This window comes from Schistocerca cancellata, chromosome 9 (assembly GCF_023864275.1).
Source record: "Schistocerca cancellata isolate TAMUIC-IGC-003103 chromosome 9, iqSchCanc2.1, whole genome shotgun sequence".
Taxonomy (NCBI): Eukaryota; Metazoa; Arthropoda; class Insecta; order Orthoptera; family Acrididae; genus Schistocerca; species Schistocerca cancellata.
The window spans coordinates 40907423-40979511 of NC_064634.1; the positions used below are offsets into that span (position 1 = coordinate 40907423).

The 72089-nt window shown below is 44.8% G+C and overlaps 1 protein-coding gene across 1 annotated transcript; it reads left to right on the forward strand.

Annotated features, from left to right (window-relative positions):
• The first annotated feature begins 886 nt into the window (after nucleotides 1-886).
• Nucleotides 887-48645, forward strand: LOC126100775 (ice-structuring glycoprotein-like). The gene is made up of 4 exons (XM_049911395.1): nucleotides 887-925; nucleotides 29855-29988; nucleotides 47586-48102; nucleotides 48463-48645. Exons 1-4 carry the CDS (start codon nucleotides 887-889, stop codon nucleotides 48643-48645), a joined length of 873 nt encoding a protein of 290 aa, XP_049767352.1.
• Nucleotides 48646-72089: the final 23444 nt, after the last annotated feature.

A 72089-nucleotide genomic window follows, 5' to 3' on the forward strand; every position in this document is an offset into this window, starting at 1 on the left:
GATGCTATGGGGTGCCATTGGTTACACGTCTCGGTCACCTCTTGTTCGCATTGACGGCACTTTGAACAGTGGACGTTACATTTCAGATGTGTTACGACCTGTGGCTCTACTCTTCATTCGACCCCTGCGATACCCTACATTTCAGCATGATAATGCACGACCGCATGTTGCAGGTCCCGTACCAGCCATTTTGGATACAGAAAATGTTCGACTGCTACCTTGGCCATCACATTCTCCAGATCTCTCACCAACTGAAAACGTCTGGTCAATGGTGGCCAAGCAAGTGGCTGGTCACAATACGCCAGTCACTACTCTTGATGAACTGTGGTATCGTGTTGAAGCTGCATAGGCAGCTGTACCTGTACACGGCATCCAAGCTGTGTTTAACTCAATGCCCAGGCCTATCAAGGCCGTTATTACGGCCAGAGGTGGTTGTTCTGGGTACTGATTTCTCACGATCTATGCACCCAAATTGCGTGAAAATGTAATCACATGTCAGTTCTAGTATATTATATTTGTCCAATGAATAACCGTTTATCATATGCATTTCTTCTTGGTGTAGCAATTTTAATGGGCATCAGTGTATATGTGACCCAGCCTTATCGACAGCAGCTCCAGCACGTGCTGCTTGAATGTGACTGTGGATTTTACCGTATCGTGATGTCGCACGAGCCGGGACTTGCAGAAATGTGACGAAACTGGCGGGCCAGAGAGGCACACAGCACTTTCCCCGCGCCCCTGGTGGACCCTGTGGTAGGGCAGGCTGGCCGGCGGGCGGCTGGCAGCCGCCGCTATAAGACGGGCCTATGTGGGTCGCGGCGGCACACGCCTGTCCACAGCGACTGCGGCAGGACCCCCACAGCACAGCGGAGTCACCGCTCCCACCATGAGGGACGCCTACAGAGACGGGACGCCGATGCTCAAGGTAAAGTGTGCAGTGTGGCTACCAGCCAGCGCGTAGCATCCTCCTCAGTCACCCTGATGATTACACTGAGGTTGCAAAACTCGTGGGATATCCTCTTGGACTTCCTTTGTTTCCAGCGTAGCGCAGCTATTCGACATAGCATGGACTCAACAAGTAGTTGGTCATTGTTGTTGTTGTTGTGGTCTTCAGTCCTGAGACTGGTTTGATGCAGCTCTCCATGCTACTCTATCCTGTGCAAGCTTCTTCATCTCCCAGTACCTACTGCAACCTACATCCTTGCGAATCTGCTTAGTGTATTCATCTCTTGGTCTCCCACTACGATTTTTACCCTCCACGCAGCCCTCCAATACTAAATTGGTCATCCCTTGATGCCTCAGAACATGTCCTACCAACCGATCCCTTCTTCTGGTCAAGTTGTGCCACAAACTTCTCTTCTCCCCAATCCTATTCAATACTTCCTCATTAGTTATGTGATCTACCCATCTAATCTTCAGCATTCTTCTGTAGCACCACATTTCGAAAGCTTCTATTCTCTTCTTTTCCAAACTATTTACCGTCCATGTTTCACTTCCATACATGGCTACACCCCATAGAAATACTTTCAGAAATGACTTCCTGACACTTAAATCTATACTCGATGTTAACAAATTTATCTTCTTCAGAAACGCTTTCCTTGCCATTGCCAGTCTACATTTTATATCCTCTCTACTTCTACCATTATCAGTTATTTTGCTCCCCAAATAGCAAAACTCCTTTACTACTTTAAGTCTCTCATTTCCTAATCTAATACCCTCAACATCACCCGACTTAATTCGACTACATTCCGTTATCCTCGTTTTGCTTTTGTTGATGTTCATCTTATATCCTCCTTTCAAGACACCATCCATTCCGTTCAACTGCTCTTCCAAGTCCTTTGCTGTCTCTGACAGAATTACAATGTCATCGGCGAACCTCAAGGTTTTTATTTCTTCTCCATGGATTTTAATACCTACTCCGAATTTTTCTTTTGCTTCCTTTACTGCTTGCTCAATATACAGATTGAATAACATCGGGGAGAGGCTACGACCCTGTCTTACTCCCTTCCCAACCACTGCTTCCCTTTCATGTCCCTCGACTCTTATATCTAGTTTCTGTACAGATTGCAGATAGCCTTTCGCTCCCTGTATTTTACCCCTACCACCTTTAGAGTTTGAAAGAGAGTATTCTAGTCAACATTGTCAAAAGCTTTCTCTAAGTCTACAAATGCTAGAAACGTAGGTTTGCCTTTCCTTAATCTTTCTTCTAAGATAAGTCGTAAGGTCAGTATTTCCTCACGTGTTCCAGTATTTCTACGGAATCCAAACTGATCTTCCCCGAGGTCGGCTTCTACTAGTTTTTCCATTCGTCTGTAAACAATACGTGTTAGTATTTTGCAGCTGTGGCTTATTAAACTGATTGTTCGCTAATTTTCACATCTGTCAACACCTGCTTTCTTTGGAATTGGAATTACTATATTCTCCTTGAAGTCTGAGGGTATTTCGCCTGTTTCATACATTTTGCTCACCAGATGGTAGAGTTTTGTCAGGACTGGCTCTCCCAAGGCCGTCAGTAGTTCCAATGGAATGTTGTCTACTCCGGGGGTCTTGTTTCGGCTCAGGTCTTTCAGTGCTCTGTCAAACTCTTCACGCATTATCGTATCTCCCATTTCATCTTCATCTACATCCTCTTTCATTTCCATAATATTGTCCTCAAGTATATCGCCCTTGTATAGACCCTCTATATACTCCTTCCACCTTTCTGCCTTCCCTTCTTTGCTTAGAACTGGGTTTCCATCTGAGCTCTTGATGTTCATGCAAGTGGTTCTCTTATCTCCAAAGGTCTCTTTAATTTTCCTGTAGGCAGTATCTACCTTACCCCTAGTGAGATAAGCCTCTACATCCTTACATTTGTCCTCTAGCCATCCCTGCTTAGCCATTTTGCACTTCCTGTTGATCTCATTTTTGAGACGTTTGTATTCCTTTTTGCCTCCTTCATTTACTGCATTTTTATATTTTCTCCTTTCATCAATTAAAGTCAATATTTCTTCTGTTACCCAAGGATTTCTACTAGCCCTCGTCTTTTTACCTACTTGATCCTCTGCTGCCTTCACTACTTCATCCCTCAAAGCTACCCATTCTTCTTCTACTGTATTTCTTTCCCCCATTCCTGTCAATTGTTCCCTTACGCTCTCCCTGAAACTCTGTACAACCTCTGGTTCTTTCAGTTTATCCAGGTCCCATCTCCTTAAATTCCCACCTTTTTGCAGTTTCTTCAGTTTTAATCTACAGGTCATAACCAATAGATTGTGGTCAGAGTCCACATCTGCCCCTGGAAATGTCTTACAATTTAAAACCTGGTTCCTAAATCTCTGTCTTACCATTATGTAATGTATCTGATACCTTTTAGTGTCTCCAGGGTTCTTCCATGTATACAACCTTCTATCATGATTCTTAAACCAAGTGTTAGCTATGATTAAGTTGTGCTCTGTGCAAAATTCTACAAGGCGGCTTCCTCTTTCATTTCTTACCCCCAATCCATATTCACCTACTACGTTTCCTTCTCTCCCTTTTCCTACACTCGAATTCCAGTCACCCATGACTAATAAATTTTCGTCTCCCTTCACTATCTGAATAATTTCTTTAATTTCATCATACATTTCTTTAATTTCTTCGTCGTCTGCAGAGCTAGTTGGCATATAAACTTGTACTACTGTAGTGGGCGTGGGCTTCCTATCTATCTTGGCCACAATAATGCGTTCACTATGCTGTTTGTAGTAGCTTACCCGCATTCCTATTTTCCTATTCATTATTAAACCTACTCCTGCATTACCCCTATTTGACTTTGTGTTTATAACCCTGTAGTCACCTGACCAGAAGTTGGTCATCGCCTGTAGAAATACTGAACCATGCGTCCATAACTGCGAAAGTGTTGTTGATGCATGATTTTGTGCACGAACTGACCCCTCGATTATGTTCGATGGTTTTCATGTCGTACGGTCTGGGTAGTCAAGACATTAGCTCGAGATCTCCCGAATGTTCTTCATACCGATTGCGAGCAGCTGTGGCCCGATGATATGGCACATTGTCAAATGGTTCAAATGGCTCTGAGCACTATGGGACTTAACATCTATGGTCAGCAGTCCCCTAGAACTTAGAGCTACTTAAACCTTACTAACCTAAGGACATCACACAACACCCAGTCATCACGAGGCTGAGAAAATCCCTGACCCCGCCGGGAATCGAACCCGGGAACCCGGGCGCGGGAAGCGAGAACGCTACCGCACGACCACGAGCTGCGGGGCACATTGTCATCCATAAATGATTCCATCATTTATTGGGGACATGAAGTCCATGAATTGCTTCAAATGGTCTCCAAGTACCCGAACGTAAACATTTCCAGTCAATAAACACAGTCCGTACTATTATTTTACTTCTGTAAAATATCTGGGAGTATGCGTGCGGAACGATTTGAAGTGCAATGATCATATAAAATTAATTGTTGGCAAGGCGGGTACCAGGTTGAGATTCATTGGGAGAGTCCGTAGAAAATGTAGTCCATCAGCAAAGGAGGTGGCTTACAAAACACTCGTTCGACCTATACTTGAGTATTGCTCATCAGTGTGGGATCCGTACCAGGTCGGGTTGACGGAGGAGATAGAGAAGATCCAAAGAAGAGCGGCGCGTTTCGTCACAGGGTTATTTGGTAAGCGTGATAGCGTTACGGAGACGTTTAGCAAACTCAAGTGGCAGGCTCTGTAAGAGAGGCTCTCTGCATCCCAGTGTAGCTTGCTGTCCAGGTTTCGAGAGGATGCGTTTCTGGATGAAGTATCGAATACATTGCTTCCCCCTACTTATACCTCCCGAGGAGATCACGAATGTAAACTTAGAGAGATTCGAGCGGGCACGGAGGCTTTCCGGCAGTCGTTCTTCCCGCGAACCATACGCGACTGGAACCGGAAAGGGAGGTAATGACAGTGGCACGTAAAGTGCCCTCCGCCACACACTGTTGGGTGGCTTGCGGAGTATTAATGTAGATGAAGATGTAGATTATGGAGCCACCACCACCTCGCACAGTGCCTTGTTGACAACTAGGGTCCATGGCTCGTGTGGGGTTTGACCGACACTCGAACCCTACCGTCACCTCTTAGAAAACTGAAAGCGGGTCTCATGTGACCAGGCCGCGGTTTTGCAGTCGTCTAAGGTCCAAGCGATATCTTCACGAGCGTAGCAGAGTCGCTTCAAGCGATGTCGTGCTGTTAGCAAAGGCACTCTTCGGTCGTTTGCTGCCATAGCTCATTAACATCGCCGCACTCGGTTGTTAAGTGAAGGCCGTAGGCGAAAGCGTTGTCCGTGGTGAGAAGTAATACCTACGATTTGGTATTCTCGTCACACGGCTTGTGGATCTCTCCCTCACGGTTTGCAAAATGGAATATCCCATGCATCTAGCTCAGCTACCATTCCACGTTACGGTCTAAGGCGCTGCAGTCATGGACTGTGCGGTTGGTCCCAGCTGAGGTTCGAGTCCTCCCTCGGGCACGGGTGTGTGTGTTTGTTCTTAGGATAATTTAGGTTCTACATCTACATCTACATTTATACTCCGCAAGCCACCCAACGGTGTGTGGCGGAGGGCACTTTACGTGCCACTGTCGTTACCTCCCTTTCCTGTTCCAGTCGCGTATGGTTCGCGGGAAGAACGACTGTCTGAAAGCCTCCGTGCGCGCTCTAATCTCTCTAATTTTACATTCGTAATCTGCTCGGGAGGTATAAGTAGGGGGAAGCAATATATTCGATACCTCATCCAGAAACGCACCCTCTCAAAACCTGGCGAGCAAGCTACACCGCGATGGAGAGCGCCTCTCTTGCAGAGTCTGCCACTTGAGTTTGTTCAACATCTCCATAACGCTATCACGGTTACCAAATAACCCTGTGACGAAACGCGCCGCTCTTCTTTGGATCTTCTCTATCTCCTCCGTCAATCCGATCTGGTACGGATCCCACACTGATGAGCAATACTCAAGTGTAGGTCGAACGAGTGTTTTGTAGCCACCTCCTTTGTTGATGGACTACATTTTCTAAGGACTCTCCCAATGAATCTCAACCTGGTACCCGCCGATGGACTACATTTTCTAAGGACTCTCCCAATGAATCTCAACCTGGTACCCGCCTTACCAACAATTAATTTTATATGATCATTCCACTTCAAATCGTTCCGCACGCATACTCCCAGATATTTTACAGAAGTAACTGCTACCAGTCTTTGTTCCGCTTTAATATAATCATACAATAAAGGATCCTTCTTTCTATGTATTCGCAATACATTACATTTGTCTATGTTAAGGGTCAGTTGCCACTCCCTGTACCAAGTGCCTATCCGCTGCAGATCTTCCTGCATTTCGCTACAATTTTCTAATGCTGCAACTTCTCTGTTTACTACAGCATCATCCGCGAAAAGCCGCATGGAACTTCCGACACTATCTACTAGGTCATTTATATATATTGTGAAAAGCAATGGTCCCATAACACTCCCCTGTGGCACGCCAGAGGTTACTTTAATGTCTGTAGACGTCTCTTCGTTGATAACAACATGCTGTGTTCTGTTTGCTAAAAACTCTTCAATCCAGCCACACAGCTGGTCTGATATTCCGTAGGCTCTTACTTTGTTTATCAGGCGACAGTGCGGAACTGTATCGAACGCCTTCCGGGTGTAAACTTAGGGACTGATGACCTTTGCAGTTAAGTCACATAAGATTTAACACACATTTGAACATTTGAACATTCCAAGTTAAAAGTCTGTTAATTTACGTCGTGACGCCAAAATCACGTTGGAAAACTTTCCACATGAATTACCTGAATGCCAATGACAGTTCCTCCAATGCTCTCCCCCTTTCACACATTGTGTACGCCGTGCTACCGCCATCTGTACATGTGCGTATCGCTATCACACGACTTTGTCACTTCAGAGTATTTCAAGTACTGCCGACGTAACTCCACAGTCCATCATAAACCTGTCGGGCTTGTTGGTCTACAGGTAAAGTCACGTGCCTGGGAAACTTATCACCGCAAGATTGAATCCCGGGGCAGTCTGTCTTTCACCTTTTAACGATGTGAAGATGTGCCCGGAACGACGCGTCGTTCGAATTCTACGTTAAAATGTAGTTTCTGTTTCCCCCATAGGATTACTAGGCTAGGTTAACAGCGGCTAATTGAAATGAATTGGTGACATGCGGCTGAATATCCACTTTGAGGGACTCGTAGCCAATCGCGCCATACAAATTTATTTTTATCGCAAATCTTTTCTAATTAAATTGGGTGCATGTAGAATATCGTGTCAGCGGTGAAACTTGATACCTGATTTAAAGAGAAAAGTACGTGGAAACTGACTGTAATTCATTACCTATGTCTGCTGTTTCCCTATGAAGAATGAGACGTAATCTGGTTTATTTTATCTGCACAGGATGGAGAAAAGCGACCTGATAATGTCAGGGCAGGGTAAGGGTCGTCGAAATGAGCAAAACTTTCCGTAGGATATGACTGGAACGCTCATTCAAAACAAAAAACCTTTGGCGAACATGCACTCTGAAATGCATACCTCAGGAACTACGAGCACTTCTTCATCTTCGAGACTGTGAAACAAATCTCTTCTAATGAAACTCTTTCCTTTCCATATTTTGAAAGATGGAAGTAAAGAGCAAAACTAGAAATAAATGACAAGTAAACATGGGCTCTATAGCACAAACGTAAGAGCTCTGAGCACTTGTTCATGTTCTCTACTCTGAAACGCCTCTCTTTCACTGAACAAGTGTTGGTAGCTGTTTAGGTGTGCATTTTAGAGCCCATGTTTACTAGAGTTTTTTGCTTCGAATGATCGTTCCTCTCATATCCCTGATTACTGAATATTGTTCGTGAGACATCCTGTGTAAGTCGGAAATTCAGTGTGGTGCAGGTACGGCCATAAAACGACAAAAAACAGCGACGAATACGCGGAGGTTTGTCCGGTAAGCTAACATGTTTGTGTGTGCCAGACAATGAAGTTGTGTTCGACTAAGTTGCTACTGCGTTATGCTGTACTAGTTGTGGATGCTGAAGGCAGGAATTTCGAGCATTTATTGTAGGACATGTGATGCGAAAAAGAAACTGGGTTTAAAATTTGGGCGGCCCGAGTGGCTGAGCGGTTCTAGACGCTACAGTCTGGAACCGCGTGACCGCTACGGTCGCAGGTTCGAATCCTGCCTCGGGCATGCATGTGTGTGGTGTCCTTAGGTTAGTTAGGCTTAAGTAGTTCTAAGTTCTAGGGGACTGATGACCTCAGAAGTTAAGTCCCCAAGTGCTCAGAGCCATTTGAACCTTTTTTTTTAATTTGACTTCTGTTTTCCTTCTCGCTATAGTCTTGATTCACACATACTGATCTGCTGTACTTGTTAGAATAAATGTTGATTCAAGCCGCATGTACATTAGCAATATTTAAAACATGTAACACTTCGATTTCATTATTAATAACGTTGCAACCTACGTATCACGTGTTGTCTCTCTTCATGCAGTCATATTTCTGTAGCAGAACTTATAAAACGTTCGACCAGGATTCTGTTACGACCCTCCCGTCTATTAATCCATAAACAATTAAACGTTCGAACTTGGCAAATGTCTGTAAATGCTATTTAAAGCCGGCCGCGGTCGCCGTGCGGTTCTGGCGCTGCAGTCCGGAACCGCGGGACTGCTACGGTCGCAGGTTCGAATCCTGCCTCGGGCATGGGTGTGTGTGCTGTCCTTAGGATAGTTAGGTTTAAGTAGTTCTAAGTTCTAGGAGACTTATGACCTAAGATGTTGAGTCCCATAGTGCTCAGAGCCATTTGAATTTGCTATTTAAATCGGGTGCACTTTGATCACAATGTAGTGCATCCAAAATGAGTGAGAAGGAAGCTCTAACAATAATCATTTTATTACTCATCACTTGATTCTTGTTGCTCCTTGATCACAACAAGGCTCGATGAAAGAATAATTTTGTGTCCAGGTAGTATGTCCAGGTTTCGATTTTCATAAAATAAAACCGTGTGGGTAAAATGCATTAATCTGTTAATTTATTATCTTCATTTCACAAATGACCATTTCCATGTTCCCACAACGTCTTCAAAATTAGAACTTTTCGTAACAGACAGTTACAATGTTAAGATGAATTAAAAATTATCTCTCTAAATAGGATAAAGTAAGAAATACAGGGCATCAGTGCGTAATTCCACTGGCAAATTTCGTCACACAGAATCATTGAAATTAACTTTCAAATATAAAATTAGAATTCCAACTGTACAACAAGGCAGTATATGTCAACAACTAGTCTATTTAGTAAGAAGTCGTTGTTGAAATATACTGCCATAAATAGATTTATATACAGGGCGAAGAAAACTTCACGCACTCGGACTTCGCAACGCGATTCCTCACATACTAAGAATACAAAACTGTCTGTCATAAAATTTCGTCCTGCACATATTTCCGGCAGTAAATAGACGTCAAAGATTGGCAATCTGGCAACACTGTAATCGCATGTACGGTAACTACCTCTGTCAGTATATAAATGTAATGCTGTGTAGCTGATGCAGTCGGTAGCACTGTGGGTTACCCTGCGGGAGGTTTACGGTTCGATTCTGCATCGAGGAGAATTTGTTTTTATTTGCTAAATGTAGTCAGCGTGTTACGGTATCTAGTGTGTTAATCACCATACAGCGATTACAGTGGTTCTTTTACAAATATTTGCGCTTACATACTACGATCACAGGAATGGAAATACAATATTTTCATTGGTCAGCTTTTAAAAAAGCCTTTTGCACGTCGTGGATGGGAATTGTTTCACACCATTATGTCTACTAGATTCCAAACCTGTTCTCTGCGTACCCTCCCTCAATAGTGCCATCGATTAGCAGCTATTCTTGCCACGTTCAGGTCCACTACACTTCATGAGGAATATACTATGTAAATGTCGGATACATGTGGCTTAAGTTATGTTTTATACTGTAGTATTACTTGGCAAAATGGATCTGGCAAATAAATACAAATATACCTTGCTCCAGTATCGAACCCTCGTCCTCCTGCATGTTAACCCAAAACGCTATACACTGCACCAATTACACAGCACTACTGACGTATGCTAACAGAGGTAGTTACCGTACATTTGATTACAGTGTTGCCAGATTTCCAATCTTTAACATTCATTGCCTGCCGGAAATAAGCGCTGAACGAAATTTTGTGAGAGACATTTTTGTGTGTCTAGTATGTGAGAATGTGAGAAATCGCAGTGCGAAATCCGATTGCGCAATTTTTTCTTCGTCCTATATGTATAATTTGTTTTTTTTTATCAATCTTCTGACTGGGTTGATGCGACCCGCCAAAAATTCCTACCCTAATAGTTAAATTTCGAAATAAATACAGTTTATAATAAGAAATCAAGTCCGGAAAATAATAAAATTCATTACCATTTACGACACATTCTTATTTGATTACATACTTCAGATGTAAGGGAACAACTATCTCACTAAAATAGTTAAAACTATATGAAATTTGCACAATTTTGGTAAACATTTTTGGAAAGCAGTGATCAATTAATTATTATATTTTGACTAAAGTTCAGTCTTGATCACTCATGTATGTTTTAATGATATATCATTGAAACATACATGAGTGATCAAGACTGAATTTTAGTCAAAATATATGAAATTTCTGATCACAATTTTAACATTATAGGACCGTGTCATGAATTTATCGCAAATCTCAAATACTCATGAATCGTGGACACTTAAAAACCGGAAAAGATGTGAATCGATGAGTTTGAAAAATGGTGCTGCAGAATAATGTTGAAAATTGGAAGGACTATGAGACAATCAATGACGATGATAATGTTTGGTTTATGGGGCGTTCAATTGCGTGGTCATCAGCGCCTGTACAAAGTCCCAGTTTATACATAGTCCAATTATTTTGCACAGTCAGATCTAGTCACTTTCACGAATGATGATGGTGATGAAAGGATGAGGACAACACAAACACCCAGTCCCCAACACGATCAATGAGGAGCTTCTGCGCACAATCGACGAAGATAGAAACATAGAGAAGACCACTGAAAAGAAGAAAGGTTGAGAGGACGTGTGTTAAGCCATCAGGGAGTAACATCCAGGGTACTAGAGGGAACTGTAGAGGGTAAAACTTGTAGGGGTAGAAAGACACTGGAATGCACCCAGCAAATAACTGAGTATGTAAGGTGCAAGTGCTGCTCTGATAGGACGAGGTTGGAACAGCAGGGGAATTCGTGGAGGTCCGCATTAAAACAGTCAGAAGAAAAAAGTCTGATATTCCAGTACACGACAAAAGAAGGATGACTGACCATTTCCCTTAAAATGTCCAGCGGTAAAATGCTTGCTTGGATCGAATCCTGGTCGACTACAGGAGTTTTCACTCCGCTTTTGGTCTAATCTTCACCTCTTTACGTGGTGTGGCTCAGATTCCACGTTAAACTGTAGCTCACCTTTCCCAGCTTGGATAACAGAGGTAGGCTAGGGACACGCTAGTCGCGGAAAAGGCATCCAATTGAACGACGTGTACTCAGCCATTGAGCCACACACAGTTGTTATCGATGTAGACTACTAACTCAGTAAATTAATCGCGTTAGGATACTTTCAGCATGGATGATTTGAAAGTCAAGCTTTACTCGGTATACAATGCAGAAAATCGCTTCTAACGTAACCAGCCGTGGATAGGAATTTATAGTTTGCCTAGCTTTGTTCAGTTGAATCCTTTACCTTCCACTAATTTAATCAGTTGCGGCACTCTTTACGATGAGGTGTGTTAGCTGGGACAAGTTGACTGGCTATCGTTCTGTGGTCGTAGTTTCACAGCGCTGCACTTCCTACCTATCGTTAGGTGGAATATTTTCCAGATTCTTTTCTATACAGTGATCTACCATAATCACGTCACGTTTCTCCACTTTGTGTAAATAAGATATAACACGAACAGTCGTCTTAAGTTTTTTGCAGATGACGCCACTGTTTTCTGCTAAGTAAAGCCGCCAGAAGGTCAAAGCGAATTACAAAATTATTTACGCACGATATCTGCATGGCAGTTGACCTTGAGCCATATGAATCGTTAGATCCTGCACAGGAGCAGTAAAAGACCTCCATTAATTTTCTATAACGTGATAACTGACACATATTTAGATGTTGTCTATTCAAATTTTTATATCGGGCTTACAGGTGGGACGAGTTTAAATAAGGACGATATTTTAGGGAGGACGAATACTGCATTTCATTGATAGAACGCATAGATTATGCAGCAAATTCACAAAATAATCTCTTAAGGTTAACAATTAATGAAAACCACATTAGCTGTATTATTGCACATTCATTGTGTTATGACCGGCTTCGTTCGCTGAACATCTTCAGGTTGTCTGCAGTTAAATAAAACAGGAAATTAGGCTAAAGCTACAGCATTTTAAGGAATAACACTGATAACAGACTTATACTAAATGCTCGCCGAGTTGTGCTAAAGTCATGACACAAATGATCTGGTAGCGTATGTAATGTTACCGATTAAACCCGAAAACACTGATCATAAACATTCTTCCCACCGCCTGGAGGAAGTATAGCGAGCAGACATGGCCTGATGCGTACAGTGAACAGCCAGGACAGGGCTTCTCAAAAATGTTCAAATGTCTGTCAGTTTCTAAGGGGCCAAACTGCTGAGGTCACCGGTCCCTAGACTTACACACTTCTTAAACTAACTTATGCTAAGAAGAACACACACGCACACACATGCCCGAGGGAGGACTCGAACCTCCGGCGGGATGAGCCCCGCTATCCGTGACATGGCGCCTTAAACCTCGCGGCCACTCCGCGTGGTGGTTTCTCCATCACAGAGGTAATAAGCATAGTATTTGGCCTCTGTCGAGTGCTATAGTCGCCTGTGCTACCACAATCGATACAAAAAAAGACAAAACCCCAAGTACAGAACTGATACTGAAGAGCGCACAATTAATCCAAACAACTGAAAAGTAGAACCGAGCAGAAGTTAACAACACAGTTATCCACAATACAAAGGGAACAGGCGACGGAGCACACGCCAAACTACATCGTGATTTGACAGCTATGACAGTAAGTGGATAACTAAAATATTCAGTTTCAAAACAAAAATGGCTCTGAGCACTGTGGGACTTAACTTCTGAGGTCATCAGTCCCCTAGAACTTAGAACTACTTAAACCTAACCAACCTAAGGACATCACACACATCCATGCCCGAGGCAGGATTCGAACATGCGACCGTAGCGGTCACGCGGTTCCAGACTGTAGCGCCTAGAACCACTCGGCCACCCCGGCCGGCAGTTTCAAGACAGTTATGTAACATATACCAGGAATGGTACTTATGATCTCACAGAATGATCGTATGTCATTAATATCGTAGCATTTTCTTTGAAAATGCAAAAGAGCTAAAGCAACCAAACTGATGGTTACAGTATGCTATTAGTAAATTACAAGCCACTTGTGTTAAATTACAATGGGAGGCAGCATACTACAGTGGTTACACAAATCTTTCATTAATATTAGTGTCAGCTTTGGAGCTCAATATGATCAAAATTAATCTGTTAACACTACGCTTGTTCAAACCCTTCTAGAGTACAGTTGTGCGATATAGGATCTTCACTGAACAGGGTTGACAGAAACATTTAAAAAGTGAAGATCTGATCCGTCATAAGATGAGGTAGAGGTTCGAGATCCACTGTACACAGCAGGCATATCGAGTATGGCGGCGGGAACCCAGACTTTGACTTGACTATGGCCGACAACTGTTTTAAAATTGGTTCATTAATATCGTTGCGCTACATGTATAGGAAGTTTTCACGAAAATTACTGCAGCAGTCCGGGTTTGGATTGGGTTGTTTTGGGGGAAGGAGACCAGACAGCCGGCCGGAGTGGCCGAGCGGTTCTAGGAGCTACAGTCTGGAACCGCGCGACCGCTACGGTCGCAGGTTCGAATCCTGCCTCGGCCATGGATGTGTGTGATGTCCTTAGGTTAGTTAGGTTTAAGTAGTTCTACGTTCTCGGGGACTGGTGACCTCAGAAGTTAAGTCCCACAGCGCTCAGAGCCATTTTTGAGACCAGACAGCGAGGTCCTCGGTCTCATCGGATTAGGGAAGGACGGGGAAGGAAGTCGGCCGTGCCCTTTCGAAGGAACCATCCGGGCATTCGCGTGGAGCGATTTAGGGAAATCACGGGAAACCTAAATCAGGATGGCCGGACGCGGGATTGAACCGTCGTCCTCCCGAATGCGGGTCCAGTGTGTTAGCCACTGCACCACCTCGCTCGGTCTACTGCAGCAGTGTCCGACATGGTCTATGTATTGGTTTTCCTGTGTTGAGAGGAATACTTGAGCCAAAGTTAATTGGCAAGCTCCATCCCACCCCAAATTACCTGCCTCTCACATGCCTGAAGGGAATCATAGGCCTGACTATGGGAAGGTGATACTTCCAACACATTGGCCTATGTACGACCTTAACAGTATGAAAGTACGGACTTCAGTGGAGATAAAACTGCTTTTTCACAAGAAATTTATTTATTTATTCGTATGGCTCATGTCTAGTGTAAAAATACAGGTATATAACATTAGTTTATGTGTATACCTAGAATACAGACAGACTAAACTACACACAAAACTAAGTAAAAGTCAATATCTAAGTTCCTAATCCATATAAGATCTGTATAGTCCAGCTTTCATGAGGACGCTCCATCCCCCCCCCCCCCCCACCCCGATAGGAACGCAAGGGGCATTCATCTCTAATGTGCTTGACTGTCTGTTTCGGAGGTCCACAGTCACAAACCGTAGACTCTTTAGCGCCCCATTTATAAAGTGAGTCTGCGCATCGACCATGTCCAGTGTTCAGTTTTACCCATAGTTTCCTGTCGAGTTCTGTGCCAGAAGTATTACTGTTACATTTACGGAATAAACTCACGCTCTTCAGGATTTTCAATAAGTTGACAATTCCGATCCTACAGGTCTCTCACCTCCATATTACTGGCATCTAGCTGTTCTCCTTGCCGTAAAGATGGGTTTCTTGAACGGAGTCTGTTTCATCGTAGAACTGATATGTCTCCCTGAATGGGTAGTTCCAGGTTCTACTGCAGCTTGCGGTATTCCCTAAGCAAGACTTCAATTCTAAGGATCACGCGTGGATAGATGTTGTTTAGCAGAGGAAGCCAATAAATGGGTGATGATCGGATCGTCCCAGTTATTAGCCGCGTAGTGAGGTTCAACTGGACGTCGATCAAGTTGGTGTGAGAGCTGTTTAACCGCACCGGGGCGTAGTAGTCGGTTGCTGCGAAGACTAGCGCAATGGATGATGTTCGCAAGGTATCTGCTGAAGCTCCCCATGTCATCCCACACAATTTTTGAATAACACGGTTACGAGTTTTTATCTTGGCAGCGGTATTTTCAGATTTTTTTATGGAAGGGTGCGGTCAAGGGTGACACCAAGAGGGTACGTGTTATGACAAAGAGTGTTTCCGTTAAGTTTCACTCTGAGCTCCGTGTTAGCTTGTTTGTTGTTCGTATGGAATGTACATACTTCAGTTTTACTTGTACTGGGTTTAAGTCGCCACTTTCTAAAATTGGAGCTCATAATGGCTAGATCTTCTGTGATAATTTTCTCCATTTGTCCGAGATCTTTGCTTCTACAAGCAAGGGCAATATCGTACACGTAGCAGAATTTTGTTGACTTGTTACTGGGGAGATCGGAGATATATAGGGTGGGCTAAGACGAAGCCCTGTGTTAGACCATTTTTCACATTTTCTCCTAAGTAAACGCGGAAATTCCTATTGTTTATCATGGTGTTGTTGAGTGTCACAGTTTTTCGGCGTCGGATTCTTTTAGTAATTTGTATATCATCCCGTCTTTCCATACTGTGTCATATACCGCTGTTATGTCTACGAACGCGACAACTGCCTTCGCGTTTTTTTTTGTTTTTTTTTTTTTTTTTTGGAAACCAGGCTCTATGAAAGTTGTTCGGGTCAGCAACTTGTATGTGGCCTGAAACTTGCTTGCTCAGGTGGGATATGTTTCAGAACGAAGCCGCTAATTCTATTATAAATGGGCCGCTCCAATTATTAAGTGCTTCTGGAAAGGGAAGTCGGTCAGAAACTTTGAGGGTTTACCTGGTTTCAAAATTGCCATTATTTTTGTTCTCTTTAGCTCGCTGGACAGTGATCCATTATCTAGGATGTTGGAGAAGTTGCGGTCCAGCCATTTTTTCTTCCACCGTTACCCATGTTTATCAGAAATTCCTGGTGTATATTATCCAGACCAGGTGCTTTACTATGTTTAGCTTGTTTTAAAGTCTCACTCAGTTCAGTCAGTGTAAATAGTGAACACAAATTGGATTTGTCTGGGCATTGAGCCTTTAGAGATGTGAGTTCTCATTTTACTTTCGAAGTATGTTGTATGTCACTGGATGACCTAGATGTTTCAGCTATATGGTTAGAGATTTGGTTATTTATTGGAGGCTTGCCCAAGCTTACGCAGAAGGCTCCATGTCTTTCTGCTTGAGTGTCTGAAGTTTACATTTTCTACCGTCTCGCAACATCGTACTCTTGTAGCAGCGTCAAGACTTTGGAGGAGGTCGTCTGCAATATCCCTGTCGCCAATTTCGCTGTATTCGTATAAAGTTGTTCGAAATGTTCATTCCATCCTGGTATTTATTCCCTTCTGTGTCCACGAGGAATAAATTTCTTAGCAGCAGTAAGAATAGCCCCGACAAATCGAGAGTAGATTTTAGGTTCTGACGGAATAAAACAGATATATTTATCTATGTGATCCGTCGAACTCCGCCAATCAGCCTCGTAGGAGTTCCATCCGGGTCGTGGTACAGATCTCACCATTGCGACAGAGAGCCTCATATCGAGTATTACTGGCCTTTGTCGGGTGTTTCGGAAATTACGTTTGACTTTTCGGGATATAGGCACTGGGTGCCCTCTGCAGTCCCGGGATACAAATAGCACATATCCGGGTTGTAATGTCTTCGCCAAGCTGCCGATATGAAAGTCCCCAGATCCTTAGCATCATTAACGAGTTATAGATTTTCATGTTCAGCCCAGTCGTTGAGCGCAGTACCACATTCATTGTCGCGTGCATAGTTCCAATGACCATAGTCTATTAAAATGTCAAGTATGAATCGATGGCTGAACAGTAAACGGCAGAACATCTGGTGACCACGGCACATTTGGTGGCTTGTATGTATAATGGTCTTCTCCATTTCAATCGAGACATAATGGATCTCATTTTCTCTGTTCGTTGAAATGAGGCGAGCATGTCTGATATTGCTCCTTACATGGGTGGCAACACCGTACACACCGTGGTATGTAGTACCCATAAAATCATCGCCATGGAAATTACCTCTTTTACGCACGTTTTCCATAGTTAGAGCGGGTGCTTCCTGGACTGGAACTATGTCAATATCATTATCTACAAGAGCTTAGATAGGTACTTGCTTTTAGCTATGCTAATGCCTTCTACACTCCTGGAAATGGAAAAAAGAACACATTGACACCGGTGTGTCAGACCCACCATACTTGCTCCGGACACTGCGAGAGGGCTGTACAAGCAATGATCACACGCACGGCACAGCGGACACACCAGGAACCGCGGTGTTGGCCGTCTAATGGCGCTAGCTGCGCAGCATTTGTGCACCGCCGCCGTCAGTGTCAGCCAGTTTGCCGTGGCATACGGAGCTCCATCGCAGTCTTTAACACAGGTAGCATGCCGCGACAGCGTGGACGTGAACCGTATGTGCAGTTGACGGACTTTGAGCGAGGGCGTATAGTAGGCATGCGGGAGGCCGGGTGGACGTACCGCCGAATTGCTCAACACGTGGGGCGTGAGGTCTCCACAGTACATCGATGTTGTCGCCAGTGGTCGGCGGAAGGTGCACGTGTCCGTCGACCTGGGACCGGACCGCAGCGACGCACGGATGCACGCCAAGACCGTAGGATCCTACGCAGTGCCGTAGGGGACCGCACCGCCACTTCCCAGCAAATTAGGGACACTGTTGCTCCTGGGGTATCGGCGAGGACCATTCGCAACCGTCTCCATGAAGCTGGGCTACGGTCCCGCACACCGTTAGGCCGTCTTCCGCTCACGCCCCAACATCGTGCAGCCCGCCTCCAGTGGTGTCGCGACAGGCGTGAATGGAGGGACGAATGGAGACGTGTCGTCTTCAGCGATGAGAGTCGCTTCTGCCTTGGTGCCAATGATGGTCGTATGCGTGTTTGGCGCCGTGCAGGTGAGCGCCACAATCAGGACTGCATACGACCGAGGCACACAGTGCCAATATCCGGCATCATGATGTGGGGAGCGATCTCCTACACTGGCCGTACACCACTGGTGATCGTCGAGGGGACACTGAATAGTGCACGGTACATCCAAACCGTCATCGAACCCATCGTTCTACCATTCCTAGACCGGCAAGGGAACTTGCTGTTCCAACAGGACAATGCACGTCCGCATGTATCCCGTGCCACCCAACGCGCTCTAGAAGGTGTAAGTCAACTACCCTGGCCAGCAAGATCTCCGGATCTGTCCCCCATTGAGCATGTTTGGGACTGGATGAAGCGTCGTCTCACGCGGTCTGCACGTCCAGCACGAACGCTGGTCCAACTGAGGCGCCAGGTGGAAATGGCATGGCAAGCCGTTCCACAGGACTACATCCAGCATCTCTACGATCGTCTCCATGGGAGAATAGTAGCCTGCATTGCTGCGAAAGGTGGATATACACTGTACTAGTGCCGACATTGTGCATGTTCTGTTGCCTGTGTCTATGTGCCTGTGGTTCTGTCAGTGTGATCATGTGATGTATCTGACCCCAGGAATGTGTCAATAAAGTTTCCCCTTCCTGGGACAATGAATTCACGGTGTTCTTATTTCAATTTCCAGGAGTGTATATCTAAATGGCATACTCGGACTTTTTATCAATTGGTCCTGAAAAGATCTATTCTTAAGGCTTTTTGATTTTGATTTGTCTGCGTGTTTGTAGTCAGGAAATCCAATGTGTGGACTAGTTGCCGATTCGTTCTAGTTCATATAGCGTTACCCGGGGTACACGTGCAGTATTCTACTACGGACGCGAGGTAGTTTACACTCCTGCACAAGACAAAGTTCACAAAATAGAATTAACAGAACTAAAGCATGATCATTGTGACCATTAATGGTAACCGTAGAAATGGGAGAACGAGTTTACGCTGCTAGTTCCGCATAACGGGCTTCCTCAACACCTGCGGCCGGAGCCAGTCAATCGACAGCATCCTCTAGAACCCGTTCTGCCGTCACAAGAATTCCATAGCGGCAACCGGGACACGGTCCATGCAACTGGAAGACCGCAGCTCTTGCCCCCAATTCTTCATCAAAGGCATACATCATCCTGATATATAAATCTAACCATCTACAACTTTCAGCTTAATTTTATCCTTCACAGCGTACGGCGTTTCTTACTGTTTCAATTAGTTCTTGGTAACGTATTCTTTCCCACAAGTTTGACAGTATGCGTCATTTCTCTTGTATTCTCACTAAAATGACAGCTTTTTAATCCTTAATCCCTTAGAATGAGTCTTACATTAGCGAAGCTGGTCAACATTGGAAAATACATGAATAAATGGGAGCACCTGATCAGCGTTCAACTAACTTTTCAGGGTGTAATGGTAACTCATCTACTGGGTGAACCAGAACTCCACCGACAAACATTCAGAGGTGGTAGTATGGACTGAAACAACAAAAGTGTTCAACAAACACGGATCTACAGCGTACACCTTAAGAGCGCTTATTAATTTTCGCTACAGTGATACATATCCATTCGACTGAAATTCTTTGCTTTCCATATTTTCAGCGGTGGTACTACAGACAAAAATTTGTAGTAAACGTGAGCTCTAAATTGTATACCTTGAGATCTATGATCAGTTGTTCATCTTCGCTACTGTGATATACATATCTTCGACTGAGAAGCTTTGCTTTCCACATTTTCAGAGGTAATAGTATGGACCAAAACAACAACGACAAAAAATGTGCAATAAACATGGGCTCTAAAATGCATACTTTAAAACTTATGAGCACTTGTGCAGTAGAACAGATGTGTTTCATTGAGGTATCCACTTTAGAGCCCATGTTTATCTGGCATATTTTTTTTTTTTTTTGTGTGTGTGTGTGTGTGTGTGTGTGTGTGTGTTTTCTCGTCCATACTATCTCCTACGAAAATAATTAAGCAAAGAGCTAGCAGTAGAAACGTGTTTCACACTACTGAAGATGAACAGCTGCTCGTATATCCTCAGGTGTACACTTTACAACCCATGTTTACCGGACATTTGTTGTTGTTGTTTTCGTCCCATTATTTAGTATACATTTATTTGTTGCTTTGGTCCACACTACCACCTCTAAAAGTTTGTCAAAGTTCTGGTTCATCCTCTATACGGTTCCTTATTAGCGTTAGTGGACTACTGTTGAAAGAAAATCTGTCAGATTATTGTATGTGTCAAAGATATGGTCGAGCCACGCAATAAACTTGGAGCTCATTATGCGGCTAGTGAATAATCAGATATCATGAACTTGAAGAAAATAAATACCGGTAGCCGTAATTTTATTAAATATATATTTGACTTCTAGTTTCAGTGCCTCATTGGCACCATCTCCAGGCCCCTTATACACGTAGCTACATAAGTCACCTAAACTTATGTACTATTCCACGGATCACTAATTTCAACTAGTTTCCGTAGAGCTCTACACCTTCTCTATCGCAGTGGAACTCTCCATACCCTTAACGCGTTGTCGTTAGAGGGGAGCAGCGCGGGGTAGCCGCGCGGTGTAGGGGTTCCTTGTCACGGTCCGAGCGGCTCTTCCCGTCCGAGGTTCGAGTCCTCCCTCGGGCATGGGTGTGTGTGTTGTCCTTAGCGCAAGTTAGTTTAAGTAGTGCGTAAGCATAGGAACCGACGACCTCAGCAGTTTGGTCCCATAAGACTGAAACGTCCCCTTAGAAAAATTATACACGACTGTGCTTAAACTGACACAATATTTTTAGCGCAACGCAATCTGACTATTAAAAATCCCATATGAAACATCCCCTTTCAACAATTATACATGACTGTGCTTAAACTGACACACAATATTTTTAGCGCAACGCAATCTGACTATCAAAAATCCCTACAAAAGAATGGCCCTGACTAACATTAACCTATACGTTTCACAAATCACTTACCTCACCAAAAATCTTCCTTACTCGAACTACTGCAATACAGCGAGCACCACTACTGCCAGCTAAATAAAAGATTCAAACTACGGAAGGCACTAACTACTGATAGGGATAGTTAGCAAATGAAAGATTTTAATAAAGAACAAACAATGTATTTACCTTAATATCATCAAAAGTCATAATATATGTAATTTCAAAACTCCGCCATCTCTCTCCTCACATCCACCACTGCTGGCGGCTCACCTCTAACTGTGCAACGCTACGCGCTGTTCACATCCAGCTGCCGCTGCCCAACACTACAATGGCAGACAACAATGCAAACTAGCCACAGACTGCACACAGCACAGCCAGTGATTTTCATACAGAGAGCGCTACGTAACGTTGCCAATAGGAAAACATGTTGTTGTGGTCTTCAGTCCTGAGACTGGTTTGATGCAGCTCTCCATCCTACTCTATCCTGTGCAAGCTTCTTCATCTCCCAGTACCTACTGCAACCTACATCCTTCTGAATCTGCTTAGTGTATTCATCTCTTGGTCTCCCCCTACGATTTTTACCCTCCACGCTGCCCTCCAAAACCAAATTGGTGATCCCTTGATGCCTCAGAACATGTCCTACCAACCGATCCCTTCTTCTGGTCAAGTTGTGCCACAAACTTCTCTTCTCACCAATCTTATTCAATACTTCCTCATTAGTTATGTGATCTACCCATCTAATCTTCAGCATTCTTCTGTAGCACCACATTTCGAAAGCTTCTATTCTCTTCCTGTCCAAACTATTTACCGTCCATGTTTCACTTCCATACATGGCTACACTCCATACAAATACTTTCAGAAATGACTTCCTGACACTTAAATCTATACTCGATGTTAACAAATTTCTCTTCTTCAGAAACGCTTTCCTTGCCATTGCCAGTCTACATTTTATATCCTCTCTACTTCGACCATCATCAGTTATTTTGCTCCCCAAATAGCAAAACTCCTTTACTACTTTAAGTGCCTCATTTCCTAATCTAATTCCCTCAGCATCACACGACTTAATTCGACTACATTCCATTATCCTCGTTTTGCTTTTGTTGATGTTCATCTTATATCCTCCTTTTAAGACACTGTCCATTCCGCTCAACTGCTCTTCCAGGTCCTTTGCTGTCTCTGACAGAATTACAATGTCATCGGCAAACCTCAAGGTTTTTATTTCTTCTCCATGGATTTTAATACCTACTCCGAATTTTTCTTTTGTTTCCTTTACTGCTTGCTCAATATACAGATTGAATAACATCGGGGAGAGGCTACAACCCTGCCTCACTCCCTTCCCAACCACTGCTTCCCTTTCATGTCCCTCGACTCTTATAACTGCCATCTGGTTTCTGTACAAGTTGTAAATAGCCTTTCGCTCCCTGTATTTTACCCCTGCCACCTTTAGAATTTGAAAGAGAGTATTCCAGTCAACATTGTCAAAAGCTTTCTCTAAGTCTACAAATGCTAGAAACGTAGGTTTGCCTTTCCTTAATCTTTCTTCTAAGATAAGTCGTAAGGTCAGTATTGCCTCACGTGTTCCAGTATTTCTACGGAATCCAAACTGATCTTCCCCGAGGTCGGCTTCTACTAGTTTTTCCATTCGTCTGTAAAGAATTCGTGTTAGTACTTTGCAGCTGTGGCTTATTAAACTGATTGTTCGGTAATTTTCACATCTGTCAACACCTGCTTTCTTTGGGATTGGAATTATTATATTCTTCTTGAAGTCTGAGGGTATTTCGCCTGTTTCATACATCTTGCTCACCAGGTGGTAGAGTTTTGTCAGGACTGGCTCTCCCAAGGCCGTCAGTAGTTCCAATGGAATGTTGTCTACTCCGGGGGCCTTGTTTCGACTCAGGTCTTTCAGTGCTCTGTCAAACTCTTCACGCAGTATCTTATCTCCCATTTCATCTTCATCTACATCCTCTTCCATTTCCATAATATTGTCCTCAAGTGCGTCGCTCTTGTATAGACCCTCTATATACTCCTTCCACCTTTCTGCTTTCCCTTCTTTGCTTAGAACTGGGTTTCCATCTGAGCTCTTGATGTTCATACATGTGGTTCTCTTTTCTCCAAAGGTCTCTTTAATTTTCCTGTAGGCAGTATCTATCTTACCCCTAGTGAGATAAGCCTCTACATCCTTACATTTGTCCTCTAGCCATCCCTGCTTAGCCATTTTGCACTTCCTGTCGATCTCATTTTTGAGACGTTTGTATTCCTTTTTGCCTGCTTCATTTACTGCATTTTTATATTTTCTCCTTTCATCAATTAAATTCAATATTTCTTCTGTTACCCAAGGATTTCTACTAACCCTCTTCTTTTTACCTACTTGATCCTCTGCTGCCTTCACTACTTCATCCCTCAGAGCTACCCATTCTTCTTCTACTGTATTTCCTTCCCCCATTCTTGGCAATTGTTCCCTTATGCTCTCCCTGAAACTCAGTACAACCTCTGGTTCTTTCAGTTTATCCAGGTCCCATCTCCTTAAATTCCCACCTTTTTGCAGTTTCTTCAGTTTTAATCTACAGGTCATAACCAATAGATTGTGGTCAGAGTCCACATCTGCCCCTGGAAATGTCTTACAATTTAAAACCTGGTTCCTAAATCTCTGTCTTACCATTATATAATCTATCTGATACCTTTTAGTATCTCCAGGGTTCTTCCATGTATACAACCTTCTATCATGAAAACATAAACAGCCTATTTACAAGACCTTACCACAAATTTCCGATAGAGGGGAAACTCCGTTCATTTGAGACATGTCGTGTACTAGCAGAAACACTAATTCGTTCCACAAAGTGTTGTACTTTCAGTGGCGGTCTTCTATGGGATATCAACAGGACATTAACTACCTAACAATTGGATAAAATTGGTTATAGTGAGCCAGGCCAGTGTACATGGGCGATATCTGGCCAACCTTGATCCATTCCCATCCCACCATGCCACCAACGTTAAACTGATGATCTCTTGATGTCTCAGAATAAGTCCTATCAATCGAGTTTTGCCACAAATTTCTTGTCTCCTCTAGTCCGTTCCAGACCTCCCCACTATTTACGCGATCTACCCATCTAACTTTCATCATTCTTTTATAGTACCACACTTCGAAAGCTTCCATTCCCTTGTTGTTTAAACTGTTTCACATCCATATAAGGATACACTTCAGACAAATACCTTCAGAAAAGACTTCCTAGCACTTAAATCTATACACTATGTTAACAAATTTCTCTTCTTCAGAAGTACTGTTGTTGCCGTTGCCAGTCCACATTTTATATCCTATCTACTTCGGCCAACATCAGTTACTTTGCTGGACAAATAGCAAAACTCATCAACTATTTTTAGTGTCTCGTTACGTAATCTAATTCCCTCAGCATCACCTGATTTAATTCGAATACATTTCATTTCCTTGCTTTGCTTTTGTTGATGTTCATCTTATATCCTTATTTCAAGACGCTGACTACTCCGCTCAGTTATACTTCTAAGTTCTTTGCTAATTCTGGCCGAATTGCAAAGTCATCAGCATTCCCCAAACTTTTTATTTCTTCTTCCTGATCTTTAATTCATACACCAAATTTTTTCTTTGATTTCTTTTACTGCCTGCTCCATTTTCTACATTTTTATATTTTCTCCTTTCATCATTAAATTTAGTATTTCCTGTGATATCTAAGGATTCCCACTACATCTTGGCTTTTTTCCTACTTGATCCTCTGCTCCTTTCCATATTTCATCTCTCAAAGCTACCCATTCGTCTTTTATTATACTCCTTTCCCCTGTTCTAGTTAGTCGTTGCTTAGAGCTCCCGTCTCTTTAATTTCCTAACTTTTTGCAATTTCTTTAGCCTTAAGCTACAGTTAATAATCAGTAAATTGTGGTCAGAGTAGACATCTGTACTGGAAATGTCATACAATTTAAAATCTGGATTCTTAATCTCTGTCTTACTGTTATACACTCCTGGAAATTGAAATAAGAACACCGTGAATTCATTGTCCCAGGAAGGGGAAACTTTATTGACACATTCCTGGGGTCAGATACATCACATGATCACACTGACAGAACCACAGGCACATAGACACAGGCAACAGAGCATGCACAATGTCGGCACTAGTACAGTGTATATCCACCTTTCGCAGCAATGCAGGCTGCTATTCTCCCATGGAGACGATCGTAGAGATGCTGGATGTAGTCCTGTGGAACGGCTTGCCATGCCATTTCCACCTGGCGCCTCAGTTGGACCAGCGTTCGTGATGGACGTGCAGACCGCGTGAGACGACGCTTCATCCAGTCCCAAACATGCTCAATGGGGGACAGATCCGGAGATCTTGCTGGCAAGGGTAGTTGACTTACACCTTCTAGAGCACGTTGGGTGGCACGGGATACATGCGGACGTGCATTGTCCTGTTGGAACAGCAAGTTCCCTTGCCGGTCTAGGAATGGTAGAACGATGGGTTCGATGACGGTTTGGATGTACCGTGCAGTATTCAGTGTCCCCTCGACGATCACCAGTGGTGTACGGCCAGTGTAGGAGATCGCTCCCCACACCATGATGCCGGGTGTTGGCCCTGTGTGCCTCGGTCGTATGCAGTCCTGATTGTGGCGCTCACCTGCACGGCGCCAAACACGCATACGACCATCATTGGCACCAAGGCAGAAGCGACTCTCATCGCTGAAGACGACACGTCTCCATTCGTCCCTCCATTCACGCCTGTCGCGACACCACTGGAGGCGGGCTGCACGATGTTGGGGCGTGAGCGGAAGACGGCCTAACGGTGTGCGGGACCATAGCCCAGTTTCATGGAGACGGTTGCGAATGGTCCTCGCCGATACCCCAGGAGCAACAGTGTCCCTAATTTGCTGGGAAGTGGCGGTGCGGTCCCCTACGGCACTGCGTAGGATCCTACGGTCTTGGCGTGCATCCGTGCGTCGCTGCGGTCCGGTCCCAGGTCGACGGGCACGTGAACCTTCCGCCGACCACTGGCGACAACATCGATGTACTGCGGAGACCTGACGCCCCACGTGTTGAGCAATTCGGCGGTTCGTCCACCCGGCCTCCCGCATGCCCACTATACGCCCTCGCTCAAAGTCCGTCAACTGCACATACGGTTCACGTCCACGCTGTCGCGGCATGCTACCAGTGTTAAAGACTGCGATGGAGCTCCGTATGCCACGGCAAACTGGCTGACACTGACGGCGGCGGTGCACAAATGCTGCGCAGCTAGCGCCATTCGACGGCCAACACCGCGGTTCCTGGTGTGTCCGCTGTGCCGTGCGTGTGATCATTGCTTGTACAGCCCTCTCGCAGTGTCCGGAGCAAGTATGGTGGGTCTGACACACCGGTGTCAATGTGTTCTTTTTTCCATTTCCAGGAGTGTATAATCAATATGAAACCTTCCGATGTCTCCATATTTGTTCCACAGCCTCCTTTCATAATTCTTAAACCAAGTGATAGCTATGATTAAATTATGCTCTGTCCACAATCCAGCCAGGTGGCTTCCTCTTTCATTACTTTTACGTATTATTTTTCCTTCTCTTCCTTTTCCTACTATCGAATTCCAGTCCTCGAACACAGTTAAATTTTTGTCTCCCATAACTAACTTAATAATTTATGTTATCTCATTATGCATTTCGTCAATCTCCTTCTCATCTGCGCAGCTAGTTGGTATATAAACCTGTACCACTATGATGGGCGTGATCTTAGCATCTATCTTAGCTACGATGATGCGATCACTATGCTTTTCACAGTAGCTTATCCGCATTCCTATTCTCTTATTCATTATTAAACCTACTCCTGCATTACCCCTATCTGATTTTGTATCTATAGTCCTGTATTCACCTGGCTAGAAGTCCTGTTTACCCTGCCACCGAACTTCAACTAATTCCAACTATGTCTAACTTCAGCTGATCGGTTTGCTTTCTTAAATGTTGTGACCTATCTGCCCAATTAGGGGATCTTACTTTCTACGCTCCGACCCGTAGAACGCCGGTCTTGTTTCTCCTGATGACGACTTCCTCCTGAGTACTGACCGACCTCCGAATTGGGCACTATTTTATCTCCAGACTATTTTACCCAAGAGGGTGCCACTATCATTTAGCCATACAGTCGTGCTGCATGCCCTCGGGAAAAATTATGGCTGTAGTTCCCCTTCATTTCAGCTGTTTTCAGTACCAGCGCGGCAAGGCCGTTTCGGGTTGATGTTACAAGGCCAGATCAATCAATCATCCAGACTGTTGCCGCTGCAACTAGTGGGAAGACTGCTACCCATCTTCATGAACCACACATTTGTCTGGCGCCAACAGTCATTCCTTCTTTCTGGTTGCACCTAAGGTACAGCTATCTGTTTGGCATGCAAGCCACTCCACCAACGGTAAGTTCCATAGGGGGGTGGGGGTTCCTTATTAGCATAATTGGATCACTGTTGAAAGAAAATCTATAAGATTATTGTCTGTGTCAAAGATATAGTCGAGCCACGCAATAGACGTAGAGGTTACTATGCGGTTAATGAATAATCAGATTTCATGAGCTTGAAGAAAATAAATACCGGCCGCCGTAATTTTATTATATATGACTGAAGAGCAACACTATGGACAGCTGTCAGCCCACTCCGTCTCTCATGACAGGCAAGGACACGAAATAACAATAGTGAAAAACAATTATGTTTTTAGCTCATTCTCCATAAGGCTGACACAATTATATTGCTCTATGGTTCTTTTTGCGTGGCCTGTTTCGATGCTGATGATCTCTTACGCAACGAATATTCCCACGAGACTAGAAAAGAGCAGAGTTTACTGCTGTTTATGAGAGATCGGACGCACAGTACTGCAGACCAGCATTCCTGGCGTCTGTCAGCCGAGGAGGCCTGTGCATATACACTACAGGCCATTAAAATTGCTACACCAAGAAGAAATGCAGGTGACAAACGAGTATTCATTGGACAAATATGTTATACTAGAACTGACATGTGATTACATTTTCACGCAGTTTGGGTGCATAATTCCTGAGAAATCAGTACCCCGAACAACCACCTCTGGTCGTAATAACGGCCTTGATACGCCTGGGTATTAAGTGAAACATAGCTTGGATGGCGTGTACAGGTACAGCTGCCATTGCAGCTTCAACACGATACCACAGTTCATCAAGAATAGTGACGGGCGTATTGTGACGAGCCAGTTGCTCGGCCACCATTGACCAGACGTTTTAATTGGTGAGAGATCTGGAGAATGTGCTGGCCAAGGCAGCAGTCGAACATTTTCTGTGTCTAGAAAGGCCCGTACAGGACCTACAACATGCGGTCGTGCATTATCCTGCTAAAATGTAGGTTTTCGCAGGGATCGAATGAAGGGTAGAGCCACGGGTCGTAACACATCTGAAATGTAACGTCCACTGTTCAAAGTACCGTCAATGCGAACAAGAGGTGACCGAGACGTGTAACCAATGGCACCCCATACCATCTCGCCGGGTGATACGCCAGTATGGCGATGGCGAAAACACGTTTCCAATGTGCGTTCACCGCGATGTCGCCAAACATGGATGCGGCCATCAGAACCTGGATTCATCCGAAAAATGATGTTTTGCCATTCGTGCACCCAGGTTCGTCGCTGAGTACACCGTCGCAGGCGCTCCTGGCTGTGATGCAGCGTCAAGGGTAACTGCAGACATGGTCTCCGAGCTGACAGTCCGTGCTGCTGCAAACGTCGTCGAACTGTTCGTGCAGATGGTTGTTGTTTTGCAAACGTCCCCATTTGTTGACTCAGGGATCGAGACGTGGCTGCACGATCCGTTACAGCTATGCGGAAAAGATGCCTGTGATCTCGGCTGCTAGTGATATGAGGCCGTTGGCATCCAGCACGGCGTTCCGTATTACGCTCCTGCTAATAGTCGTTGGATCTCGACCAACGCGAGCAGCAATGTCGCGATACGATAAACCGCAATAGCGATAGGCTACAATCCGACCTTTATCAAAGTCGGAAACGTGATGGTACGCATTTCTCCTCCTTACACGAGGCATCACAACAACGTTTCCCCAGGCAACGCCGGTCAACTGCTGCTTGTATATGAGAAATCGGTTGGAAACCTTCCTCATGTCAGCACGTTGTAGGTGTCGCTACCGGCGCCAACCTTGTGTGAATGCTCTGAAAAGCTAATCATTTGCATATTACAGCATCTTCTTCCTGTCGGTTAAATTTCAGGTCTATAGCACGTCATCTTCGTAGTGTAGCAATTTTAATAGCCAGAAGTGTATATACCTAAGGTTTTATATTATGGAGTTCCTGCAGGAAGACAAGGATCTCTCAAAGAATCGGCACGGATTCAGGAAAACCGCCAGTGTCAACACAGTTTGCTTTATCCACGCACCGCGCAAACCTAAGAAGTAGTTGAAGAGGCAGATTTTATTTTCCTAGATTTTCCAATGGCGTTCGACCTCGCACTGCACCGAAATATCTACGGAGATAAGTAAGTGGCTCGAGGATTGTTGGCTGCTCTTAACCATGCCTGCAAGAAACCGTGATGGAGGAGAATGGGTTATTCGCAATCATATCGTCTTGTAGCTGAAACCACAACACGGGTCAGGGTCTACTAAGAGGGCCACCTGCTGCTGTGTCCAGAACTTCCCTGAGGCGTTCAGTCAGGCTGCAGAAGTGTGTTTTCGGTGTTTCAGGTGCTGGCAGTGCTGGCGTGGTGGGTGTCGGCGGCTAGCAGCCACCAGCAGCAGCCGTTCTACGTGTACACGCCGCCGGCTCCGAAGCAGCACCACGTGCAGGGGGTCCAGCCGGTGGCGCTGCAGGTCCACGGGTGAGTGTCTCTCCGTCCGTCTAGCTGTCTGTTTGTCTATTCTACCTCACCTGGCTGTCTCGTAGGTAAAAGACCGAGCAATGGATCCAACCGACTAGTTAAGGTGAGCCGGAGGTGCCTATGCTGCCCATGTTAAAATCACTATGTTTGAGGAACATTTATGAATAAACTACAAAATAGAAAAATTTGAATTTTTTTTACATATAGAGTGGTTTAGTATTGCAATTATGACAGAGGGATTTTGGAGTATCTTTTCTACACTCCTGGAAATTGAAATAAGAACACCGTGAATTCATTGTCCCAGGAAGGGGAAACTTTATTGACACATTCCTGGGGTCAGATACATCACATGATCACACTGACAGAACCACAGGTACATAGACACAGGCAACAGAGCATGCACAATGTCGGCACTAGTACAGTGTATATCCACCTTTCGCAGCAATGCAGGCTGCTATTCTCCCATGGAGACGATCGTAGAGATGCTGGATGTAGTCCTGTGGAACGGCTTGCCATGCCATTTCCACCTGGCGCCTCAGTTGGACCAGCGTTCGTGCTGGACGTGCAGACCGCGTGAGACGACGCTTCATCCAGTCCCAAACATGCTCAATGGGGGACAGATCCGGAGATCTTGCTGGCCAGGGTAGTTGACTTACACTTTCTAGAGCACGTTGGGTGGCACGGGATACATGCGGACGTGCATTGTCCTGTTGGAACAGCAAGTTCCCTTGCCGGTCTAGGAATGGTAGAACGATGGGTTCGATGACGGTTTGGATGTACCGTGCACTATTCAGTGTCCCCTCGACGATCACCAGTGGTGTACGGCCAGTGTAGGAGATCGCTCCCCACACCATGATGCCGGGTGTTGGCCCTGTGTGCCTCGGTCGTATGCAGTCCTGATTGTGGCGCTCACCTGCACGGCGCCAAACACGCATACGACCATCATTGGCACCAAGGCAGAAGCGACTCTCATCGCTGAAGACGACACGTCTCCATTCGTCCCTCCATTCACGCCTGTCGCGACACCACTGGAGGCGGGCTGCACGATGTTGGGGCGTGAGCGGAAGACGGCCTAACGGTGTGCGGGACCGTAGCCCAGCTTCATGGAGACGGTTGCGAATGGTCCTCGCCGATACCCCAGCAGCAACAGTGTCCCTAATTTGCTGGGAAGTGGCGGTGCGGTCCCCTACGGCACTGCGTAGGATCCTACGGTCTTGGCGTGCATCCGTGCGTCGCTGCGGTCCGGTCCCAGGTCGACGGGCACGTGCACCTTCCGCCGACCACTGGCGACAACATCGATGTACTGTGGAGACCTCACGCCCCACGTGTTGAGCAATTCGGCGGTACGTCCACCCGGCCTCCCGCATGCCCACTATACGCCCTCGCTCAAAGTCCGTCAACTGCACATACGGTTCACGTCCACGCTGTCGCGGCATGCTACCAGTGTTAAAGACTGCGATGGAGCTTCGTATGCCACGGCAAACTGGCTGACTCTGACGGCGGCGTTGCACAAATGCTGCGCAGCTAGCGCCATTCGACGGCCAACACCGCGGTTCCTGGTGTGTCCGCTGTGCCGTGCGTGTGATCATTGCTTGTACAGCCCTCTCGCAGTGTCCGGAGCAAGTATGGTGGGTCTGACACACCGGTGGCAATGTGTTCTTTTTTCCATTTCCAGGAGTGTAGTTTCCTTCCAATTATTTTTTTTATAAATGACCCAAATTTTTTTACAAATACTTGCTTTATAATTAAACTGAAATGCAACTACTTAACATATTGCCAAATGGCTGTGTTACAATGTACGTTTGACCACTAGGAGTGCTGTATAAAAATTTCATCTCTCTAGCTTGAGTGGATTTTGAGAAAATGTTCCTTATATTCGAAAAATTCTAATTTACGGGAAATGGCTATCAAAGTTTCTCAATACATTCCTGCACTATAGGATGGATTATCAGGGTCTTCTTCTTCATCCTCCAAAAGCTTCCTCTGCTGTCTTCTTTTCTGGCCTGTTGTTCCATCATACTTTATATGCCTTTCTCTTCTTTCTGCTCCTCTTATCCTTTCTCTGTCAATACTTCTTTGTGCTCGTACAGTGTTCACACCAGCTGTAAATCCTAGTGCCTTCAGAACTTCACACTTCACACTGTTCCCTTAGTTGTAGGTTGCTATTGCATAATAAATGCCAAAGTGCAGTGTTTTTTAGGCTTACAAAAACCCTTTTAGGAATCACTTTCCAAATCAAATTGTTTACGCTCTCATTAGGATTCTGCGTCTTTCCGTGTAGACATTTGTGTAACAATTCTGGCTGTGCTAAGTCATGAAAAATTGGTTTTATTGCATATATTTCTTAGTGCTCGTACAGTGTCACTAACATATTCACGAAATCTGTCACTTCCACCAGTCAGCTTCTTGCTAGAAGATGTCACAGGGCTATGGCCGGCCATGTGTTGCTTAGCAGAAGAACGCACTGTTTCAGTAATTGTAGTATCGCAACTTGGTATTAGTGTTAATTTTCTTTTCCCTACGTTCTTCCTCTTCTTATATACACGGTTACTAAAACGTGGCATCGTAACCAGAACAACGCTTTACACAAGAATTATAATACTACCAACAACAGGCGCAACACTGAACTAATTAGAAACGGTAAACAGCAAAGAGACGATGTTCCGCGCTCTTAGCGCTTCATTTGTCACAGAAAACAATGTAGCCAACCCTTGCACACTCGCTGTATGCGTAACATAAGGCGCTGTATGCGTAACAGGCCGAGAAAATCCCAAGCAGTTCGCCAGGAAGTAACGAGAGGGTGTTAGATGCATTCAGCGGCCGCCCATTTCCTCTGAGGGCGTGGGGGAAAATGGTAATAACTCCAGTTCTAGGGCGAGTCGAACAATAATTCAAAGTTTACATTAAAGAGGAATGTTCCAATTGATTTTCGGTAGCAAAAAAAAATCGTAATTTTTTGGATTTGACCACCTCCGGCTCCCCTTAACAAACGTCAGTGGGGAATCCCCTAACATTCTGCGTGGTGTCTGTTTGTTCTAAGTCTTGTCTCCCTACCACTTTCGCGCAACGACGCTCTGAGCGTATTTTTTTAGGGAATTGACTAGTTAGAACCTGGGACCTGTTGCTGGTAAGGGGACGCCAGACTACACGTGACATGTAGATTTCAGAAGAGTTCAGTGAGACTAGCGATGATATATTCAAATACTTAATGATTTCAGCGTCAGCTCCACTGCACTCCCTGTAAGAGAATCTTAATACCAACTAAATTTAGTGGAAGGAGTTCAAGGCTTTCCTATTTTCAGTTATCTGGTAAAATAACGTCGAAAAAGCAGTCAGGTTTACCATTGGAAATTTTATTCTACTCACAAAACATTCTTTATAAATTGCACTATTGATAAAAGGAAATATTTTAATACAGGATGATAAAAACCAACTGCGTTCAACAAAGATGTGAACGAATATTCCCTGAATGGGTTTCCAAGTTCTACAATGGATCGAAGGATGACCTATGCCATATCACATCTATAATCTAGGTTTAAGTTAAGTTTCGTAAAAGGGAAAACTATCAAAATGGTCTACAGTGACCCTCAGTTATCTTTAATTGCTTATTTAACTTGTCGTAAATTACAGTGGCTGATTTCGCTTCTCAATAACTATACAACAGAAAAAACATCGCATTTCGGATTTTAACTTCTCGCAGCAAATGTGAATACCATGAGCTTTAATTGACAATCGACACTAGTATTACGCAAAAAGAGGGTTAACAGATGAGACTTCTGCAGTTCTGAGTGAAGCCTTATGGCTCTTATGCGGCATAGTGTACGTTCATTACCTTGTCGGTGGTTAGTCAGCGTCAGGGGGCGGCGAGCGGAGCAGCTCCACACACCTCGCCGTCTCGGAAGCAACTCTCTCTAACATCTCCTTACTACGATTTACCGAAGTTGGTTTAAGAAAACCTATCTGTCTGTGTTTTCAACCGACCAATCAGGGTCTCAATGTTAACCTTAAGCACCGCCTACAAAATTTCTGTCCATCCAGTGAGAAACGTCATACTTTTGCGTGGTGGGGCAATGTTTTGAATGTTTGCAACGTAACAGAGACGCGTATAGTCTCACGCTAAAACTTGCAGCTGGTGTGGCCCTTTTAGTGTTATCGTAAGATCTATACTGTTCTTCTGGAGGTCTCTATCTTTTAACATGGGCTGGGGGGTGGTCTTGGCGGTCGGCGGGCGATGTCGGTGTCCCTTATCGTAGGGCCTTCTAGCTTACACGATTCTGCTCTCGGCTTCTCTTCTCGTTTCTCCCCTCGGAACTGCGTCTGTTTCACGGTGGGAAGGTATGACATGCATTTAGGCGTTCTTCTTTTAGTCTGTGGTATTCCATTTGCTCACTCGTTGATCGTATTACTTTGGTTAATTTAATGTCAGGATTTATTCGGAGCTATGTGACATACTGCCGGATTTGCTATCATGTCAGGGTTTTCACGGAAGGTGTTGGATTTGCCTGACACCTTACAATCCTGTAAGATTCCACCCAATTGATATTCATGACAGTGAGTCGTTTGTGCAACTAAAGCGTCCTGCATGTCCTCCGTTGGCGCTCCACATGCGCAGATAAGCACACCGGATCAAAGCTATTGATCTCGCTAATACTGTGTAACACTACCTCTAGTCTTGCGATACTGAACGCACCTTAGTTAGCTATGGGTATTTGCCCCTCTCTACCAATAGAGCTATTACCGTGTGTCAATTAATTCTTCAAGAATAACCTTAATTTGGAGCTACACCCTCGTCTGCGTACTAACGTCATTTGCCACTGACAAACATTAAGCACTGCATTATACCGCACTAACACACGGTCCCCATTAATGCAAACACCCACTACTTTCGACGTTAACGTGTGTAAGACGTGTATATTTCTATTGTTCATTGTCAAATCACAATTTATGAAAGATGTTCATATTTTATTAACAGGATTAAGTAGGAATAATTAATATTTGTCATGTTGGAAATAATTGTGGTAACAGAGAATGTCAGCACCAAAGTATTGTTGACAAGGGAGACCGCAAATTGATATAATTTTAAGAAAAGAGCGGGAAAGACCGCGCATTGATACATTTTGTAATGGCAGCAGGGATTGTCTGCACCAGAAAGCATTGTTGGCAGGAGAAACGGGACTTTAGCGTTCGAAGGAAGTCAGTAGTAAGCGAGAAGTGAAGCGAGTCGGTAGCAGGTCTGAAGCGAGAGGTTGAGAGGAGCGGTGTGCCTGCCAGCCACCAGCTATGGTTTACAAGAGATTATAAACGGATGTACAGAGACATCAGCTAACTATTATAGTAAGAGGAATTAATATTACTGAATTAATCTTTTGGAGAAACTCAAGACTACTGAAGGTATGTTTGCTCAATGCTAGTTGTAAGATTATTGTAAAAAGTAAGTCCCATATGAACGTTTGTAAAATCATTTCATTCAGGATATAATTATTGCATTTCTAATTATAGTCCATCCCAAAAACCATCAACGTAAAACTTTGCAAAATTTTTATTGTTGTCAAAAAAAAGTTTAACTATGAATTACGCAACTTCAGTGAAATTAATTAAAGAATAACGTCAGCTTTGCTAATAAAGAATAATGTCAGTTTTGGTAATAAATACAGCCACTTATTATGAAAGCCCACCAGCAGCTAATAGAGTATACTAAAACAGAGTAAGTATACTCATGTCGCAGTTCGATGTAGTAGTCAGATGGCGATGCAGTAACAGTAAAAAAGGTAAGGAACAGTTTTGGGTTATTGCAGATAACGACTAAGGCCCACGACGACGACACATTCTCTGTTACTTCGAAATAATCAGAAAATCACTTTTAATAAGCATCAATGAAATTTGTATGCGAAGATACAGAAAGAAAATAAATTTCAAAGGGAAGATTTCATTTGTTATTATTAAGCAAGAGATAGAAATCCTAAGAAAAGGTTACATAGTTAGTTGTAAAAGAGAAGGTTATCAATAACAGAAGAGGTATAGAGGAGACGGGAAGGTTACTAATTTTTTTTTTTTTTTTTTTCGTTGGACGCGGTAAGGTATGGTCTACACGCAATTCGTGAGCGAATCCGGACAGACACAGGGATAATAAGAAGCTTCATCTTCGCACCAGATGCGATTTTCTCTGTATTATTACCTATTAATGATATCTCGTCTACACCTTTACTTGAGATAAACTTAGATATTTTGTGACTTCTGTTTCCGTATCATTTAATGAATCTGTATAATCAGCCTGATCAAGTCTGGAAATGAATAATATTTTTCTGACTTGCAATTCAGAGCGTCCAGTTTCTTACATCTCGGTAGGGGTGTACTGAGTCTCACGAACAGTTCTTTTATATTTTGAATACTTTTGTGATTTCAGTTTTGGCGCATATTTCGCATTTTGTGTAAATCCTCCTTCCATTTATGCAATTCAAGTTCAGTTATTGTTCAACAAAACCAACGTTGTACACAATTGGAGATTAAGCGGTTTCTCCCTCCTTCGTTTAACCAAAAAATTTAAAGTCTTTCTTTGTTACTGAAAGCAATTGTTGCTTATGTTTCCTGTTAGTTGTTTTTGTTCTGGACTTTAATTAGCAAATTTACGTTTTCTTCTAATGTTTGTAACGAAACGTCGACGACATTCGAATGAATGTTCAAGAAATTAACTAACATGTTACACATATGTAGGTCTTCAGGAGAAGTAGGTGATTTCAATTGCGTATTTGATCTTTGCAAGGTTGAAATCAGCAACTGGATTCCACATTACTGTGAAACTCTCGAACCATCATTAAGACAGATGCTACTAGCAACCACTCCTAAACATTACGGATAGTTAATGAGTTGCTGATTACAGCGAATAGCAACTGTGAACAGTTGTGTCAGAGAAACTATCAAAAGAAACTAGAATTCGCCTTACAAATTACGATCGCGCCGTGTCGTGTTATTTGCTTACTGATGTACCATCAACCTAGGATACGTGCCGCCTCGTTGCACATGCGATATCTGCTACAGCAATTATTTCCAACATGACAAATATTAATTATTCCTACTTAATCCTATTAATAAAATATAAACATCTTTCATAAATTGTGATTTGACAATAAACAATAGAAATATGCACGTGTGACACTTGCGCTAAACACTCACAGACGGCAGGTGGGAGCACTAGCAGTAGAGAGTATGTAAAAACACTACAGTCGTTGTCGTAAGGGGAAACGGAGCGATGTATCTAAAATCCAGTAGGGCACCATCGTTGGCTTTCGGACCAAAGGTGGAATCATATGTAAAACGCGTAAGTTTGTAAATTTAAAGCACACCGTGCACGGCAAAATGGCTCCATCCAAAACACACGTCGAGGTAACTGCGGTGCACCACGGTCCGTAGAAGTCAGGGATGAACGATGGATGCGGAGATGTGTACGGCCAAATAGAGGTGCAGATGTTGAGCATGTGACCGGCCAAAAGTGTCTCCTCAAGCTTCAGCATACGGGCCTCCGCAACAGGTGCCTGGTCCATGCACCCGTGCTGACTACTGTTCATCGGCGACGAAGGCTGGAATTTGCACTGCAGTGTTGCAGCTGGGCATCCACTCAGTGGCAACATGTTGCCTTTTGAGGTGAATCGCGTTCCGTGCTCCATTGGACATTCCATGTTGTTGTTGTGGTCTTCAGTCCTGAGACTGGTTTGATGCAGCTCTCCATGCTACTCTATCCTGTGCAAGCTTCTTCATCTCCCAGTACCTACTGCAGCCTACACCCTTCTGAATCTGCTTAGTGTATTCATCTCTTAGTCTCCCTCTACGATTTTTACCCTCCACGCTGCCCTCCAATACTAAATTGGTGATCCCTCGATGTCTCAGAACATGTCCTACCAACCGATCCCTTCTTCTAGTCAAGTGGTGCAACAAGCTCCTCTTCTCCCCAATTCTATTCCACACCTCCTCATCAGTTATGTGATCTACCCATTTAATCTTCAGCATTCTTCTGTAGCACCACATTTCGAAAGCTTCTATTCTCTTCTTGTCTAAGCTATTTATCGTCCACGTTTCATTTCCATACACGGCTACACTCCAAACAAATACTTTCAGAAACGACTTCCTGACATTTAAATCTATAGTCGATGTTAACAAATTTTTCTTCTTCAGAACTGCTTTCCTTGCCATTGCCAGTCTACATTTTATATCCAATCTACTTTGACCATCATCAGTGATTTTGCTCCCCAAATAGCAAAACTTCCTATGGACATGCCATAAAATCCCTAAAATCAAAAACTTCTAGTGACTATGACAATATATTAACATATTTGATTAAACAGTGTGCCTCTGAGATTAGTAACATTTTAAGTCATTTTTGTAACCAATCCTTTACCAGTGGAACATTTCCTGAATGTTGAGATATGCTGAAATTAAGCCTTTGTATAAGAAAGGATGTTGTGGGTTGGCAGGAGAACCAACACCGTGTTATTAGAGGAAGCCGAAAGGCGCGCGTTTTAGCTCACGCAGGCTGGCGTGAGGTCTGGAACAGGACAAGGAAATTAGAATTTAGAAAAACGGACGTAGCTGGTGGAATACTTAACTTTAATCCATTAATGATGAGCGTCGCTCTTGACTGTACATTATTCACAATATCAATAGTAACTGAACATGGCGCCTTGCTAGGTCGTAGCAAATGACGTAGCTGAAGGCTATGCTAACTATCGTCTCGGCAAATGAGAGCGTATTTTGTCACTGAACCATCGCTAGCAAACTGGGGCGAGTGCTAGGAAGTCTCTCTAGACCTGCCGTGTGGCGGCGCTCGGTCTGCAATCACTGATAGTGGCGACACGCGGGTCCGACGTATACTAACGGACCGTGGCCGATTTAAAGGCTACCACCTAGCAAGTGTGGTGTCTGGCGGTGACACCACAAAGGAGATAAAGGATTACCGTCAAAGTTCAGTCCAAGGGCCAGGTCCATCTGCGATAAGGCAAGTTTGCCAGGAGAATTGCAACACCTCAAGGACACCTTCAAGAAAAATGGATACAGTGAGACACAAATAAGGAGAGCTCTGAAGACCGACAGCAAGAAGGGAGAAGAGAGATCGGATGAAGTCGAAGCAATGGGCTGTGCGTTCTTGCCATACGCGGGTCCTCCAACGGCCAAGATCGCGAGAATTCTCAAGATACATAAAGTGAAGGCCGTTTTCTGCGCAGCGGGAAAAATCAAAGACCTTCTCGGTTCAACCAAGGATCCACTAGGTCTGACGGCATGTACAAGATAGGATGCGAAAGTGGGATGCAATATATGGGACAGACGCAGCATTGCATCTCACAGCGCCGCAATGAACACATCAGGCATGTACGTTTGGGCCAGACCAACAAATCTGCTGTGGCGGAACATAGTATTGACGAGAAGCACACCTTCGATTTCGAGGATACAAAATATGCAGTACAAACGGATTTTGGGACTCAGTATTCAAAGAGTCCATAGAAAACATCCTATATCCAATTCCTAATCCTCCTCCCACCCCCAAAAATACCAAGCATCTCGCTAACCTCAGGCAAGTACCAGACACACACAGAACATTCATCACATCACGCAGACACCCAAAAACTACAGAAATATCCATACACACAGGTACAAGGTGTAGTAAAGGCCGCAAGGCTATGTACTCCCCCACACACTTCCCCAAAGAGGGGAAAGTATTAGATGAGAGTGAGTCAGACGATATCCCGACACTTCGCCTGAAGATGATAGAGACGCATTCGATCGAAACGTTGCTACGAGACGACGGCGCTACTCGGCTGACAACCCGTGAAGACATGAAATTCGCCGAGAAAGCCTGCACTCACAAATACAATATTATCAAAGTCACAACTCGGATTTCTGAAGGGTTCCGATATTGAGAAGGCTGTCTACACACACACTGAGAATATTCTCAATTCATTATAGGCTACTGGCATATTTTGTGATCTGTCAAAGGCAATGACTGTGTAAATCACAACATACTTTTAAGTAGATTAGAATATTACGGTGCAACAGGAAATGCTGCAGATTGGTTCAAATCCTTTAACTCTGACAGAAAACAAAGAGTGTCAATAGTAAAGAGAGGTATATTAAGATATTAGGCGTCAACCAATAACATGTGTTGTCCTCCAAGGTTGCCCCCTAGGGCCCCTTATTTTTTCTTGTGTATATCAATGACCTTTCATCAGTAACATCTCCGCCCCCCGGTAGCTGAATGGTCAGCGTGACTGATTGTCATTCCTCTGGGCACGGGTTCGATTCCCTGCCGGGTCGGAGAATTTTCTCAGCCCAGTGACTGGGTGTTGTGCTGTCCTCATCATCATCCTATCATCCTCATCGACTGCAGGTCGCCAAAGTGGCGTCAAATTGAAAGACCGGCACATAGCGAACGGTCTGCCCGACGGGGCGCCCTAGCCATACGATTACATTGCATACATCAGTAACATTACCATATGCTAAACTGGTTTTGTTTAATATGATATAAACATTGCAATAAACATAAAATCAATTACAGACTTAGGAAAGTTGACTAATGAAATTTTCATAGACTTCCATAAATGGTTCCTAGGCAATTCTCTGTCACTAAACCGTGAAAAAAACACTATCCAGTTCATAACATGTAAAATGTGTCCTGCCAGTATATGCCTAAAATATGACGACAAGCAGATAGAAGAAGGTGACAGTGTTAAATTCTTGGAATTATAGCTCGATAATAAATTTAACTGGGAGGAACACATCACACAGCTGGCAAAGCGCCTAAACAAATCTTTATTTTCTATGCGAATGCTGTCAGACACAGGTAACATAAAAATAAAAAAAGCTAGCGTACACCGCTTATTTTCATTCCATAATGTCATACGGGATTATTTTCTGGCGTAACACATCAATCCACGCTAAAGTCTTCCGAGCCCAAAAACGTGCAGTCGATTTATTTGTGGTGTAAAGTCAAAAACGTGCTACAGATGACTGTTTAAGGAACTGGGGATACTAACTACTGTTTCGCGATATATTTATTGGTTGCGTCATGCGTCAAGTATCAAGCCCCGAGTTTACAATATGGATAAAATAGCAATAAGAATAACTTTCACAAAGATTTAAAGTCACTTTGTTCAGAAAGGTGTCCACAATCCAGCAATACACATTTTCAATGGCACGCCAATAACCACAAAAAGTTTAACTAATAATAAATTTCAGTTCGAGAAGATTGTAAAGCAGTTATTGGTGGTCAGCTCATTCTACTCCATTGAGGAATTTCTTAGCAGTGATGTGTGTATGTTATTGATAACATCACATAATGTGAATATTGTATACAATCTGACTTTTGTACAGATTTTATGCAATAGTGCGATCGTTGTAAATAAGAGCTGAAAATACTTATTTTTTTTATTTTTCTGTTTGATGATGCATGGTTAGAATAACCTAACAATTATCACATACATCTAAGTGTATTGAACATTTAACATTTGGTGATAAGTTATATCCTTTTAAATGAAAATACGCTTAAGATTCCACATCCACGATAGCAATTTCTTTTGGGATCTGTGGAAGGTACTTTATCAGCAGTTCTTATTCTACAAGTACACTCCTGGAAATGGAAAAAAGAACACATTGACACCGGTGTGTCAGACCCACCATACTTGTTCCGGACACTGCGAGAGGGCTGTACAAGCAATGATCACACGCACGGCACAGCGGACACACCAGGAACCGCGGTGTTGGCCGTCGAATGGCGCTAGCTGCGCAGCATTTGTGCACCGCCGCCGTCAGTGTCAGCCAGTTTGCCGTGGCATACGGAGCTCCATCGCAGTCTTTAACACTGGTAGCATGCCGCGACAGCGTGGACGTGAACCGTATGTGCAGTTGACGGACTTTGAGCGAGGGCGTATAGTGGGCATGCGGGAGGCCGGGTGGACGTACCGCCGAATTGCTCAACACGTGGGGCGTGAGGTCTCCACAGTACATCGATGTTGTCGCCAGTGGTCGGCGGAAGGTGCACGTGCCCGTCGACCTGGCACCGGACCGCAGCGACGCACGGATGCACGCCAAGACCGTAGGATCCTACGCAGTGCCGTAGGGGACCGCACCGCCACTTCCCAGCAAATTAGGGACACTGTTGCTCCTGGGGTATCGGCGAGGACCATTCGCAACCGTCTCCATGAAGCTGGGCTACGGTCCCGCACACCGTTAGGCCGTCTTCCGCTCACGCCCCAACATCGTGCAGCCCGCCTCCAGTGGTGTCGCGACAGGCGTGAATGGAGGGACGAATGGAGACGTGTCGTCTTCAGCGATGAGAGTCGCTTCTGCCTTGGTGCCAATGATGGTCGTATGCGTGTTTGGCGCCGTGCAGGTGAGCGCCACAATCAGGACTGCATACGACCGAGGCACACAGGGCCAACACCCGGCATCATGGTGTGGGGAGCGATCTCCTACACTGGCCGTACACCACTGGTGATCGTCGAGGGGACACTGAATAGTGCACGGTACATCCAAACCGTCATCGAACCCATCGTTCTACCATTCCTAGACCGGCAAGGGAACTTGCTGTTCCAACAGGACAATGCACGTCCGCATGTATCCCGTGCCACCCAACGTGCTCTAGAAGGTGTAAGTCAACTACCCTGGCCAGCGAGATCTCCGGATCTGTCCCCCATTGAGCATGTTTGGGACTGGATGAAGCGTCGTCTCACGCGGTCTGCACGTCCAGCACGAACGCTGGTCCAACTGAGGCGCCAGGTGGAAATGGCATGGCAAGCCGTTCCACAGGACTACATCCAGCATCTCTACGATCGTCTCCATGGGAGTATAGCAGCCTGCATTGCTGCGAAAGGTGGATATACACTGTACTAGTGCCGACATTGTGCATGCTCTGTTGCCTGTGTCTATGTGCCTGTGGTTCTGTCAGTGTGATCATGTGATGTATCTGACCCCAGGAATGTGTCAATAAAGTTTCCCCTTCCTGGGACAATGAATTCACGGTGTTCTTATTTCAATTTCCAGGAGTGTATTTATTGTGTATTCTTGTTTTCTCACATGTTCCACACCCCAGGGGATCTCCTCACTATCGATTAGCTGGAATTAAAAAGTACACCTAATCGAATCTAATTAACCCTAAATTTCACCGCACTGTCCTAACGGATGTGTTCGTATTATGCCCCACATTGATTTCTGCGATTGTTTCAAGTGCACTGCCGCGGTGAGAGATAGTGCCTGAAATTTGGTATTCTGCATATTCTTGACACTGTGAATCTCGGAATATTGAATTTCCTAACCATTTCCGAAACAGAATGTCCCATCGTGTAGTTCGAACTACCACTCCGCGTTCAGAACCTGTTAATTCCCGTCGTGCAGCCATAATCACGTTGGAAACCTTTTCACATGACTCAGCTGGACACAAATGACAGCCCCTCAATGTACTGCCCTGTTGTATCTTATGTACGCTATACTACCGCCATCTGTACATGGCCATAACGCTATAACATGACTTCTGTCACTCTAGTGTACGTAAAATAGTAGTTTCACCTCACTCAGACTTAGCTTCCACAAATTCACCCGGGCAACAGACCGTGGCACATTTGACCCTATAGTAGTTGTTTATGGCTTATTAAATAAGCCACAGCTGCAAAGTACTAACACGAATTCTTTACAGACGAATGGAAAAACTTGTAGAAGCCGACCTCGGGGAAGATCAGTTTGGATTCCGTAGAAATGTTGCAACACGTGAGGCAATACTGACCCTACGACTTATCTTAGAAGAAAGATTCAGGAAAGGCAAACCTACGTTTCTAGCATTTATAGACTTAGAGAAAGCTTTTAACAATGTTGCCTGGAATACTCTCTTTCAAATTCTAAAGGTGGCAGGGGTAAAATACAGGGAGCGAAAGGCTATTTACAATTTGTACAGAAAGCAGATGGCAGTTATAAGAGTCGAGGGACATGAAAGGAAAGCAGTGGTTAGGAAGGGAGTGAGACAGGGTTGTAGCCTCTCCCCGACGTTATTCAATCTCTATATTGAGCAAGCAGTAAAGGAAACAAAAGAACAATTTGGCGTAGGTATTAAAATCCGTGGAGAAAAAATAAAAACTTTGAGGTTCGCCGATGACATTGTAATTCTGTCAGAGACAGCAAAGGACTTGGAAGAGCAGTTGAACGGAATGGATGGTGTCTTGAAGGGAGGATATAAGATGAACATCAACAAAAGCAAAACGAGGATAATGGAATGTAGTCGAATTAAGTCGGGTGATGCTGAGGGTATTAGATTAGGAAATGAGACACTTAAAGTAGTAAAGGAGTTTTGCTATTTGGGGAGCAAAATAACTGATGATGGTCGAAGTAGAGAGGATATAAAATGTAGACTGGAAATAGCAAGGAAAGCATTTCTGAAGAAGAGAAATTTGTTAACATCGAGTATAGATTTAAGTGTCAGAAAGTCGTTTCTGAAAGTATTTGTATGGAGTGTAGCCATGTACGGAAGTGAAACATGGACGGTAAATAGTTTGGACAAGAAGAGAATAGAAGCTTTTGAAATGTGGTGCTACAGAAGAATGCTGAAGATTAGATGGGTAGATCACATAACTAATGAGGAAGTACTGAAGAGGATTGGGGAGAAGATAGGTTTGTGGCACAACTTGACCAGAAGAAGGGATCGGTTGTTAGGACATGTTCTGAGGCATCAAGGGATCACCAGTTTAGTATTGGAGGGCAGCGTGGAGGGTAAAAATCATAGGGGGAGACCAAGAGATGAATACACTAAGCAGATTCAGAAGCTTGCACAGGATAGAGTAGCATGGAGAGCTGTATCAAACCAGTCTCAAGACTGAAGACCACAACAACAACAACATAGTTGTTTATCCAACAATGATGAGACTCACTGCTTCCCTGCGGTTTGCTTCGAGACGGTTTGCATGGGACACAAAAAAATACATGTCCGAAAGCACCAAACTCACGTAGGCATGGAAATGGCACCATCAAGCAAAACTCCATTTCCCAAGATGCGATTTTACACGTTGCCAAGGTTATTTCGATAACTAGAAATGTATTCGCAATTGCGAATATGATCAGACTCGAGCTACACAATATACTGGCGACAGTGAAAATTTGTGCCTGACTGAGACTCGAAACTGATTTTCCCGCTTTACGCGAGCGGTCGTCTTAACCTGCGCATGCATGCATGCCTCAGACATACTGCACAGTACTTCGTCAAACACAGGCGCTGCAATATGGTATTTCATGCCAAGACAAGACCCTGACAGTAACCGTATGTCTCTCTCTGTGCAGGAATCACAGCAATTGTGGTAGTACCGAATATATGACACACGGTGACAAATGGATATCTGTGTCTGTCCTGGAAACTTGATCGGATGTCCAACGTGGTTAAGGGGCCGTCCGCATACAACGGGAAACCTGGGTTCGACTCCCCGCGCAACACAAGTTTTCATTGTCACCAATGTCCGCCCCCGGTAGCTGAGTGGTCAGCGGGACAGAATGTCAGTCCTCGGGGCGCGGGTTCGATTCCCGGCTGGGTCGGAGATTATCTCCGCTCAGAGACTGGGTATTGTGTTGTCCCAATCATCATCATTTCATCCCCATCGACGCGCAAGTCGCCGAAGCGGCGTCAAATCGAAAGACTTGCACCCGGCGAACGGTCTACCCAACGGGAGGCCCTAGTCACGCGACATTTTATTTATTGTCATCAATAGTTTGTGCATTTAGAGTTTGATCATATTCGGAACTGCGAATGCATTTCATATATGTCAAACAGCTGTCGATCGCAGCAATGTCTGCATGCATATCTGAAGGACACACTGCAGAGCGCAAAACCACAGGCACTGCAATATAATTGTTTCGATTACGCTGCAGAATTGTCGCTGAGAACTGTCTACAGTCCTGACATCTCCCCGTGCTGTTTTCACATTTTTGAGCCCTGAAAAGACATTCGTCGCTGTCAGTTAGTTTTGGATGAAGAGGTGCATGCTTGGGCACATTCCTGGTTGTGTAGGTAACAGCAAACATTTTTCCAAGAAGGGATTGTCTGTCCTGTTTCACAATGGGATAAATGTATGGCAGGAAGTTTTGAAATAATAGACAGTTTACTTAATTTTTTTTCCATCCGTCCCATTTTCGTTTGCCTGCCACTTTCTGTACCAGTTGTAGGTGGTGATTATATAGCGCGATTCAGCTGCCGCTACCTATAGGTTTTATACAACCCACAACACCTTCAGAAACCAGACATGCCCACTGCGTGCAAACTGTTAGTCCAATGGAAAAAACCAACAGGATATTCGTACATGAAATTTAATGTAGTTAATTTTTGGACACATCAACAAAAGCAAAACGAGAATAATGGAATATAGACTAATTAAATCAGATAATGCTGAGGGTGTTTGATTAGGAAATGACACACTTAAAGTAGTAAATGACTATTGCTATTTGGGAAGAAAAATAACTGTTGATGGTCGAAATAGAGAGGATATAAAACGTAGACTGGCTGTGGCTAGGAAAGCGTTTCTGAAGAAGAGCAATTTGTTACAATCGAGTATAGATTTAAGTTTCAGGAAGTCTTTCCTAAAAGTATTTGTATGGATTATAGCCGCATATGGAAATTAAACACGGACAATAATCAGTTTAGACAAGAAGAGAATAGAAGCCTTCGAAATGTGGTGCTACGGAAGAATGCTGAAGACTGGATGGGTAGATCGCATAACTAGTGAGTAGACATTGTACAGAATTGGGGAGAAGAGGAATTTGTGGCACACCTTGACTAGAAGAAGGGATCGCTTAGTAGGACATGTTCTGAGGCATCAAGGGATCACCAATTTAGTACTGGAGGACAGCGGGGAGGGTAAAAATCGTAGAGGGAGACCAAGAGATCAATACACTATGCATATTCAGAAGGATGTAGGTTGCAGTAGTTATTCGGACATGAAGAGGCTTGCACAGGATAGAGCAGGATGGAGAACTGCATCAAACCAGTCTTTGGACCGAAGACCACAACAACAATTTTTGTACTGGGGTAAGTTTTCGCTGGAGGCTACGGTTTTCAAGTTACTCTAGAAAATCGCGTTTTTCTTTAATAAACCGGAAACTACTGGAAATGTATCGAAGTACAACATTTAACTAAATTAAATTTCCTACAAAAAATCCGTCCATTTTTTCTTTAGGACAGTTTGGCGTAGGGAGCAAGAAAATACGAAAATTTGCTCGTGGTACCCTATGTGTACAAAACGTTGGTTAAGAAAAAAATAAGCTGTGAGCTTTGATTGGTTGGTTGGTTTTTTTGGGGAAGGAGACCAGACAGCGTGGTCATCGGTCTCATCGGATTAAGGAAGGATGGGGAAGGAAGTCGGCCGTGCCCTTTCAGAGGAACCATCCCGGCATTTGCCTGGAGTGATTTAGGGAAATCACGGAAAACGTAAATCAGGATGGCCGGACGCGGGATTGAACCGTCGTCCTCCCGAATGCGAGTCCAGTGTCTAACCACTGCGCCACCTCGCTCGGTGTGTGAGCTTTGATTTAAGTATCTGAAGGGAAAAATAAGATAATTCCTGGGTTGATACGACCCTTGTTTCCTGCAGGGTGCAGCTGTACCCCGTGCAAGCGGCAGCGGCCGCAGCTCCTGCCACGGTGGGCGTCGGCGCTGTCCAGTACCCAGATGGAGCCGCCGTTCCTGCCACGGTCGGCACGGTCCAGTACCCAGCTGTTCCTGCCACGGTCGGCACGGTCCAGTACCCAGCTGTTCCTGCCACAGTCGGTGCGGCCCAGTACCCAGCTGTTCCTGCAGCGGTCGGCGCGGCGCAGTATCCAGCGGCGGCGCCGCTGTACCCAGCTGGTGCCCCTGTCACGGTCGCCACTGCCCAGTACCCTGCGGCAGCGGCCGTCCCGGCCTACTCCACCCCCGTGGTCGCCCCCGCTGCGGCCCCCGCAGCAGCCGTGCAGCCGGTGGTGATCCCGTACGCTGCCAGCGCCACCTCGACCGCCACGGTGCACGGCGGCACGCCCTTCAAGCTGCTCTTCTCGCGCTTCCCGCCGCTGCTGGAGGGCTTCGTCCAGCGCATGCAGAACTACTTCTCCACCTACAACCACCCCACCACTGTGCTGTTCCCGGCGCCTGCGCCTGCGCCCGCCCCCGCACCAGTGCCGTTCCCCGTGCCACTGCCCGCCCCCGCCCCCGCGCCCGCTCCCGCCCCTGTTCCCGCCCCCGCGCTGCCTCCGGCGTTGCCAGCAGTCCCCGTGGTCCCCGTAGCGCCTGCAGCGCCAGTTTTTCCACCGCAGCCGGATTTCCCCGCCGCCTCCGACGAGGAGGCGTCAGCTGCTGCCACCACGACCACCACCGAGGCGCCTACGACGACCACCACGACACCAGCGCCCACCACCACCACCACGACCACCACCACCACTACGACTACACCGCCACCTCCTCCCCCACCTCCCCCACCGCCGCCACCACAACAGCCGGAGAACGGCGGGTTCGACTTCGAGTCTGCAGGGGGCGGCGGCGTTGGTGACGTGGCCAGTGGAGGGTACTCTTACGAGCCGCCGGCGCGCAACCCCTTCAACTACCCAATCAGGCCCAGGACTTTCAGGCCAAACCAGCCTCAGGGGGGACGCGGGGGATACTTCTACAACAGGCGGTGACCACGGCTCAAGAATGACTTACTACAGGAACTGTGCTGCAATTCCACACTGTGATCTGATACCGTTATATCAATACCTGCTATTACTGATACTAAAAGTTGTTACTGTGCAGGAATCCTCCTCCACAGGCTAACCCTCCAGAAAAAGGGTCAATATTCCGGACGTTTTTCGTGGACAGTAGGTATCAGTAGCATCTAACCAAGATAGACGAAGTGATGTTTGTCTTTAGGCTGCATAACTGCATGGTCACTATCACCCTACTGAGAACATCCAAAATTTTGCTGTGAGAGAAATAAAAATAACAAAAATATTCGAAGCAAAATGGAAAAGAAAAAACGATGGTCTTAAGTACAAATTGGATGAGGTATTTGAAATACGGCATTGATGTCCACTTGATTAAAAGCAGGTTAGAAAGTTTTCTTCTGTGTAACAGCTTAGATGTTACTTTCTTTCCCTTACAAAAGAAGTGATATGTTTTCTACGTCATTACCTAATAGAGAGGGCAACTCTCCTGCAAAACTATGGCGTGCACTCTATGTCATCATCAAAAAAACTATCTAGGAAGGGATGTGAGTGTAGGCTTCTGCTTCCGCGATCATCTTCAACAAAACGTTCCAGGGAATATGACAAAATCGTCTTGTCGTTTACTGTAAATAAGTCACCCTGATGAAGGCCACTTTCAACAGCGACCGAAACGTTAGTTGTAGAAACAACATGGTGCCGCAGACGCAGACCCGCAAACGTCTTATTGAAGGTCTTGGTTACTGTTGTCAACAACCCTTGAGTATTCTCCTTGACAGAGACATCGCTGAACCCAAGAGCTCACTAGAGCTTCCCTGCTGCCCAGTTTGGCTGGTGAACATGCTACTTCATGAATCAATGTATCCTATCCCGTTTCACAATGGTGTCATGCCTCTGTGAAAACACATAGCCATGATGAAGAACTCCCTTTCATTTCTATTGTTTTAGCTCAATCTAGAAAAGTATGTATCTGGGATGACCTTCCGTTTTGTAACTACTAGAGGAGCGAAGTACACAGAGCGGTTTCATTTCCTATTCTTTTACCTTCTTTCCCAACAGAGAAGGAAAAAGACTATCTTTAAAAGATGATACTGTGAGCTGCATTTATAAATTTGTTCCCTGTGTACATTACTGACTTCTGTCTGCTGCCATCCTAAGTACTACTATGGTACTTGCCAAACTGCTGTAATTGGCACCAGGTGCACCAACACTTGATCGAACAACACATAAGAAAAGAAGAACGGTCACCATCATTATTGGCTAGTTAAAGAGAGAGCGTAAATAACAAACCAAAGCTGTGATCTAAGCTAAAAAGCCTTCCTGGAGCAATATATTGCAGAAACTTTTCTAAGCAGCTATTAAGTTTTGGTTTTCACTCTCACAGATAAGTCAGTATTTACACAACGAATGTTACTGAATCTATTGCTCGTAGAACCTTAGGAACATACCTGGGGCAAACATGAAAAGTGTAATTCTGCTAAACACCAGACAAATTCTCTCTTGTGAAAACTGTGATATCCATTAACCGTTTCGTCGAAATAGCTGGGAAGAAATAGTTCGCTATGTATTTACCTTCACTTTGGTCAGCGCAGTAAATCAAAAGAAACCAAAATGCCACCTTATTATTTTTCCCCTACATTTAGGTAATCGAATGCAACTGTTCACTATGCACACACACACACACACACACACACACACACACACACACACACACACACACACACTGTTATTGAACTTTTACACAGTCCTACATTTATCAATATGTGAAACTGTAATTGCTATAAACGAACTCAAATTCATACCCTGTTGAAGTATCGTAGCAACAGCATTCATTTACATTTTACGAATTTCAGAATGTACCTCATATATTATAATGGATGCTGTGCCTCATGAAATTACTTTGAGTTTCAGGAAGTCATTCTGCTGACTGATCAGTAATAAAAGAGAAATGTTTGATCAGCCATTTAGTGATATACACGAACGGCAGATCGTCCCAGCATTGATAAAATAATCGTTGTGGCCTACAGGCTACTTGTAATAATGACGTCAATGTTTAGACCTGTGTAGCAGAATGAATACGTGGCGGCTAATTCATTTTGTATATCAGTTGACAATTGAGACGAGACAACTAAATTCCATCACCTGCATTATCACTACCACCCTTCTGAGGACATCCAAAATTTTGCTGTGAGAGAAATGAAAATAACAAAAATATTCGAAGCAAAATGGAACAGTAAAAATGATGGTCCGAAGTACAAATTGGATGAGGTATTTGAAATGTCGTTGATGTCCATTCGTTCTGAAAGCCGCAGACAAACATTTTCTTTCTGTTCCTGTTTTTTAATAATGTCAATTGACTGACTTCTATATAACATTCTATTACTATACGACGTTTCATTTGGTGTTTCTCATTACTGTCACTTTTCAGAACATTTGGGTAATATCAGGGTGACTTTTAAGGCAATAAATTCCTGTATATACCTAGAGGCGTGTTTCTTTGTTGATGTCGAAGGAAGAGAATCAAGCCATGTGTAATGAACACAAAGTCAGAGAGCTTGCCTGCCTGCTCAGCACTATAGATATACTATTTTTAAAAGCAAAAATCAGTTTCAGCTAATCAGTGTGCATTTGATCGACGCTTTAGAGCTTGTGATTGAATTAATCCAGTTATTTCTAATCTGATAGCAACTGCAACAAGACATGTTATTTCTCTAAAATTCACTCTGCAAATATGCTGTGAATGTGGTATTAATAGCTGACGCTTCATCTAATTATAAGTATCGCAAAACGAATTATTATTCATGTACTGGGTTCCTCATTTTTTAAGTAAACTATTAATCGTAAGTGTTGATGTTTCGTAAGATCTGTATGTATACGTGAAATGTAAATAAAATTATATTTAATTACCTAATAGTTTGTTTTATGAAGTATTTTCTCTTTATTTTCTTGCCATGTCACCGCACGTCAATGCCACACTACTCTAACATACCAAAAATACTTCACCATCATACAGTCTGAATATCCACACGATTTACCTTCCTCCATCCTCTGTGCGATGAACTAACGTTGATTCGCTTCTATTTACACCTACGTCTTCGACGACGTACCTCACTCTCGTAGACTGATGAAGGCGAGAGGGAATGATTCCTTCTCATCGAAACACCGGTAAAAGGGATGGAGGAAAGAAGATAGAACGACGACCACTAGTTCAGAATTCTGGGACCAATCGGAGAGTGTGTTAACTTGATATGTACATGATGATCCAAAATATTATGAACACATGCTGCAGAGCATGTTTGTCCACCACTGGAACGCAGTACAGCAGTGATTCTACGTGTTATAAATTCGACAAAGTCGCTGGTAGATTTCCCAAGGTATGTGACACCAGACGTCACAGGTCACACAATTGCTGTAGATTACGTATCAGTGGTCGGTGGTTGCGCAGCTGTAGAATTTGGTGTTCGAGACATCACAGTGAATTGACTATGATCCTGCTCAAACTACTGACATGGTGACACAAACATTTATCCAGCTCGAAGATACCATCGACGTCGACGATGATATCAAACATGAAGGGACGCAGGTGGTCCAGCTTAAAGACAGATGTATCGCAAAGTGCATTCTTATACTTAAACACATGTATCTCCAAAAATATAACAACCACGAAAGTAAAACTTGCGACTACTATGTACAACATACTTCTTGTCATTCTCTGCAATTTTTGATTGAAAATGCACATTAATATACATTGATAAGGATTTGAATTTTTAATAGCCATTGTTTCTGTAATATACCTTTTCTCCTAAACTAATCAAACAATAAAACTGAAATTTCGCAGTTTACTTCCCCATAAGAGTCTAATTAAACATGTGGAACAGATTTTTGTTCACGGTCGTAGTTGCTTGGAAAGGAATTTTTCAGTTTTGCGTTAGCCAGAGCTACTCTATTTTTCTGAAATTTTAAAGGTGAACATTTCTCAGAGAATAGATAACGGAAAGTTGCTGCACAGGATTATTCAATAAGTAATTCTTAAGAAGTATGCCATATTTTATAATGTTAGCTTTTGTAGTTCCTGAGAAAAGTATATTACAGCTCAAAAAAAGTCAGTTTACAGGAATTCGCACTTGATTTTTTAATTTCAGTTTTTGATAGTATTCAATATGAATGGACCTGGATGGAAGCGTAGTCTCTGCAGGCACTTAATCCTATCTACATTTCCACTACTGAACACTGTGTAGCTTTCTTCACAACAACTGAGGACACAAATACCGTTTTCGGACAAAACATGCATATAAGGCGATTGTATCTCTCGTTTGTATTCTGTGTTTTCTCATGTATACATTTTTTCAGCAGTGCCGCTGCAAAACTCTTCTTTGGCACTATACACAGCGTCATCAATTCGTTCACTCATTTTCTTCTTCAATGAACTCAGTGACTTTGTCAAAAATTGTTCTTTACACTTGGGAGCAGTATCTGTAACATTGTTACTTAAATTCCCTGTACCTTTTATAGATGAAATTCGACGTTTCCTTACTTTTTTGTATTATGCGTCCACTGTCATGACACATTTCGAGTAAAACAGGTCAATATATTCAAAACCAAAAACTGAAATACGTTTTTAGCACGTACCATTAAAAACACGTTGTAAACAAAGGAGCAAGCAAAGATAGTTTTTCTCACAGCATTCTAAACTCATCTGCAGTTCGTTTCGACAGCGTGAACGAAAAATTAACTGACAAAAGATTTCTAGCTTAAAGAAGTTGTGAATCACAGCATAGAAAGAGGGTGTGTGGCAGGCACCCAAAAAACTTTTTTAAAACAACTTTCTAGCCAGAATTCGCTTATGGAACTTTGCAAAGCTATTCTTAACGAATCAATCTAATAACTTAGGAATTAAAAAATTCGAATTTTTTCAAAATTTTTCCCTACATCTGCGTTTAATGTTCATGTCGTTCACAGCTGCCATAATGCCTTCGATTATTACTACATGTCCCATGGAGGCCCAGATGAAAGTTCCTGGCTCCCCCTCCCCTCCCCAATAGCATAGTATTGCCCCCACCAATCTGCATCTGAGGAGCAGTGCATGTTTCGAGCAGCATCTTGCCTGGGTGACAGCGTATCCAGACATCACAATGATTCAGCAAGAAACGTGACTCATCCGATCAGGTGACGAGTTTGCGTTGGTCCAGTCTCGATAATTCCTTGCCCTCTGCAGTCGTAACTGGCGATGTCACCATGGGAAGAAGTGTGGTTATTTTCCTGTAGAGCGCCATCTTCAGCAATATGCACTGAACGGTGCGCTACAAAACAACGTGTGCGTGCACCAGAATTGTAATCGGTCGTCATATGTACCACAGATCACCCCCTACCCTGCTTCTTAGAGTGACACGCCTCCGTCCTCCACGTTGTGGAGCCATAGTGCGAGTAGTGTCAGTGTCGTCGTAACTGCCGTCTGCTTCACGTCTGGTGTGCAGCTTAATTTGAGTATTAACTGTATTTTTCTTACTTGTCACTTCTTCTTCCGTGTGTTTTTGCTTTTAGGAAGCTTTAATTGTCGAGTGCTAGCAATAGTGTTCCACAGATATCGTGTTTGTTTTGAATACAGTCAGAGAGAGTCCCTTTAGTCAGCCTTAGTGCCAGTAGTGCTAGTGTTTGTTTTCAATACAGTCCAGAGACAGGTAGCGCTATTTTCATTGTTTTCTACAAGAAGTGGCTAGCAACCACAGTTTAGTGAATTAGCAGTCTAGTTAAAATTTGATTAACTCTCTACATTAAATTGATTTCTTAGGATGGATAGGATGTGTGACTGCTGTGTACGGACGCAGGAGGAGCTGGCCACTGTTCGCCAACAGCTGAGCGTGTTGATGGCCGCGGTCAGCCGTCTTCAGGCTGCTGCCTCGGAGTGTAGCGGCAGTGGGGAGTCTGGTGCGTCGCATGGTACACCCCAGGTGTTACATGCTTCACCCACTGTCCCTGCTGTCGAGACATCTTCGCGGGTACCGGGCGCGGTTGGGCCACCCTCTCCCCAAGGGGAGTGGCGGGTTCAGCGACGTTCGCGGCGCACGAGGCGGAGGGTCAATGTGGAGGCTGGCCGTGTGGCATCGCCCGCTCTGCCTGTGAGTGGACATGTGGCCGCTCCTTCAGCAAGGTCCGAGTAGGCACACGGGGGGAGGGGTTTATTAGTTATTGGGAGCTCCAACGTTAGGCGGGTGATGGAGCCCCTTAGGGAAATAGCGGAATGATCGGGGAAGAAGCCCAGTGTTCACTCTGTCTGTTTGCCGGGGGGTCTCATCCGAGATGTGGAGGAGGCCCTGCCGGCGGTGATAGAGAGCACTGGGTGCACCCGACTGCAAATTATTGCTCATGTCGGCACCAATGACTCCTGCCGTCTGGGTTCAGAGGTCATCCTCAGTTCATACAGGCGGTTGGCGGAATTGGTGAAGGCGGAAAGCCTCGCCCCGCAGGGTGGAATCAGAGCTAACTATTTGTAGTATCGTTCCCAGAACCGATCGCGGTCCTCTGGTTTGGAGCCGAGAGGAATGCTTAAACCAGAGGCTCAGACGATTCTGCGGATATCTGGGGTGCAAATTTCTCGACCTCCGCTATCGAGTGGAGAAATGTAGGGTCCTCCTGAATAGGTCAGGCGTTCACTACACGCAGGAAGCGGCTGCAAGGGTAGTGGAGTACGTGTGGAGTGCGCATGGGGGTTTTTTAGGTTAGAGAATCCCCTCCCTAGGCCCGACAAGACGCTTCCTGAGATGCGGCAAGGTAGGAGTAGGCAAAATGCAACAGGGAATAACAATATTAATGTGCTAATAGTAAACTGCAGGAGCGTCTACAGAAAGGTCCCAGAACTGCTCTCATTAATAAACGGTCACAACGCCCTAGGGACAGAAAGTTGGCTGAAACCAGACGTAAACAGTAATGAAATCCTAAACTCAGATTGGAATGTATACCGCAGAGACAGGCTGGACAGTGAAGGAGGAGGCGTGTTTATAGCGATAAGAAGTGCAATAGTATCGAAGGAAATTGACGGAGATCCGAAATGTGAAATGATTTGGGTGAAGGTCACGGTTAAAGCAGGCTCAGACATGGTAATTGGATGTCTCTATAGGCCCCCTGGCTCAGCAGCTGTTGTGGCTGAGCACCTGAAGGATAATTTGGAAAATATTTCGAGTAGATTTCCCCACCATGTTATAGTTCTGGGTGGAGATTTTAATTTGCCGGATATAGACTGGGAGACTCAGACGTTCATAACGGGTGGCAGGGACAAAGAATCCAGTGAAATTTTTTTAAGTGCTTTATCTGAAAACTACCTTGAGCAGTTAAACAGAGAACCGACTTGTGGCGATAACATATTAGATCTTCTGGTGACAAACAGACCCGAACTATTTGAAACAGTTAACGCAGAACAGGGAATCAGCGATCATAAAGCGGTTATTGTATCGATGATATCAGCCGTAAATATAAATATTAAAAAAGGTAGGAAGATTTTTCTGTTTAGCAAAAGTGACAAAAAGCAGATTACAGAGTACCTGATGGCTCAACACAAAAGTTTTGTCTCAAGTACAGATAGTGTTGAGGAACAGTGGACAAAGTTCAAAACCATCGTACAATATGCGTTAGATGAATATGTGCCAAGCAAGATCGTAAGAGATGGAAAAGAGCCACCGTGGTACAACAACCGAGTTAGAAAACTGCTGCGGAAGCAAAGGGAAGTTCACAGCAAACATAAACATAGCCAAAGCCTTGCAGACAAACAAAAATTACGCGAAGCGAAATGTAGTGTGAGGAGGGCTATGCGAGAGGCGTTCAATGAATTCGAAAGTAAAGTTCTATGTACTGACTTGGCAGAAAATCCTAAGAAATTTTGGGTCTTATGTCAAAGCGGTAGGTGGATCAAAACAAAATGTCCAGACCGTCTGTGACCAAAATGCTACTGAAACAGAGGATGACAGACTAAAGGCCGAAATACTAAATGTCTTTATCCAAAGCTGTTTTACAGAGGAAGATTGCACTGTAGTTCCTTCTCTAGACTGTCGTACAGATGGTAGATATCGAAATAGACGACAGAGGGACAGAGAAACAATTAAAATCGTTCAAAAGAGGAAAGGCCGCTGGACCTGATGGGATACCAGTTCGATTTTACACAGAGTACGCGAAGGAACTTGCCCCCTTCTTGCAGCGGTGTACCGTAGCTCTCTAGAAGAGCGTAGCGTTCCAAAGGATTGGAAAAGGGCACAGGTCATCCCCGTTTTCAAGAAGGGACGTCGAACAGATGTGCAGAACTATAGACCTATATCTCTAACGTCGATCAGTTGTAGAATTTTGGAACACGTATTACATTCGAGTATAATGACTTTTCTAGAGACTAGAAATCTACTCTGTAGGAATCAGCATGGGTTTCGAAAAAGACGGTCGTGTGAAACCCAGCTCGCGCTATTCGTCCACGAGACTCAGAGGGCCATAGACATGGGTTCACAGGTAGATGTCGTGTTTCTTGACTTCCGCAAGGCGTTCGATACAGTTCCCCACATTCGTTTAATGAACGAAGTAAGAGCATATGGACTATCAGACAAATTGTATGATTGGATTGAAGAGTTTCTAGATAACAGAACGCAGCATGTCATTCTCAAAGGAGAGAAGTCTTCCGAAGTAAGAGTGATTTCAGGTGTGCCGCAGGGGAGTGTCATAGGACCGTTGCTATTCACAATATACGTAAATGACCTTGTGGATGACATCGGAAGTTCACTGAGGCATTTTGCAGATTATGCTGTGGTGTATCGAGAGGTTGTGACAATGGAAAATTGTACTGAAATGCAGGAGGATCTGCAGCGAATTGACGCATGGTGCAGGGAATGGCAATTGAATCTCAATGTAGACAAGTGTAATGTGCTGCGAATACACAGAAAGAAAGATCCTTTATCATTTAGCTACAATATAGCAGGTCAGCAACTGGAAGCAGTTAATTCCATAAATTATCTAGGAGTAGGCATTAGGAGTGCTTTAAAATGGAATGATCAGATAGAGTTGATCGTCGGTAAGGCAGATGCCAGACTGAGATTCATTGGAAGAATCCTAAGGAAATGCAATCCGAAAACAAAGGAAGTAGGTTACAGTACGCTTGTTCGCCCACTGCTTGAATACTGCTCAGCAGTGTGGGATCCGTACCAGATAGGGTTGATACAAGACATAGAGAAGATCCAACGGAGAGCAGCGCGCTTCGTTACAGGATCATTTAGTAATCGCGAAAGCGTTACGGAGATGATAGATAAACTCCAGTGGAAGACTCTGCAGGAGAGATGCTCAGTAGCTCGGTACGGGCTTTTGTCAAAGTTTCGAGAACATACCTTCACCGAAGAGTCAAGCAGTATATTGCTCCCTCCTACGTATATCTCGCGAAGAGATCATGAGGATAAAATCAGAGAGATTAGAGCCAGCACAGAGGCATACCGACAATCCTTCTTTCCACGAACAATATGAGACTGGAATAGAAGGGAGAACCGATAGATGTACTCAAGGTACCCTCCGCCACACACCGTCAGGTGGCTTGCGGAGTATGGATGTAGATGTAGATGTTGTGGAATGAAGCGTGGGAGTCTAAGTCCTAGTCCACGCCGGAACAATGTTGCGGTTCTCTGTTACGGTGCTGCCCCGATTCAGTGTCTCGCATCTGTTCAGTGACAGCCCCACAACAAAGATTCTTGTCCACACAACACTGGGCAGCTCTGCTAGAAATGTCTCGGGAACTAGCCTATGCAGGTTTGTTTCGCATTTATTTCTGATTAAAAATCTAAATAAACGAAAATCGGAAAAGATAGTGGACATGGAAGCTATTCACTGCTACCAATGAAACACGCCATGATATCCTGGATACGTTGAAACTGAAAGATGACAGTGATTTTGTCAATTTTTTAAGGCTGGCACACAGTAAATTTGACCCTCTGCAAATGGTTGATGCAAAATCAGTAAATAATACACGAATTTTAGAATTTCGATTACGCCAGTCGAGACGCTTGCATCCAGTCATCGATACCTTGCTAGTGGAGATTCGTTTACAAGACTCATGTCTACTTTCAACATTTTTTAGCAAAGTATATCTTTATATGTCCCAGGAGTGTATGAATCCATCAACAGTGTAATATTTCTGGCTTAGTCAGCCATCATATTAGGCTCCAAGAAGCTGTTCCCAGAGCAGTGCAGATGGAAGAAGTATACAGATGACGAAATGTGGTGTGAGGTACCTGTGACAGATGTTAGATTCGGTACCATTCCCGTGAGAAAGACCGCCTTCATAATGCTACTGCTCTGTGATTGGCTGCTGTGTTCGGAACAAGGGGGCCAAAACGTTAAAGTATAGTTATTATTATTAGTTAAACTAGTTATTGGAATGACTTCACTTTTTAATATAAATATGTCTCAACAGATGTCTATCAGTCATTTTAGAATTATTAAAAACAATTTATATCAAAAACAAAAGACTGACGAAATTGCAGGCGAAGCGCTTCGGAAGCGTTCGGGTCACGCCTTCTCTGGTATGGCGCACGAAATACACTCCTGGAAATGGAAAAAAGAACACATTGACACCGGTGTGTCAGACCCACCATACTTGCTCCGGACACTGCGAGAGGGCTGTACAAGCAATGATCACACGCACGGCACAGCGGACACACCAGGAACCGCGGTGTTGGCCGTCGAATGGCGCTAGCTGCGCAGCATTTGTGCACCGCCGCCGTCAGTGTCAGCCAGTTTGCCGTGGCATACGGAGCTCCATCGCAGTCTTTAACACTGGTAGCATGCCGCGACAGCGTGGACGTGAACCGTATGTGCAGTTGACGGACTTGGAGCGAGGGCGTATAGTGGGCATGCGGGAGGCCGGGTGGACGTACCGCCAAATTGCTCAACACGTGGGGCGTGAGGTCTCCACAGTACATCGATGTTGTCGCCAGTGGTCGGCGGAAGGTGCACGTGCCCGTCGACCTGGGACCGGACCGCAGCGACGCACGGATGCACGCCAAGACCGTAGGATCCTACGCAGTGCCGTAGGGGACCGCACCGCCACTTCCCAGCAAATTAGGGACACTGTTGCTCCTGGGGTATCGGCGAGGACCATTCGCAACCGTATCCATGAAGCTGGGCTACGGTCCCGCACACCGTTAGGCCGTCTTCCGCTCACGCCCCAACATCGTACAGCCCGCCTCCAGTGGTGTCGCGACAGGCGTGAATGGAGGGACGAATGGAGACGTGTCGTCTTCAGCGATGAGAGTCGCTTCTGCCTTGGTGCCAATGATGGTCGTATGCGTGTTTGGCGCCGTGCAGGTGAGCGCCACAATCAGGACTGCATACGACCGAGGCACACAGGGCCAACACCCGGCATCATGGTGTGGGGAGCGATCTCCTACACTGGCCGTACACCACTGGTGATCGTCGAGGGGACACTGAATAGTGCACGGTACATCCAACCCGTCATCGAACCCATCGTTCTACCATTCCTAGACCGGCAAGGGAATTTGCTGTTCCAACAGGACAATGCACGTCCGCATGTATCCCGTGCCACCCAACGTGCTCTAGAAGGTGTAAGTCAACTACCCTGGCCAGCAAAATCTCCGGATCTGTCCCCCATTGAGCATGTTTGGGACTGGATGAAGCGTCGTCTCACGCGGTCTGCACGTCCAGCACGAACGCTGGTCCAACTGAGGCGCCAGGTGGAAATGGCATGGCAAGCCGTTCCACAGGACTACAACCAGCATCTCTACGATCGTCTCCATGGGAGAATAGCAGCCTGCATTGCCGCGAAAGGTGGATATACACTGTACTAGTGCCGACATTGTGCATGCTCTGTTGCCTGTGTCTATGTGCCTGTGGTTCTGTCAGTGTGATCATGTGATGTATCTGACCCCAGGAATGTGTCAATAAAGTTTCCCCTTCCTGGGACAATGAATTCACGGTGTTCTTATTTCAATTTCCAGGAGCGTATTTTCCTTGGATGCTCACGACATTAGCACCCGGACAGCCGACCCACATTGCTGAGGATGCCCACTCCCACGAGCCAGACTATAGCGCTCTGCCCTTTGTCAAAGTCGGGTATCTCAATGGATTACCCCATCTTCGGCCTGTATTGTCCCTGCTCAGTCTCCTCCCTCCCCATACACACTTTCCTTGCCGCGTCACGATTCCCCATCTCCACCAGGCAGCGTTCAACGTGGCAGTGGGCAGCGGCCATAACGTCTTGGCTCCTTTATCGGCTACAAGATTATCCAGTGTAGACATTAAAATGAACTAAATGCACACTTGTTCATCACACCTTGCATAAAGTGCGCACCTGGTCAGGAGCATTCAACAATAAGAAAAATCTCATCATTGATACAAAACCTAAGAATTCATCTTTCATTAAGTTTGAGACTGGTTTGATGCAGCTCTCCATGCTACTCTATCCTTTGCAAGCCTCATCTCGCACTACGTACTGCAGCCTACATCCTTCTGAATCTGCTGAGTGTATTCATCTCTTGGCCTCCCTCTACGATTTTTACCCTCCACTCTGCCCTCCAATTCTAAATTTCTGATCCCTTGATGCCTCTGAACGTGTCCTACCAACAGATCCCTTCTTCTAGTCAGTTTGTGCCACAAACTCCTCTTCTCCCCAATCCTGTTCAGTACCTCCTCATTAGTTATGTGATCTACCCATCTAATCTTCAGCATTCTTCTGTGGCACCACATTTCGAAAGCTTCTATTCTCTTCTTGTCCAAACTATTTATCGTCCATGTTTCACTTCCATACATGGCTACACTCCATACAAATACTTTCAGAAACGACTTCCTGACACTTAAATCTATACTCGATGTTAACAAATTTTTCATCTTCGGAAACGCTTTCCTCGCCATTGCCAGTCCACATTTTGTATCCTCTCTACTGCGACCATCATCAGTTATTTTGCTCCCCAAATAGCAAAACTCCTTTACTACTTTAAGTGTCTCATTTCCTAATCTAATACCCTCAGCATCACCCGACTTAATTCGACTACATTCCATTATCCTCGTTTTGCTTTTGTTGATGTTCGTCTTATATCCTCCTGTCAAGTCACTGACCATTCCGTTCAACTGCTCTACCAAGTCCTTTGCTGTCTCTGACAGTATTACAATGTCATTGGTGAACCTTAAAGTTTCTATTTCTTCTCTATGAATTTTAATATCTACAACGAATTTTTCTTTTGTTTCCTTTACTGCTTGCTCAATATACACATTCAATACATCGGGGAGAGGCTACAACCCTGTCTCACTCCCTCCCCAACCACTGCTTCCCTTACATGTCCCTCGACTCTTATATCTGCCATCTAGTTTCTGTACAGATTGCAGATAGCCTTTCGCTCCCTGTATTTTACCCCTGCCACATTCAGAATTTGAAAGAATATTCCAGTCAACATTGTCAAAAGCTTTCTCTAAGTCTACAAATGCTAGAAACGTAGATTTGCCTTTTCTTAATCTAGCTTCTAAAATAACTCGTAAGGTCAGTATTGCCTCACGTGTTCCCATATTCTACGGAATCCTAACTGATCTTCCCCGAGGTCGGCTTCTACCAGTTTTTCCATTCGTCTGCAAAGAATTCGTGTTAGTATTTTGCATCCGTGACTTATTAAACTGATAGTTCGGTAATTTTCACATCTGTCAATGCCTGCTTTCTTTGGGATTGGAATTATTATATTCTTCTTGAAGTCTGAGGGCATTTCGCCTGTCTCATACATCTTGCTCACCAGATGGTAGTTTTGTCAGGACTGGCCTCCCAAGGCTGTCAGTAGTTCTAACGGAATGTTGTCTACTCCCAGGGCCTTGTTTCGACTTAGGTCTTTCAGTGCTCTGTCAAACTCTTCACGCAGTATCGTATCTCCCATTTCATCTTCATCTACATCCTCTTCCATTTCCATAATATTGTCCTCAAGTACATCGCCCTTGTATAGACCCTCTATATACCTCTTCCACCTTTCTGCTTTCCCTTCTTTGCTTAGAACTGGGTTTCCATCTGAGCTCTTGATATTCATACAAGTGGTTCACTTCTCTCCATAGGTCTCTTTAATTTTCCTGTAGGCAGTATCTATCTTACCCCTAGTGAGATAAGCCTCTACATCCTTACATTTGTCCTCTGGCCATGCCTGCTTAGCCGTTTTGCACTTCCTGTCGATCTCATTTTTGAGACGTTTGTATTCTTTTTTGCCTGCTTCATTTACAGCATTTTTATATTTTCTCCTTTCGTCAATTAAATTCAATATTTCTTCTGTCACCCAAGGATTTCTACTAGCCCTCGTCTTTTTACCTACTTGACCCTCTGCTGCAATCACTACTTCATCCATGAAAGCTGCCCATTCTTCTTTACTGTATTTCTTTCCCCCATTCTTATCAATTGTTTCCTTATGCTCTCCCTGAAATTCTGTAGAACCTCTGGTTTAGTCAGTTTATCTAGGTCCCATCTCCTTAAATTCCCACCTTGTTGCAGTTTCTTCAGTTTTAATCTACAGTTCATAACCAATAGATTGTGGTCATAGTCCACATCTGCCCCTGGAAATGTCTTACAATTTAAAACCTGGTTCCTAAATCTCTGTCTTACCACTATATAATCTATCTGAAACCTGTCAGTATCTCCATGCTTCTTCCATGTATACAACCTTCCTTTATGATTCTTCAACCAAGTGTTAGCTATGATTAAGTTGTGCTCTGTGCAAAATTCCACCAGGCGACTTCCTCTTTTATTTCTTACCCCCAATCCATATTCACCTACTACGTTTCCTTCTTTTCTTTTTCCTACTATCGAATTCCCATGACTATTAAATTTTCGTCTCCCTTCACTACCTGAATAATTTCTTTTATCTCATCATACATTTCTTCAATTTCTTCATCTGCAGAGCTAGTTGGCATATTAACTTGTACTACTGTAGTAGGCATGGGCTTCGTGTCTATCTTGGCCACTATAATACGTTCACTATGCTGTTTGTAGTAGCTTACCCGCACTCCTATTTTTTTATTCATTATTAAACCTACTCCTGCATTACCCCTATTTGATTTTGTATTTATTACCCTGTATTCACTTGACCATAGGTCTTGTTCCTCCTGCCACCGAACTTCACTAATTCCCACCATATATCCAACTTTAACCTATCCATTTCCCTTTTTAAATTTTCTAACCTACCTGCCCGATTAAGGTATCTCACATTCCACGCTCCGATCCGTAGGACGCCAGTTTTCTTCCTCCTGATAATAACGTCCTCCTGAGTAGTCCCCGCCCGGAGATCCGAATTGGGGACTATTTTACCTCCGGAATATTTTACCCAAGAGGACGCCATCATCATTTATTTATCCATACAGTAAAGGAGCATGCCCTCGAGAAAAATTACGGCCATAGTTTCCCTTTGCTTACCGCCGTTCGCAGTACCAGCACAGCAAGGCCGGTTTGGTTAGTGTTACAATAACAGATTAGTCTATCATCCAGACTGTTGCCCCTGCAAGTACTGAAAAGGTTGCTGCCCCTATTCAGGAACCATATGTTTGTCTGGCCTCTCAACAGATACCCCTCCGTTGTGGTTGCACCTACGGTACGGCTATCTGTATCGCTGAGGCACGCAAGCCTCCCCACCAACGGCAAGGTCTATGGTTCATGGGGAGAGGTCATTAAATTTGTGTTCAGTAATAGAATAAATAATGAAAGGAAGTGTTGCAGAGTTCATCTGAAGACTGGTTTGGTGCAGCTCTCTACTCTACCCTATGCAAGACCCTTCCTCTCTGAATAACTACTGTAACTTACATTCTTCTTATTCTGCTTACTATTTTCATCTCTTGGTCTCCCTCTACCATTTTAACCCCCTTCCTGCAACACACACACAAACACTTCGCTCCAGTAGTAAACTGATGACACCTTGATGCCTCAGAATGTGTCCTGTCAACTGATCCCTTCTTCTTCGAGTCAGGTTGTGCCACAAATTGCTCTTCTCCCACTTTTGTCTTCAGTACCTCCTCATTAGTTACGTAATCTATCCATCTAATGCTCTTCACCCTTCTGTAGCACTACTTTTCAAAAGCTTCTATGCTCTTACGCTTTCTAATTCTTTCTTAGAATGTGAAGATCCTTCTTAGGAACCTAATTTTTTTCTCCTTTTCAGCTATTATACTGTCTGGTGCATAGTCTGTGTGATATTAACGAGGAATCTTACTTCCATCATTTTCCACGCCACTATGCACCTGCTCCCATAATTAGACCATCTGTCACAACGGCTGCGCTGCTCCGCAGCTCTCACAGATCAAACATTTCGCGCACATGTTTTCTACAAACAAAATGGAAACCGGGGTCAAGTAATAAAGGTATATACTTACACACTATGGTCTACACTTAAGTTACATGGCTCGTTGTATCAATAGTTAGTTAGACACATGACAAACAAAACATACTTTTTTCGTGACTAAATACGCGAATGAAATTGGATAAAAAATAGCTAATATTTGTTCGATGAACACTGTGCCATGCTTTATACGCCCTATCTGATAAAAAGTATCCAACAATCTAGTAGTCGACATTAATATGGGGTGTGCCCACCCTTTGCCTTTATGGCAACTTTAACGATACTGGGAGCATTTTCGAAGAGGTATCTGAAAGTCTGTTGAGGGATGGCTGGCCATTCCTTCTGAAGAGCCGAAACCCGAGAAGGTAGTGATTCTGGGCGTTGGGCTCTGGAGTGAAATCGAGTCATCCCTAAGGTGTTCCACTGGGCTGAGGTCAGGACTCTGTGCAGGCCACTCCATTTCAGCGATGTTACTGTCCAGAAATCATCGCCTCACAGATGGTGCTTTATGAAAGGGTGTCGCTGTCATACTCGTAAACGGGGTGACACTGTCACACTGATTCAGTCATCATCTTAAGACTGTTCCTCAATTGCTCGCAGTACACAATGCTTTAAAACGGGTTCTTATCGTTCCGGATTAAGCGTTTTCTCAAGCGCAATTAGGGTACTGAACACTATCCACGAAAAACACCCTCCTATGGTAACGCTGTTAGCAGTAGCCGTGATGGTAGGTAATGTTCCCCTGGCATTCGCCAGACTCAGACCTTTCCATATGATTGCTAAAGTGTGTAGCGTGATTCGTCACTCTAAATCACTTGTTCCCAGCCATTCACTGTCCATCGGCGTCGCTCTTTGCACCACCTCGAGGGCCGCTTAGAACAGATTGCAGAAAAGTGTGGCTTACACTATGTGATCAAAAGTATCCGGACACCTGGCTGAAAATGACTTACAAGTTCGTGGTGCCCTCCATTGTTAATGCTGGAATTCAGTATGGTGTTGGCCCACCTTTAGCCTTGATGACAGCTTACACTCTCGCAGGGATACGTTCAATCAGGTTCTGGAAGGTTTCTTGGGGAATGGCAACCCATCCTTCACGGAGTGCTGCCCTGAGGAGAGGTATCGATGTCGGTCGGTGAGGCCTGGCACGAAGTCGGCGTTCCAAAACATCCAAAAGGTGTTCTATAGGATTCAGTTCAGGACTCTGTGCAGGCCAGTACATTACAGGGGTGTTATTGTCGTATAATCATTCCGCCACAGGCCGTACGTTATGAACAGGTCATCGATCGTGTTGAAAGATGCAATCGGCATCCTCGAACTCCTCTTCAACAGTGGCAGGCAGGAAAGTGCTGAAAACATCAGTGTAGGCCTGTGCTGTGATAGTGCCACGCAAAACAACAAAGGGTGCAAGCCCCTCAATAAAAAAACACGAGCACACCATAACAGCACCGCCTCCCAATTTTATTGTTGGCACTACACGCGCTGGCAGATGACGTTCACCGGGCATTCGCCATACCCACATCCTGCCATCGGATTGCCACAACGTTTTTCCACTATTCAATCGTACAATGTTTACTACGCTCTTTACACCAAGCGAGGCGTCGCTTGGCATTTAGCGGCGTAATGTGTGGCTTATGAGCAGCCGCTCGACCATGAAAACCAAGTTCTCTCATCTCCCGTCTAACTGTCATAGTACTTTCAGTGGATCCTGATGCAGTTTGGAATTCCTGTGTAATGGTCTGGATAGATGTCTGCCTATTACACATTACGACACCATTCAACTGTCGGCGGTCTCTGTTAGTCAACAGACAAGGTCGGCCTGTACGCTTTTGTGCTGTACGTGTCCAGTTCACTATCACATCGGAAACAGTGGATTTAGGGATGTTTAGGAGGGTCGAAACGTCGCGTACAGACGTATGACAGAAGTGACACCCAATCACCTGACCATTTCGACGTCCGTGAGTTCCTCAGAGCGCCCCATTCTGCTTTCTCACGATGTCTAATGACTACTTAGGTCGCTGATACGGGTACCTGGCAGGAGGTGGCAGCAAAATGCACCTAATATGAAAAACGTATATTTTTTGAGCGTGCGGATACTTTTGATTACATAGTGTATGTGGAGTTGTGCGACCATTCTATTCCATTCCTTTTAAGTCCCTATGTACAGTCACTGTGCTAGCTGGACTGTTCTCAGCGCTTTGGAACTCACGAGTGATTCCTTCCGCTGATTTATTCCATCATTTATGACTACGCACCACAATATTTGTAAGTAGGCTGTTTAGGTTTTTTTATTAGTAACGCCACGTAGCGCTCTGTATGAAAATCACTGGCTGTGCTCTGTGCAGTCTGTGGCTGGTTTGCATTGTCGTTTGCTATTGTAGTGTTGGGTAGTTGGCTGTTAACAGCGCGTAGCGTTGCGCAGTTTGGAGGTGAGCCGCCAGCAGTGGTGGATGTGGGGAGAGAGATGGCGGCGTTTTGAGAGCGGATGATCTGGACGTGTATCCATCAGAGACAGTAAATTTGTAGGACTGGATGTCATGAACTGCTATATATTATGACCTTTGAACACTATTAAGGTAAATACATTGTTTGTTCACTATTAAAATCTTTCATTTGCTAACTATGCCTAACAGTAGTTAGTGCCATCCGTAGTTTGAATCTTTTATTTAGCTGGCAGTAGTGGCGCTCGCTGTATTGCAGTAGTTCGAGTAACGAAGATTTTTGTGAGGTAAGTGATTTGTGAAACGTATAGGTTAATGTTAGTCAGGGCCATTCTCTTGTAGGGATTATTGGAAGTCAGATTGCGTTGCGCTAAAAATATTGGCTTCAGTTTAGTGTTGATTAGAATAATTAAAGAGCGAAATGTCTGAGTACGTTCAGTTCTGCTCAGCTGTTTGAAAATCAAATAATGTAAGATGTTTATCAGCACAGTAATTCATTAATTTTTCTAAGGGGACGTTTCATATGTCGACCCTTAGCCGAGGATACCTCACTGGAATCTTCTGATTTTTTCTTGTAGTTTGTGTAATTAGTGTAGCTATCGTTTATTGCTAGCGCGTAATTATACAGAGAATTTCCTTTGTAGTTGTAGTTTTTCATTGTTGTACAGTAAAACAGTTGTGGCATGCATGTATATTTGCACCAAATATTTCGCAGCTGCTCTTGCAATTAACGAGATATTATTTTCAGTGCTATGTTAATGTGTTTTCTTATTTTGCTCTTCAAATTGTTCTTTTCTGTATTATCGTGTGAAATATTGTGACAATAATGGCGAGTGAAAAACGTAACACTAGGCTCCAAAGTAAACTGAGAAATAATAGTGACGACGAGCGTAGCTTATCAGCACCACTGTGTAATGAATTAACAGACATTCAAAGTGGTAATTTGGTAATTGTGCATAGAGAAATGGAGCGGGCGGCAAATAATGGTGTAGACAGTGAAATAATTAGTGAACAGGGAAGCATTATCGATCGATCCGCAACAGCTCGCCTCAGGAATCCGAAATGACAGGACACGATCTTGCAAATATTGTAGATTCAGGTTTTGCGTCCTCACCGTTTTCTCAAACAAGAGAAGGCACATTTTCTGTTTTTCAACATGCGAATATTGCTGATTCAAATGCACTGCCGAATAGTACTGAGGAACATGTTTCAGACACCAGTGCATTGTTATTACAGTTAATGCAACAAATGGGACAAAGGCTACAAAAGTTAGACACAACGCATGAACAAAATCAGAAACAAATGGGACAAAATCTTCAAAAGTTGGAACAAAATCAGAGACAAACACAGCACAGCCAGTGATTTTCATACAGAGCGCTACGTGGCGTTAGCAATAAAAAAAACCTAAACAGCCTACTTACATACTCTTCAGTGCCTGTCCGACATGCGCCATGCGTCTGGACTTCACAGTCGCGCTACCGACAGTTAACTTGGGAAGCTTCAGAAAAGCAGAAATTTCCGTGATGAACTTTTAGTCAGATGACATCTAGTGCCGGCCGGTGTGGTCGAGTGGTTCTAGGCGCTACAGCCTGGAACCGCGTGACCGCTATGGTTGCAGATTCGAATCCTGCCTCGGGCATGAATGTGTGTGATGTCCTTAGGTTAGTTAGGTTTAAGTAGTTCTAAGTTCTAGGGGACTGATGACCTCAGATGTTAAGTCCTATAGTGCTCAGAGCCATTTGACATCTAGTGACTAGTCCGTGTTCGAAGTCACTGAACTCTCATGACCGGCGCACACTGCTGTTACTACTTCTCTGCTGACACCATAACACTCCCCGCCAGTACACAGAGTGGTCCATTGATCGTGACTGCAATGGACTATCAATGACTATCAATGGCCCACCCTGCATAGTTGTCAGTTCCGTCTTGCATAGGGGTTCGAAGTCATTTTGCTCTTCTGACTGCTACATTCTCCCGTTGCTATTTCTGTACTGACAATACAATGCACGACGACATCTATTAATCACTTCAGCGTTACATACGGTTGTTCCCATACTTTTGTTCAGGAAACGTATATACAGATGTATATGGAGAAGAGCGTAAAGCCAGAGTGATATACACAGAAACACAGCATTAGTAGTTTTTCTAATTATGATAATGAACCGCCACCAGTATTCAAACCTGATGTGTCGAGTAGAACATCAGTGACTGCGGGTATGGGGCCGATATGGGGGCGAATTATGGGCCTAATCGCATACAGTGTAGTGACTTTGGCGTCGGCAAACGACAAAGAACAGAGCGTCGTTACGCCCAGTATGGGACCGAGTTCGGCACTTGAGCTGATGGTGCGGAAACCGCCAACGCGCATGCGCAGGTGTCGCTAGCTGGCCTTGAGGAGGTCACGGCGGCCGCATCTGTGGCGAACTCAACTCACCGAACCAGTCTGCTCGGCGGCCGTCCGGTCGTCGACCTCGGCGAGGTTCAATCGCCGCACTGCTGCGACGCCTCCCGTTCGTTCCACTTTCCTAGAGGCTAAGCGTCCCTATGTATGGTGCAGTGAAGAATTCTCCAAAGACTTACATTGGCTGATGATAGTACAGGGTGCGGAGCGGGAACTCCCTTATTTAAAAACATCGTAAATCAATTTAATTCTTTTTCCTTACAAAGAGTAACATCTAAAGTTGTCAAAATATGCACGGGTGTACTGCCGGTCTAGTGTCCAAGGGGCACAATATTTCGGCAATTAGTATCAAATACGCCGGGAGAAACTCAAGAATCACATCTAAAGTTGTGTTCCATTAAGTTTTGAAAACACAGTCCTGGAAATGGAAAAAAGAACACATTGACACCGGTGTGTCAGACCCACCATACTTGCTCCGGACACTGCGAGAGGGCTGTACAAGCAATGATCACACGCACGGCACGGCGGACACACCAGGAACCGCGGTGTTGGCCGTCGAATGGCGCTAGCTGCGCAGCATTTGTGCACCGCCGCCGTCAGTGTCAGCCAGTTTGCCGTGGCATACGGAGCTCCATCGCAGTCTTTAACACTGGTAGCATGCCGCGACAGCGTGGACGTGAACCGTATGTGCAGTTGACGGACTTTGAGCGAGGGCGTATAGTGGGCATGCGGGAGGCCGGGTGGACGTACCGCCGAATTGCTCAACACGTGGGGCGTGAGGTCTCCACAGTACATCGATGTTGTCGCCAGTGGTCGGCGGAAGGTGCACGTGCCCGTCGACCTGGGACCGGACCGCAGCGACGCACGGATGCACGTCAAGACCGTAGGATCCTACGCAGTGTCGTAGGGGACCGCACCGCCACTTCCCAGCAAATTAGGGACACTGTTGCTCCTGGGGTATCGGCGAGGACCATTCGCAACCGTCTCCATGAAGCTGGGCTACGGTCCCGCACACCGTTTGGCCGTCTTCCGCTCACGCCCCAACATCGTGCAGCCCGCCTCCAGTGGTGTCGCGACAGGCGTGAATGGAGGGACGAATGGAGACGTGTCGTCTTCAGCGATGAGAGTCGCTTCTGCCTTGGTGCCAATGATGGTCGTATGCGTGTTTGGCGCCGTGCAGGTGAGCGCCACAATCAGGACTGCATACGACCGAGGCACACTGGGCCGACACCCGGCATCATGGTGTGGGGAGCGATCTCCTACACTGGCCGTACACCACTGGTGATCGTCGAGGGGACACTGAATAGTGCACGGTAAATCCAAACCGCCATCGAACCCATCGTTCTACCATTCCTAGACCGGCAAGGGAACTTGCTGTTCCAACAGGACAATGCACGTCCGCATGTATCCCGTGCCACCCAACGTGCTCTAGAAGGTGTAAGTCAACTACCGTGGCCAGCAAGATCTCCGGATCTGTCCCCCATTGAGCATGTTTGGGACTGGATGAAGCGTCGTCTCACGCGGTCTGCACGTCCAGCACGAACGCTGGTCCAACTGAGGCGCCAGGTGGAAATGGCATGGCAAGCCGTTCCACAGGACTACATCCAGCATCTCTACGATCGTCTCCATGGGAGAATAGCAGCCTGCATTGCTGCGAAAGGTGGATATACACTGTACTAGTGCCGACATTGTGCATGCTCTGTTGCCTGTGTCTATGTGCCTGTGGTTCTGTCAGTGTGATCATGTGATGTATCTGACCCCAGGAATGTGTCAACAAAGTTTCCCCTTCCTGGGACAATGAATTCACGGTGTTTTTATTTCAATTTCCAGGAGTGTATCTTGAAGGTGGCCTTCCTTCTGCTCATTGCATTTGGACAGTCGAAATCGGAAGTTTTCGTCGAATTTTTCCAACATATCTCTGTCGACGTTGGCAACAGCAACACGAATATTGTTCCGTAGCTCAGCCAGGTTCTGCAGACGATTGGTATACACCAAGGATTTGAGACAGCCCCATAAAGAAAAAGTCACACGGCGCTAAATCTGGCGAGCATGCTGGAGATCGCCCCTCAAAGAGATGAGACGATCGGGGAACTGTTGGCGCAACACGGTCATCGATGTTCGTGCCGTGTGAGCTGTGGCGCCATCTTGTTGGAACCAGACATCATCCGCATCCATTTCTTCAAGTTCTGGAAGAAAAAACTTTTCAGCCATCTCAGCATAACGCTCAGAAGTGACCGTCACTGCCTTATCGTTCTCTTCGAAAAA

Coding starts and splice junctions, on each gene's coding strand:
- LOC126100775 (XM_049911395.1), top strand. CDS start 887: ATGAGGGACGCCTACAGAGACGGGACGCCGATGCTCAAG. Junction 29,989..47,585: donor GTGGCGCTGCAGGTCCACGG/GTGAGTGTCTCT, acceptor TGTTTCCTGCAG/GGTGCAGCTGTACCCCGTGC. Junction 48,103..48,462: donor CCTACAACCACCCCACCACT/GTGCTGTTCCCG, acceptor CCACCACAACAG/CCGGAGAACGGCGGGTTCGA.